Source organism: Aethalodelphis obliquidens, unplaced genomic scaffold, assembly GCF_003676395.1.
Source record: "Aethalodelphis obliquidens isolate GAN/ISIS:26980383/991018 unplaced genomic scaffold, ASM367639v1 scaffold48, whole genome shotgun sequence".
Lineage (NCBI taxonomy): Eukaryota > Metazoa > Chordata > Mammalia > Artiodactyla > Delphinidae > Aethalodelphis > Aethalodelphis obliquidens.
This window is the reverse complement of record NW_020837992.1, coordinates 1-61,566: the sequence shown is the minus strand read 5'-3', so window position 1 is coordinate 61,566 and position 61,566 is coordinate 1. Positions and strand designations below refer to the sequence as shown.

Below are 61,566 nucleotides of genomic sequence, written 5' to 3'. Positions count from 1 at the left end.
ACTGAATCAATGGAAACCACACCTCGTTCCCAGGCTGTCTTTTTCCATTCGGTTCCTGTTTTCCCCAGCCCCCATTTACGGCTTCAGCAGGCAGAAGCTCTGACACTGAATCTATGGACAAAACACCTCCATCCCAGGCTGTCAGTTTCCATTCGGATCCTGTGTTCCTGAGCCCCCATTTAGGGCTTCAGCCGTCATCGGTATTTCAGCACGTAGCAGCTCTGACTCTGAACCTATGGACACAACACCTCCATCCCAGGCTGTTATCTTCCATTCGGCTCCTGTTTTCCCCAGCCCCCCAATTTACGGCCTCAGCAGGCAGAAGTTGTGACACTGAACCTATGGACACCACACCTCCTTCCCAGGGTGCTTTTTTTAATTTTAAACCTGGTTTCCCAAGTCTCACACTTATGGCTTCAGCAGGCAGAAGCTCTGACACTGAACCTATGGACACCACTCCTTCTTCCCAGGCTGTCATTTTCCATTCTGCTCCTGTTTTCCCCAGTCTCCCATTTACGGCTTCAGCAGGCAGAATCTCTGACACTCAACCTATGGACAGACAACACACCTCCTTCCCAGGCTGTCATTTTCCATTCTGCTCCTGTTTTCCCCAGTCTCCCATTTACGGCTTCAGCAGGCAGAAATTCTGACACTCAACCTATGGACAGACAACACACCTCCTTCCCAGGCTGTCATTTTCCATTCGGTTCCTGTTTTCCCCAGCCCCACATTACAGTTTCAGCAGGCAGAAGCTCTGACACTGAACTTATGGACACCACAGCTGCTTCCCATGCTGTCATTTTCCCTTCGGCTCCTGTTTTTCTCAGCCCCTCATTTGCGACTTCAGCCATCAAGGGTACTTCAGCAGGTAGCAGCTCTGACACTGAACCTATGGACACCACACCTCCTTCCCAGGCTGTCATGTTCCAGTCTGCCCCTGTCTCCAGGCAGAACTAATAGCCATTTCACAGGGCTGTTCCTAGTTCTGGGAACACACCACCCAGTGGTAACAATGCCTCAGCCCATTCCTCCACGCATTTACCTGCGACACGGGCAACAGATAGACAAACACTTCAAGCTTCCTCAGTCCCAGGTCTCCCGTCTCAGGCCAAACTGGGGGCCAACGATGTGTCGAGCCCTAACGAGTGTTTTCTATTGGGAAACCCAGTAGCCTCAGCACAAGTTAAAGTCCTAGCCGCTCCTGCAGCCTAGCCACCGCGAGTCAGCATCATGCAGTCAGCTTTGCCCTCTTCCATATTTGCCACCACCAGCAACATGCAGCCAGCCTTTGGCGACAACCCAGGCATTCTCCCTAGGTCTGTGTCCATTGCTAATTGTGTTTGGAGTTGCCACCAGGATGCCCAGTACTGGAGACGGTAGCTCGCTCTTTGCCGACACCACACCGGGCCCACTGTTCATGTGACCTGCAACCCCTACGGCCGGTGGGAGCCTTGGAGTTGGTGTGTCAGCCCCAGGCCTCACTCATTCAGAGGCATCCAGACCACTTAACTTTGGGACAGGTCTAAGTGGGGCACCCAGCACCACTTCTGTTCCTACTTTGGGACAGACAACCTGCCATCTACCTACCACGGCAAGGCTGCTGCAGTAGGAGGGGCAGGCACCATCCCAGCATTTGGGAACATACCTGATTCCACCTTAAATCCAAATACCTGGGGCCTACCTGCGCTCAATACAGGTGGTACGGTGATGGCAGGGGACAACACCATCCCCACGATGGGAGGCCCTAGTGTTTCTTTCCACTTTCCACCACTGCACACAGGGCCCATCTGGACGTAGAAAATCTACGTTTAAAAGTTCCATCACCAAGGAGATGAAATCTGTGTCAAGGGACATGTCAGTTTCCACCTTCCAACAGAGCACACCACATCTGCTGGAGTTGCAAGTATGGTTACCACCCGTGGGTTTCAACACACTTCTAGTTCTACCTTATTTCCGAGCACAAGGGGCCCACTTGCCCACTAGGTGGTGGTCGTCTCGGAGGGAACAACATCATGCCCATGATTGGAGGACCTGGTATTCCCGCTTACAACTGGGACCCACCTGGCCAATACACAGGTGGTGCGGATGGAGGGCACAACATCTCACGGGTGCTGGGAGGCCCTGTGTATTAACTGCCATCAGACTTGGAACCCATCTGTGCAGAGAATGGGGTGGGGGCGCCATGGGGGACAGCACCACACCTGCTGTGACTGCATACACTTCTGGGGCCGCATTAATACAAGGCACCTGGCCCCCGCCCCCAGCCAAAACCCAGGTGGCGCCACGGGGGACAGCATCATCCATATTTAGAGAGGAACCTCTACTCTCAGGAAGAACCCTGGGGCACCCAAGTCAGGACACCCCTCTGACTTAGACGAGCCAGCATTGTGTTTGGAGGCTTCTGGTCAGGGCAGCTGTGCCTGTGCTCATAGGAGCCTGGCAGCCTCATAACTTGCCCAGGGCTTCATAGGAGCCATCAGCTAATTCCTTTCTTCTACGAAGAAACTCTACAAATGAAGAGCAGATCTTATTCTGCAAACTGTGTGTAACCATGAATGGACTTTGTCTCACTGGAAAGTGGCTCAGCCCGTTTAAGTGAAACTTAACCTCCTCTCTTCCTACAGCAAGCCGGAGGACCACACCTCAGGGCTGTGCAAGAGTGAGTGTGTGTGTGCATGTGGCATATGAGCCCACTTCAGAACTACACCAGACTTGAGAAGTTCCAGTTAGGAGAATGGAAGAGAGCTGCCTGTATCATCCACTGTGCCATCCCTGGCTTGACTGTTAACTTGGTGGACCCAAGCCCCCAGCCAGTTTCCCTAGACTTGGAACTGGCAGGATGCCCACTGCTGTTTTCAGATGCTTCCTCTCCCCCTATGCATTTGCCTCAATGGGCCCTTCTCTTTCCCAGCTTTATGTACATATATATATATGTCAATAAAACCTTGTTCATATTAATCTGCTTCTGTTTATGTGTCTTTACTCACTGACTCAGCTGTAGAGGAAGAACTGACATATGTGAGTGGTGACGTGGGAGCCAGACTTGAAGACACCAAAATTTTGTGTCCCAGTAACTGGGATGTGGAATTAGGCACACATTATGGCTGCATGTGCTGAGTCCTGAAATCTGTTCTCAGTGTAACGAGTGACAATCAGGAGGAACTAAGGTCCAGAGGAGGGATAGATGGGGTGACTCACCCTGGCTTCTCTGTATGTCTCTCAACAACAAAATGTGAAGATGATACCTGTCATTGGACAGGGAGGAACAATTAGACACTATGTGTCCATTGTCAGAGTGTGCAATGGCAACAATAAGGCTGAGAAAATAGCTGAATGTGTTCAGTCTGACACTCATACAGATAATCAGTCAGGCAAACATAACGACGGGAGAAAAAACTCACTAGATGTCAGAACTGCTGCCTCTCGAACAAGAAAAGTTTCCAGCCAGAGACGACACTCCTCCATGGCCCGGATACATTCCATGTAGATTGAGGCGCCCATCACCAAGGCAATCGATATCATCAGTGCTGCCCAGGAAAGCAGTCCCATGCCTGTGACAGAAGCCTTAGATCGTGTGCTGGAAATTCTAAGAACCACTGAATTATATTCACCACAATTTGATGCTAAGGACAATGATCCTCATGCCATTGACCTTGTTGGGGACTTAATGTCTGATGTTTTGTGAAGACCATCCAGGAATGAGTATGTTCTTTCAACAAAAAACCTTCAACAGGTTTCCAGCAGTGTAATCACCTCCACCTTCCTTCACAACGTCCAATCACAGATAACTCGGGCCATGGAAAATGAGGAATTCTGGGACTTTGATAGTTTTGAACTGGAGGCTGCCACTCATAAAAGGCCTTTGATTTATCTTGGTCTCAAAATATTCGCTCGCTTTGGAGTCTGTGAAGTCTTAAAATGCTCTGAGACAACGCTGAGATCATGGTTGCAAATTATCGAAGCCAATTATCATGCTTCTAACCCCTACCACAATTCTACACATTCTGCCGATGTGCTTCACGCCACTGCCTATTTTCTCTGCAAAGAGAGGATAAAGCAAACTTTAGATCCACTTGATGAGATCGCTGCCCTCATTGCAGCCACTGTCCATGACCTGGACCACCCCGGGAGAACCAACTCCTTCCTGTGCAATGCTGGGAGCGAGCTGGCCATTCTGTATAACGACACTGCTGTGCTCGAGAGCCACCTCACGGCCTTGGCCTTCCAACTGACCACTCGTGATGATAAATGCAACATCTTTAAAAACATGGAGAGGGATGACTACCGGACGCTGCACCAGAGTATTATCGACATGGTCTTAGCCACAGAAATGACAAAGCACTTTGAGCACGTCAACAAATTTGTCAATAGCATCAACAAGCCCTTGGCAGCATCAGAGGAAGATGGAGAAACTGGTAAAAATCAAGAAGCCATAATCACTATGCTCAGAACTCCAGACAACCGCAGTCTGATCAAACGAATGCTGATTAAGTGTGCTGATGTGTCAAATCCCTGCTGACCCCTGGGAAAGTGCAGTATCTCAGAATCTGGTGCACGTATCTCAGAAGAATGTTTTTCTCAGACTGATGAAGAGAAGCGACAGGACTTGCCTGTAGTGATGTCAGTTTTTGACAGAAATACCTGCAGCATCCCCAAATCCCAAATCTCTTTCATTGACTATTTCATCACAGACATGTTTGCTGCTTGGGACGCCTTTGCAGACCTGCCTGAGTTAATGCAGCGTCTTGACAACAATTTTAAATACTGGAAGGGACTGGACGAAATGAAGCTGCGGAGCCTCCACCCACCTCCTGAATAGTGGGCGACACTGCCTGGGGCCCTGATGCTGTGTCCCTCTAGTCACTTGGGATTCCTGAGGGCAGAGTTCCTTGGTCCTTTCGTCCCCCGGTCTGCAGAGCCTGTAAGAGCACACAGGGATGTCGGCAACCTTCTGTAGCCACCATCTGATGCCACTGCCATAAAGTGAGACTTAGTCCACTCAAGGTACCTGGGCCTGCTGTGGGGGTGCTTCAGAAAGTCACGTGAGAACCATGGTTTGCCTTCGCATCCATTAAAACACGAGCTCAGGACTGCCCCTGCAAAGGACGGAGATGGATTTCCTGCCAGTGACAGAGAGTATCTCGTTAAAATTTCTCAGTTATGTTCAGCACTTAAGAACAGCTAATGGCAATCGGATCTTTTTTCACATCATAGAAGGTGCAATCACTCACTTTGGAACACTACTGAAAGTGACTTCTCTTTCAAAATTGAACAGAAAATGCAGACAAAGAAATTTTGAAGTTGATTATTAATATCGATTATTAAAATGTTTTATTTTATTAGAAGTTCAATATTTTCTATGAATTTAAAAATAATTCAAAGTCAAAGCCAACTTTAAATGCCATGACCAAATTTATATGATTCATATTAATTAAATACGCATTACTTCGTGTACAGACTTATTTTCATAATGCAAATTTCAAATATAAAATGACACAATTTTACTGCAAAAAAAAAAAAAAAACAAACCACACTGGAGGCTATATAATCCCTGATGTGTGATAAGGAACCACACTTTATGATTGTACTTTTCGAAAATGTTGAAATGTCTTTTGCAAAAACAAAACAAAACAAAACAAAAGCCACACTGGAGGCTAGATAATCCCTGATGTGTGATAAGGAACCACACTTTATAACTACTTTTCAAAAATGTTAAAATGTCTTTTGGGGCATCTTTTTATTCAATTGAGACTCAGGCCAGTCATCTTCATACATTCCCACTACACTCAGAGAGGATGGATTTGGCATCCAGGTTCATGTATCTGGAGAAACAAAGGAAGAGTTCATACCTGCTCTGTAATTATTGAAAATTTAAGTTGACCTCAAATGTCCCATGCTGCTTAAAATAGCAGAAAAGATCCTCTTTAATAACTGGCTTGGCTCTGAGCTAACTCACTAAAATATCAAATCACAAGAGTTATAATTGTGCCCAGTTATGGCTGACCCTAGAGTTCTGCTGGGCCTTCACTAGGTTTCATAATGGCAAAATTCCTGAGTCTGTGCAGCCTATCTTCCACTTGGAGGGGAGAACAGAAACTCATGTATATTATCTGGTAGGTTCGCCAGTAATAAATGCTATGGAGATTAAGCAGTATATGGTGAGGTGAGATTGTGGGCAGGGAGAAGCAAGGCTTTCAACTTAAATGGTAGACAGGATAAGTCTTACTGGGAAGGTGGAATTTGAACAGTCTAGAGGGATTCAGATGAGTCAGACATCTGAGGGAAAAGCATTCCAGATCATGGGAATAACCTCTGCAAGGCCCAGAGGAAGGATGCCAGTGTCCTCAGGGAAGAGTTAGTAAATAATGTGGCTGGAATAGAATCAGCAAGTAGTAGGGAGGGAAGGAGGAAAGGAGGACAGAGAAGATGTGTGTGGAGTTCCATGCACACCATTTACTGATTAAGTAATCACAAACAGTTAATTCAACCTTCAAGTGCTTCAGTGCTTTTCCTATGGCCTATTGACCTCTCAAGAGTTTTGGAAGGATAAAATAATGTAGGGAAGTGACTTATAAGCCATTGTTACTCTTCTTTACATAAGGATAGATGGATAGACAGGTAGATATAGATAGATAGATACATAGATAGATAGATACACAGATAGATACATAGATACATAGATACACAGATAGATACATAGATAGATAAGATAGATAGATAGATTAATAGAGTTAAGGACTGAATTTCTGTGCCCACCCACCCACCAAATTCGTATGTTGAAACCCTATCCCCTTATGTATGATGCAATTAGGAGGTGGGGCCTTTAGGAGGTAATTAGGTTTAGAAGAGGTCATGAGGATGAAGCTGCCATGATGCAATTAGCTCTTATAAGAAGAGGAAGACACACCAGAGTTTTCCCTCTCCACCATGTGAAGAGACAGCAAGAACGTGGCCCTCTACAAGCCAAAAAAGGAGGACTCACCAGAACTAGATTTGCCTTGATCTTGGACTTCCCAGACTCTAGAACTGTGTGAAACGTCTGTTGTTTAAGCCACTCAGTCTATAATATTTTGTTATAGCAGCCTAGGCATACTGATACAGATGGGTAAACAGGGAGATAATGATTGATAGATGATAGATAAATAGAAAGATAAATAGATAGATAGATATACATACATACATTCATACTCACTTCAATGACAGATGGAGATACTGCACATATACGTATGCTTAATGAACTCCTTAGAAAGCTTTCACTTGGCAATTCAACTGGGAGATCCCCTTTTTAAAGGGAGCATAAAAGTGCTTACTTTTATGAAGTACACACATGGAAAATATAACTCAGCCTAAAAATGCACAGCACTGAGCCTAGTGCAACATTTATGAGATTAGACATGTAAAAACAAAGAACACCATCACAGAGAGGCTTCCAGACCCCTCCAGGCACCCAGGCGCCTGATTCATTTACTCTGAGTTGTTTGTTATGGTTCCAGAGGATCAAAACTCCTGCTCCCGAACCCTTTTTGTTTGTTTTTTTAGATTCCATACATGCGTGTTAGCATACAGTATTTGTTTCTCTCTTTCTGACTTACTTCACTCTGTATGACAGACTCTAGGTCCATCCACCTCACTACAAATAACTCAATTTCATTTCTTTTTAAGGTTCAGTAATATTCCATTGTATATATGTGCCACATCTTCTTTATCCATTCATCTGTCCATGGACACTTCCATGGACAGTTGTCCATGGAAGCAACTGTCCATAGGTTGCTTCCATGTCCTGGCTATCATAAATAGAGCTGCAATGAACATATTGGTACATGACTCTTTTTGAATTATGGTTTTCTCAGGGTATATGCCCAGTAGTGGGATTGCTGGGGCAGGACAGGAATAAAGATGCAGATGTAGAGAATGGACTTGAGGACACGGGGAGGAGGAAGGGGAAGCTGGGACAAAGTGAGAGAGTGGCATGGACATATATACGCTACCAAATGTAAAAGAGATAGCTAGTGGGAAGCAGCCGCATAGCACAGGGAGATCAGCTCAGGGCTTTCTGACCACCTAGAGGGGTGGGATAGGAAGGGTGGGAAGGAGACGCAAGAGGGAGGGGATATGGGGATATATGTATATGTATAGCTGATTCACTTTGTTATAAAGCAGAAACTAACACACCATTGTAAAGCAACTATACTCCAATAAAGATGTTAAAACAAAAAACAAAAAACTCCTGCTACCTGGCTTCAGAGAATCTCCTGCCCTTGTAGTCAGAAATGCCTCCCAGAAGCAGGGTTGACATCCAGGTTACTTCTAATAGTTCCACACCTTCCATCTGTGGTGCCTGGCAATATAACCAGGGACAATTTTTAATTTTAAAAATTCATACTTCTTGACTTTTTATTTTTTAAAAAATGGACTTCAAAGCTGAAAAGAATGATCCTGATAAGGCAAGCATTTAACAAATGTATGAGAGATTTAAAGATAATTTTGAATTTCATGTTTGGATGCATTTACACAGTTGAAGCTATTTCTAAATAAATAAAAGTATTTTTTAATGAAAATAATACATGAACATGATAGCAACTCAAATAATACTGAAATTCAACCCATCTAACCCCAGTTCCCCTCTCCAGAGACAGGTTTTTGCTACTTCAATGTCACCCCCATAATTCTAAACATTATGTTTATCCTGCTATATCCATTTTAGATCAATTTTAACACCCTAACATGAAGGAGGAAGAGAAACTCCTACCCCCACTACTACTCATCACTCTTCTTTTCTAATACATCATATTCATGTCATTACTCATACTGCTTCTCTTTTGTAACTTCATGTAGTTTTCCTAGCTTTACTGATGGGAGAAGTGGTAGCATAGTAGCTAAAAGCACTGGATCTGGACATGGACCACCTACCTGGCTTGGAAGCTTTCTTCCTCAGTTAATTAGCTCTGCAATCCTGAGTAATTTATATAACCTTCCTGGGCCTCTGTTTCCTCACCTGTAAACCGAGGAAATGGATGATACCCATTGCACGGAGTTTCTCATGACAATGCAAATAATAATAAGGCATTTGCAGCCTTTAGTATCCAACACGCAGAAGCTCTCCAGAAATATTAGCTCTAGTATATAGCTATACTATCAACTTTCTTATGGTATCAACTTTCCCCCTAATCTCATCATTTTCTTTCTGCATGAGACTATTTGTGCACCCACAGCTCTCTGTCTTTCCTCTCCCCTGTACAACTCACCTTCTGTCAATACCATGTTTGTTTCATTTGTCTGTGCTGATCACATTTACATTTTCTTATGCAATCACAGCAAAGGGTCCTGTGTTTTATCTACAGGTTGACAACAAGGGTTGAAAACCAAGAAGTTATATTAACTATTTAAGTTTTGCTCAGTCCTGGGGACAAGAGAATGGTAGGACTGTATCTTCTTCTCTCTAGGTATGGCGCCCCTACTTCTGTCATTATCAATTATTTAAACTCATGCTATATTTTAGTTTGCTTTTTACTTCAACTATTACCTTCTCACAAGATTTCATTACTTCTCCTAAAATTTCACCCACCTTCTTCTTTTTTTCTCCCTGCACTATTTGCCCATAATAAATTAATTTTTAAATTTTCAAATTCAATATTGTTTCCTTGGCTGGGTCCCATCCTTTGCCAGAACGCTTGTCCCTCCCCTACTCAGTTTGGAAGCTGTAAGACCAAAGTAAGGATAAGATCTTAAAAGAAAGGGGACCAACTTGCTTTTAGGCTAGGCCAGAAATAATGACTAATTACTAATTATGGAAAATGCATAATTCTGGCCCTATCATCCTAATTTCCTTGCTTTGTGGGAGAGCTAACCATCTGGATTTCAACCAGGTTATTATGAGGCAGGTAGTCCTTATTCCATACTGAGCCAAATACTGCTCTAGGCCATCAGTGAGATCTCACCAAGGGGGTCTCATGTATCTTGTAAGATTAAAAATTTTGTAAGGCACTTCAGGCTAAAACTCTGATTAGTAATAAGCAGGGTATTTTCCCTGAATATGTCTCTCAAGAATTAGAAGGTGGCTTGGGGAAGATTTGAGAATTTCAGACTCATGGATGCATGTCTTTCTTGTCCTAAATATTTTCCTTTTAGAGATCTAGAAACAGCCCTTGACTGTTATGAGACTGCCCAGGCCCTCCCTGACCCAGTCACTGCTGTGAACCCAGGTTGATGTGATGTAGTGAGGCTGCCTAACCAGCAGTTCATACTTTACCTGAGACAGACCTGGGCGTGGTCCTCTCAGCAGTCCCAGGACAGGAACTTTCTCTAATTATTGAGAGACACATGCAGGGAAAATACCCTGCTTATTACTAACCAGAGTTTTAGCATGAAGTAGCCATACAAAATTTTTAATCTTACAAGATACATGAGGCCCTTGGTGAGATCTCACTGATGGCCTAAACCAGTATTTGGCTCAATATGGAATAAGGACTACCTGCCTCAGAATTACCTGGAGTACTGGCTGAAATCCAGATGGTTTTCAGATGCCCCTCCCAGGTAAGAAAACCGAGGCTTGGAGAATCCCACAGGTGCTAAGTGGTAGAGCCATAATACGTATCTCCTGGATTTGTCCAATGCTGAGGAACTGGGAGAGACAGAAAAACCGAACCAAACAAAACCACTCTTGAAAAGTTGTCTCTCTGAGGTAAATAGTACTTTTGTCTTGAATTCACAACAAGTTGGAGATCAGAGACTTTCTTAGAAGTAGGTTTTCACAAGACGGAGGACAAATGAAAGTTTATGTCTAAAGATATGGGGATTCGTTGGGGTTGGGGGGACATTGAGATAAAGGGTTCAAAACACGAGCACCATCAATTTCTAGTTTGCTACAGGACTCGCCCAGGCTGTTGTACAGACGCTTGGAAACGCTGACTGTGGTGAAATATCTAAGCTAGCCACGTGGACAATCGCTCAAAACTACTTTTCTGTTTCCCCTGAAACACGATTTTATTGATTACACCAAATAAATATCTCAAAGTTATGACAGAAAGTTGAGTAAGTTATATGCTTAGAATTGCATTTATTATTAACAAGCACAGCTGTAGTGCTTAGACTATAACAAGTACTATTCTAAGTGCTTTGCAAATATTAACTCACTTAATCTTCATAATGGCAACCCTATAGGTAGGGAATATTCATAATATTCACTTTTTTGGAGGAAACTGAGGCCCAGAGAGGTTGAATAGCTTTTATAATGTCACACAGTAAGTAGGTGGCAAAAACCTAGGATTAAAACCAGACCGTCTAGACTTTCATCACTTTGCTGCGTCACCTTATTTTAAGTTGTGTTTAGGGAAGGGACTAAATTGACAAGACTCTGAACTAAAAGGAGAAGGGAGAAATGAGAAAATGAATCATCCTAGAAACTAGAGAGGATTTAGGCTCAGAAATTTCTAGTGATGTGACCCGGAAGAACAAGAACTTGGTTGGTATATTAATGTGGGGTAGTATCTGAATCCATTGAGAAATGGTTTTGTTTTCTTTAAAATTTAGAAAGGCCACTTGGATGAAGATTAATGAAAAAAAAACGTAGAAAGGAAAAGAAGAAGGTGCCTTAAGTGAGACATAACTGCTTCCCTCTAAGTACTAGGGGTGGGGTCCTGTGGGAAAGGATGGAGCTCTCTCTAAAGGTTTGTCACCAGGATGAACAAGGAGAAACATGGCAACCATTGTACTGGTTTTGATGATCCCTCAAAACCACGGCTTCAGTTTCCAAGAACTACCTAAGGTAGCATACCTACCGTGTGTCAGACATGCCACCAAGTGTGTTTCCAGTCACACATTTTAATTGGAGAAATAGTTCCTATGAGGTACGCATTAGTTCCCTATGGCTGCTGTAACAAATTACTACAAATAAGCTTGCGTAAAACAAAACACACTTATTTTCTTATGGTTCTGGAAGACAGAGGTCCAAAACCAGTTTCCTTAGGCTGAAACCAGGAGTTGACAAGGCCGTCCATCCTCCTTCCAGAGGCTCTAAGGGAGAATCTGTTTCCTTGCCAGCATTCCTTGACTTCTGGCCACATCAATCCAACCCCCACTTCATCATCACATTCTCTTTGGAGTAAAAACTCCCTCTGCCTCTCTCTTACAAGAATACCAGTGGTTACATCTGGGTCCATCCAGGTAGTCCAGAAGAATCTCCCCATCCCAAGACCCTTACTTTCATCCCATTGGCAAAATCCCTTCTGCCACTTACGGTGACATTCACAGGTTCTGGGGATTAGAATGTGGACATTTGGGGGCAATGGTATTATTCAGTCTACTACAAAGTAGATACTATTATCTTTCTCAGATGCAGGAAATGAAGTTTAGGGAAGTAATCTGTCTCGGGTCTACAACTTCCAGCGTAGAGACTTAAATTCTACCAGTGAGACTTTAGGACACACTCTAAACAACTTTCATCTGTGTCCTTAACTACTGCATAATCCTTGGTTAAGAGTCACACTTAGGTATCAAGACCCAATTGAATAAAACACTATGTACTGTCTCATCTTTCACTTTATTTGCCTGGTGCATTTGTGACTCCTGCCCAGAGCAGAACAGTTCAGAAAATTGTTATGTAGGTTTACTAACAGAAAGCATTTACTGTTTGATGTGCACGGAGTAATGGAAGCTTTTTTAAAATAGAATATGCCACCAAGTAGTGTCATCACCATTTTAAGTATTTAAACAACCAGACAGCAAGAACGAAAAGCTACAGACGCAAAGGTGTCAGGGACATGTCTAAAGGCAACCTGCCAGAAAAGGGCTGGTGCCAGATGCCAGATGCCCAGGCCTGAATTCATCCTATCCAGTCCTGATTATGCACCTGTTGAGAGGGCTTGTGGCTCATCACCCAACACATGAGTCTTTATATCCCAGCTTCAAGACGGAAATTAGCCCAGGGATCACAGATATTGTACTAATCACTAATTCATAATCTGCTATCCCCATCCTTTGTGGGACAGAACTGGGCATGTCTAAAATCCTTTTCTGCTTGAGAAAGAGCAGAGCAGCCTTTGCTCCTCTGGCTGTGACCTACTACTGTGCTTTGCAAAGGTGATTTGGCAAGTGCAGCTGCAAACCCAAATCCAATATCACACATCTATGGAAAATTCCAGTCAAGTTTTAGACCCAGTCACAGTGCATTTTTCTGAGGATCAGTAATGATTTGCTGAAAATCACTAATGCTCTCCATATGCTGGCTTATAAGGGCATGATCTATGCGCTTACTATACTCCCTTTGTCAGCTCCACTGTGACACAGTTGCCTGTGGGATTCCTTAGGAATATTGGAGGTATTTAGGCACAATTTCAGGAGCTGCTCTTGCCTGTATCCTCTCATTTCTTAATCAACATTTCCCAGTTGAGACTATAAATAATTCAACTTGGGTGGGCTATCAGAGGCATTCTTCCCTGCTCTACTCCATTTGAATCTCTGTGCTCTTTAAGTTTCACACACGTGGCATCACATATTTCCTATCACCGCTATTTTCAACAGTCAGGGCTACAAAGGTAATTGGCACGTTCATTAGCCTTTCCACTTCTTCCCCCCTTGATTGTTTAAGAGTGATTTGTTAAAGACTGTGCATTTCCATGTTTTGCAAAGCTCAGTGCTACAGAGACAATATTGGATTTCTGCCCTGGAGAAACAGACATTCTGTTCATTGTTCTCCTCCTCTTATAGAACAGAAAAGAGATTCATCTATCATATAGTTACTCAAGGTTTCTCTACTTGCATTGCCAAGGATCTGGATAAGACTGGTAATACTCCACATTTTCTGTTGGAAGGTACTATGCATTCCATAAAATTAAATCCACACCATATGAGAACTTTAGTCTAACTTCTCCTCTATTGATTCATGAAGTTTGGCTCACTGAGATTTCCCCTCCTCATACTATTGTGAAAAAAAGGAATTGTTGGCCAAATCCATGGTCAAATATTTATATTATGTTTCCCAGTTTGTCAGTTATCTTTATGTTTGGGTTGCCTTTTGCCGTGCAGAATTCTTTAATTTTTATGAAGTCAAATCAACTCGCCTTTACTTTATGATATCTGTTTCATGTTCTGCTTAGGGACAGACTTTCTCATAACAAGAATTTGATTTCTCATCCTATTTTACATCTCATCCTATTTGTTTCTTGCAATGGAATATTACCAAATGTATGCAGCACATACAGTCCTCGCTCTGAACAGTTTGCCCATGCATGAATTTCAGTTACCATGATTTAGTTAAACAATCCCAGGACCCCAACAAAACCATCAAATTTCAGTTACTGCCATATTAACTGTGAGGAAGGGCATAAAGTACAAACTTCACAGCTAGTTCTTAACTCCACAAATCACCTGGGATATAACAGATGTGTATCATGATCAATGAACAATCAGGTCCCTTCTTTCAAACTCTGTAGGTGCTTGGCCACTGAGCATGTTATTCAGTTCTCATACAGACAGCAGGATACATGTACTGCTTCAAATAGAACCATTTATTCTTCAAGTATTTTGGAATTTTCCAGCTTTGTTTTTGTTATTGATTTCCAGTTTGACCTCACTGCAGTCTGTGAACAGACTTTATATGATTTCTGATGTTTCAAATTTATTAGAGTGTGTTTTACGGCCGAGAATGTGGTCTGTCTTCGTGTATACTTCATGTGAGCTTGAGACAATGTGTATTCTGCTGTTGTTGGATGAAGTAGTCTGTAGATGTTTATTATATCCATTTGGTCGATGGTGTTGTTGAATTCAGCTTTGTCTGTACTGATTTTCTGCCTGATAGATTTGTCCATTTATGATAGAGGGGTATAAAAATCTCTAACTATGATAGTGGATTTATCTCTTTCTCCTTGCGGTTCTATTCACTGTTGTGTCACGAATTTTGATGCTTCGGTGCCAGGCACATAAACATGAAGAACTCTTATGTCTTCTTGGAGAATTGACCCCTTTATCACTATGGAATGATAATGCCCTCTTTGTGCCTGATAATCTCCTTTGCTCTTAACTCTGCTTTGTCTGAAATTGATACAGCTTCTCAAACTTTCTTTTAATTAGTGTTAGCATGATGCAGCTCTCCCCAACCCTTTACTTTTAAGCTATATGTTCCTTCATATTTAAAGTAGATTTCTTATATTTGGATGTTGTTTATCAATGCTCTGTGACAATCTCTGTCTTTTAATTGGTGTATTTACACCATTGGTATTTAAAATGATTCTTGATATCATTGACTTAATATCTATCATATTTGTTACTCTTTCATATTTATTGCCATTGTTCTTTGTTCCTTTTTTACATTCCACTCTTTTTCTGCCATTTCTGGTTTTAATCAAGCATTTTATATGACTCACTTTTCTCTTCCTTGAAAATCCAGACACAATGTACTGGTGAAATTCACTGCAGTACACTGTCCTTTATTGATGTGGTGTTATAGAAGCATTGCACAGTCTTATGATTAGGTCTCCATCTTGTAATGAGCATGTGCTCCTTAGCTGTGAATGTCACAAGTGCCTCTCAGTATTTTCGCTCACCTTAGGTGAAACACAAAGGCTGGCAGGGGTCAGGGTAGGATATTTCCCTTCCCCCAGGTCAGTTAGCCTCTGACAAATCCCCATAGGTTAGGCCTCTGGTAAAACAGTTTCTCCTGAGGGCAGGCCTTATGAAGCATAGCAGAATGCTCTGGTGTATTTCAAAATTGCTCCTTTCACCCTCCCCCTGCCAGAATTCCAAGGGGATTTTCCTTTCACCTTCACCTGGTGGTCACAACCTGGTAGAGCTCAAGAGACAAAACTCACAAAAGGATGGGGGCTTCCCTGGAGTTTTTACCTCACAGACTTTTCCATACAAGCCTCCAGCAATCTGTCAAATACAGTTCAGGTTTTCCTACCTCACTATTGCTTTCCACAGAGATTTCTGATCTTGCGTTTCTGTTCCGGTAAGCTGTTATTCTCTGTATCTGCTATTTGCCTCTCCAATTTGGGGCACGGTGATTTTTCCTGTGACCTCACTTCTCTAATGAATCTAAGAAGAATTTTTGATTTTTCAGTGTGTTCAGATATTTACCTGTTAGGACAGAGTGGCAACTTCCAAGCTCCTTCCATGCTGGACTCAAAACTAGAAGTCTCATAAGTGTTTTTTTTTTTTTTACTTTTTTTTTTTTTTGCGGTACGCGGGCCTCTCACTGCTGTGGCCTCTCCCATTGCGGAGCCCAGGCTCCGGACGTGCAGGCTCAGCGGCCATGGCTCATGGGCCCAGCCGCTCCGCTGCATGTGGGATCTCTCCAGACCGGGGCACGAACCCATCGGCAGGTGGACTCTCAACCACTGCACCACCAGGGAATCCCTCCACCCTTTTTTTGATGTTGATCGAAAATTTAGCAACACTTCTTTGCACTGTATTCAAATCCCAAAATATAAGCAAGCCTGCATGTATACAGTCTCACTGAAATGTCATAATTTTAAACTATGTATGACCATGAACAATGACCTTTCCAAATACTCCATGGTCCCTCTTTCTTCCTAGGTGTTCAGAGTTTTTCATTCCTACAACATCTTTTATACATGGTCAATTTGTGTCATAAGCTCTTCCTCCCTCCCACTTCTGAGTATATATCCAAAGGAAACATCATCATTATTTGAAGAGATATCTGTACTCCCATGTTCACTGTAGCATTATTTACAAGAGCCAAGGTATGGAAACAACCTAAGTGTCCATAGTAGATTAATGGATAAAGGAAATATGGTATATATATACAATGGAATATTATTCAACCTGAAAAAAGAAGAAAATCCTATCATTTAAGTCAACATGGATAAAACTGGAGGACACTATGATAACTGAAATAAGACAAAGACAAACAGCGCATGACGTCACTTATATGTGGAGTCTAAAAAAATAACTAAATAAATCAACTCTTCCTTCCCTGGACATTTTCCTCAGCAGAATCTAGCAGCCTCTACTATGAGTCTCATATTTTTTTTATTGTTTGTACCATATCACAACCTCAGGGAACCTATGTATTTATGGATGTATATCTTGATTATAGTGCACAATTGTTCGTTTTCTTCATAATTCATTCCTTCCACTTCTGGCATCAGAACTTCATTTTTCCTTTGGAGAAGTCCTTGTGATTCAGGTAGGCTGTGTGTCTGCTCCCTAGGCTGTGTGACTTGGGCCTGGCTAGACACAGTGCTTTACATATACTCCATAAGTTTTATGTATTTGTCTCTGTTTTCCATCCTTTTCCCTCAAAATTTCAGTGTAGTTATTTTTTAATTGACATTTGTAATACTTTCTTTTGTTTGACTAAGGTACTCTTAAACTGATCTTTTGAGTGCTTAATTTCAGCATTTTTAATTCTAGAGTTTTCCTTTGGTTGCATTTCACAGATAATTTTTGCTTAAATTGTATAGGTTGTCCTTTTTTAATACATTAATCATAATTTTAAATACTTTCATTGATATAATTTACTTTCCATATTATTTATAGTGTACAATTTAATGTGTTACGCATCTACCACCACAATCAGTTGTAAAACTTTCATCCACCCCCCAAAGTAAAATAATCTATTATAAGTCACTCACTCCCCCACTTCTCCAAACCCTAGGCAGCCACTAATATACTTTGTCTCTACAGATTTGCCTAGTCTGGACATTGCATACAAATGGAATCCTACAATTACTTAGCATGTTTTCAAGGTTCATCCATGTTGTAGCATGTATCAGTATTTGATTTGTTTTTATGGCTGAATAATATTCTGTGGTGTGGATATTACTGTGTTTCATTGATCATTCACAGTAAATGGCCATTTGGGGTATTTCCACTTTGGGGCTCTTATGAATAATGCTGCTGTGGTTGGATTTATGTGCAAGTTTTGTATGCAGGTCTAGATTTGTTTTTTAAATTAACAGACTATCTTGGAGCTGTTTCTGGTTTACAGAAAAATTAAGCAGAAAGGACATAGTTCTCATACTTCCTTACCTCTCAACTCAGTTTCTCTCATTATTAACATCTTACATTAGCGTAATACATTTGTTATAGTTAATGAACCAATGTTGATACATTATTACTAACTAATGTCCATGCTTTACTTGAGACTTCACTCTTTGTTTTGTACATTATATGATTTTTGACAAATGTGCAATAACCTGTATCCACCATTACAGAACCATACACAGGAGTTTCTCTGCCATTAAAATTCCGAGCTTCACCCATCCTTTTCTCCCTCCCCACACCTCTGGCAACCACTGATCTTTTGACTGTCTCCACACTTTTGCCTTTTCCTAAATTTCAAATACCTGCAATCATATAATATGCATGTAGCCTTTGCAGATTGGCTTTTTTTCACTTAGCAATATGCATTTAAGCTTCTTCCATGTCTTTTCATGGCTTCATAGCCTTTTCTTTTTATTGCTGAATGCTATTCCTTTGTACGGATATACCATAGTTTGTTTATCCAATCACCTATTGAAAAACATCTTGGTTGATTTCAGGTTTTGGCAATTATGAAAGAAACTGGTATAAACATCCATGTGCAGGTTTTTATGTGGACATAACTTTTCAGTTTCTATGGGTAAATACGAAAGAGCATGATTACTAGATCACTGTATGGTAAAAGTACGTTTATTTTGTAAGAAACTGCCAAGTATCCCGCTAGCCACAAAAGAGAACTCCAATTGCTCTGCATCATCACCAACTTTGGTATTTCAGTTTTGGGATTTTAGCCATTTGAACAGGTGTGTAGTTGTATCTCATTATTGTTCTAATTTAAAATTCACTGATGACATGGAATGTGTAGCATCTTTTCATACACTTATTTGCCATGTGTATATTTTCTTTGTTTAATCATAGTAGTTTTGTTGTTTTTTTTTTAACCAAGGCCTGCTAACTCTTGTCCTCCTGTGTCTATTTATATTGTCTTTTTTCTTTCTTTCTTCCTTTTTTTTTTTTTTTAGCTTTTGATCATGTAGTCTTTTTCCTGGTATGTCCAATTATTTTTTATATTAAAATTGGGCTTAACTTATTTTAGGAAACTATAAAGATACCTCCACATTCTGGATATTGTTATCGTTCTCTTAAAAAGATTTACTTTTGCCCATGGCAGACAGTTACTATAGGGACTGGAAACCTTAGTCCATTCTCAGTTTGAGCTCATTCAAAGCCATTTTTCAGTCTGTGTGAAGGTTGCTCTATTTCTGTTTTGTCCTTCCTCTACGGGTGTTGCCCTTTGGGATTACCATGTGAACGTCTGGATCCTCCCTATTCCCAACTACCCTTGTATTTGTTAGGCTTTAAATGTAATGGTTCCCCCAGCCCTGTGAGACTAAAGATACACTTAGCTTGTCATTCCATTAGTTGTTGCCTTTAGCTTGAGCTCTTGCCGTTTGGCTTCTGTGGTTAGAGTCTTTTGAACTCCTTGGCTTTTCAGCTCCTAGGCTGTAAGATTTGAATCAGCAAATGCCCCAAGGAGAAAGGCTGCACCAAATGTCAAGCTTGCCTCTGTGTTTCCCTTCTCTCCAGAACTTGGCCCACATGTTCGGTGTCTCTCTAACATTCAGATGCCAGCAAACAGATGTTTTATTACTTTATCCGGGTTTTCTAAAATTTCTTTAGACTTCACCTGATCTTATGTTATTATTGAAGTATCATCTCAATTACCCCTAGGAAGAAAATTTACAATTTTATGTTTTATTATTTTATTTTCTATATTACCTCAGTTTCTGTAGAGACCTTTTACCTGATTCTTCAGTCTAGTTCCTGTGTTACCAGTAAGATGGAGATAAGGTGGAAGCTAAGAATACTGGGGGGAAATCACTGATGAATGACAGGTCTCGTTTTTTTTTTTTCTCTCCTTATTTACTCTGGCAGCCTACATCTGCCTTTCTTCATTTGACCCAGTTGCCCAAACAGGAAACCGACTCTGGCAAAGACCTGACTTTACTCTCATAAATGTCTGCATGTTAGGATTAGCTAGATGACGAACACCATGCCAAAGTTCTTTGTGTGAGACTTTTGCAGACTTCTGTTAGCCCTTTAGTTTGCCTCTTGCCAACACTGCTTAGATTGTTGAGGTTTTCTAAGATTCTGTAGGTCAAACCTCTCTACCTGCATACCAGATGAGCCCTTCTCTGTCCTGAGCTCACTTGTGGGAGGCTAGCCCTCGGTTTTTCTTTTTTCCCATCCAATCATAATTGTTCATGAATTCCAAAAGCCCTCAAAGTACCTGTCGTCCCTTTCTCTCTTCTCTTTTTTATCAACACTGTTAAATATTAACCATATATTTGTATACCTCTTTCTTACTTACAATGGAATATTGGAAGGCTCGATCATTAAGTGTGAGCCCCACCAAACTAGGACTCATACAACACTCTCCTCCAGGCCAAAACTTTTGATATCCACTGGGTTTTTTTTTTTATAATATCTTATATGTATCTAAATTTGTAATGATTTAGTTAATTCCTGAGTTATGTGACAATAAGAAATCAGTCAAATTAGCAATACAGAAGTGCAGCTTAGACCTAGGGACCAGAACCAAGGACCACAAAAACCTGTTAACCAATAAGTTTCACTTGTACTTTATGTTTAACAACTGCTGAGGGTGAATGGGAAGTGAGAGAAAAAGAGTTTAACTTCATATCACAGAAACTGGCACTAAAAAGGAGAGGAAAATGACCCAGTTCCTGGTTCAAGTCACTATAATCTGCTTCAATAAATAATAACAGCACATAAGAAAAACAAACACTATATGATAGGAACAATGGATAATTAATTACAGATCAGGGAGGACAGATTACACTTGTTATGGGATTTCATTAAAGAAGGATTCAAAAAAGTACTGGCTTCTTCTGAGAAGACTTCTTAGAACAGGTAGCATTTAAACTGAGTCTTGAACAAGTATATAGAGGGTAGGGAACAGGCACAGTGTCAGGAATGGCACAAAGGGCTTATGGAATAGGGAACAAAACTGGCTGAACACAGGAGTGTTACGTGTTGGGGAATATGGGGGGAAGGCTGACTGAGGTTGGTTAAATGAAACATAATTAGATGGAAGAGAAAGTAGGTGGAAGGACACATGGACGACTGTAGAAAGCCCCTGAAGATGGAGGTCAGCATAATAATATTAAAAACTCAGTGGTACTTTGACACTCTATGAATGTCTAGGTTTAAAAAATCAGGAAAACACAATAAAAGAATAAACTGCTGATATAATGATATGTAACCAGAGGCCAGATACCAAAGAATACACACTGTGTGTTTCCATGTATGTCATATATGGTGATAGAGGTCATCTTAGGTGTTGCCCTGGGGGAGTATGGAACAGAAAGAAGTAACAGAGAACCTTGTAGGGTGTTAGAAATATTTTATAATATCTTGATCTGGTGTTGGATACATGGGTGCATAGAAATGTAAAAATTCGGTTATTAGCAATGCAGTTAACCTACTAGAGTATTTTTTATTGTATGTGTACATTAAAAAAAAACTCTAGTAGGTTAAGTAGGCTGTCAGTTGTATGAAGTAAATTTTGGTCAAGGAACAGCCAAGGTAGTAATGTAGTAATAAGTTATAAATGTGCTCAGTGTGCTCTAGAATGTCACAACTGGAATATAAGAAATATGTGTAAGAAAAAAGACAAATATTCAATACTGATGGTTGGATGAGCTGAATAAATTAGATCACTCTACTTTCAATTTAAGAACTTGGCCAGTGTTTGGATACCTTTGAACAAAGAAAACAAGGAAATACAATTTTTATTACGCATATGCTATGTATCAACCCCTGACTTATATTTTGACACATATAAACATGGGAAATATTGCACCTTGTAACTGAGACAATGAAGATGAGTGAGGTAGCTGGTTTTGACACTAGAGGCTGAGAAAACAATCAGCTAATAATCGTAAGAAGTCTGAAGTCGGAGGAAAAGAATCAAGAGGAAATAGTGGTAAGTGCCAGGAGCTTCTGGAAACTACTTAAGAGATGAAGACCCCAGAACTGTTGAGCTTTCTAAGCGTCCCAATGACTCAGGTAAAAACAGAAGGCTTAAAACTGAATCCTGGGGATATATGTATACATATAGCTGATTCACTTTGTTATACAGCAGAAACTAACACAACACTGTAAAGCAATTATACTCCAATAAAGATGTAAAAAAAAACAATCCTGCAAAGTAACAATTGTTAGGACAAACAGTAAAGAATTATAGGAAAAATAATCACATGCCTGTCCCAACAGAGAAATATCCTAAGCCCCATCTCACCATTTCTCCGATTGGCCTTTCACAAAATACAGTCTCATCAGCTGAATATAGGTTTCTCAAGTAACTGTAAGACTGAATTAAACAAAAATAAATCAATTCCTTCCTCCAAAACTTTTCAGAGTATGTAATGTAACAAAGTGAAACTTGAATTTCATGTCAGTATGTAGAGTACGGCTCTTCCAAAATGCTTCTGTCTTGTAACTACATTAACATCATCTAAAACCAGTGTTCTGCAGGACAGAGATGGTGAAACGCTGCTCTCATCATGTAAGATATCCAAGTCCTTCTGAAAATCCATTCTTACTTCTGCCCTTTCTCACGTTGTCCCTGCCACCTGGAATGTCTGTCCTAAGTTCCACCTGCCAAAACCCTACGCATTTTTAGGATCCAAGAGATAATAAAAGGCTTACATTACTGAAAGGCAGAGAAAGAAATCCCTTCCTAGGGATCTACATTTCCTTCCTAGGGAAAAGAAAATTTGTAAAGTATACCACAGTGACCTTAAGTCTATGAATGTAACTACGTTGTGTTACTTTGAGTTCTGAAAAGTCAATGTGCTACAATATATATGGATACGAATGTTTGATCTCTTACAAGTAGAACTTGCAGATAACTTTCATCATGTGCGAGGTTAATGATTAAGGAAGCCATTGTATTTGGCTAAATTACTAATTTACTAAATTCCCTAGTTATTTTCCTTATAACTAGGGAATATTAAAATTGGAAAGGTCCCTAGATATTAGCAAATCTATCCACCTCATATTCTAAGTAAGGAAACTGAGACCTTCATAGATTGGATATTTATGTTAAAAAAGGTAAAGGATATAAGATATTGGCAGATCTACCTTTTAGATTAAGAATTTTGAGATTTTTATAGAATACTAGGACATTATGTCCACTGATATTGAGACAATGTGTTTCTTCGTCATCATTTTCTATTGCAGTGACCAAGCGAGGTGGCAGTCACTAGTTGTACAAAGGGAAAAAGAAAACTTTAGAAACTCCCAATTTATATACACAGGGAAATTCATCATTCATGTTATTTAAGCTAACTGGATGCAGTTTACCAGCTACATTGAGGAATGGTGAAGTGAAGTGTCTATACAATTAACATGTTAGTTTGTGTCATGAGCTCCCTGTTGTTCAAGTGAGTTAATGGTTAGCACTCAACTAGGCACCTAAGAGACCATTATAAATCTGGACTAAACGTTTATTTGTGGCATCTTTATTCTTCTTTGGTGCCCTCAGGCAGAATTAGCTGTCTTATGTTTTGAGAAATTCAAGTATTAAACAGGGCTAAGGTTTCACAAGTTCTTTGGCCTAAACATGGGGGTAAGGGAGACCAATGAGCTGGAGTACTTCTAGATTTAAGAATGGTCAGATTGAGGAAGAAGAGTCTTATGCCAGAGGTGAAAGAAGACTGATTATAATCACCTATTTTTAAAAATTCCAACCCTTTTCAATGTTCTAAAGTGATCATGAAGTACATGGGTATGCTAGGAAGTAAGGGAGTCAACCAAGAATATTCTGTAAGAGTTTGTGGATGGCAATGAAGAGGAAAGGAAGATAGAGACAATCCTAGAAAAGGTTTCGGTTGTCCATAATAATGAAGTCAGAAGGAGAAAAAGAAGAATGACACATGCAATGGGAAAGAGAAAGCAAGAATAGAGAAGCAAAAGGGAAAGTAGAAAAATGAGACAAATTTGGAGAAGGAAATGAGGAATAAAACTGGGTGAAAGAGGGAAGCACTGATGGTAGACCAGATGACACTCAAAAATTAACACGATGCACATTTAAGGTGTGCCATCAATGGCCATGGTCATTACCCTCAAATAGTTTACAGTATGTGTTTCAAAGACGTTTATAAATTGAAAATGCCATTAAAATAAGTGCCAGGGTATAAGTATTTATGGAATTGTATGGGAGAATAAAAAGTTCCCCGTCAAAGAGCATTCTGAGACATAGGAAAAAAAGGAAAAACCTAAAAAGCATAAGACTCTTCCTATTTTCATTTCCAATGATACATACCAATCTTGATGATCAATCAGCGATGTAAATGTCAACTATAAATCCAGTATTTTATTAGCTGCTATGCAGTATACTAGAGCAACAGAACAGAGAGGACCTCAAACCCTCTGTTCCCTCAAATTGAAAGGCAGGCTTCCTGACCCCTCCAGACCACTACTGGACACAGGGAACACACACTAATGTTTCAGGACCCCAACCAACAGTCACCTGCTTTGTGATTACTTCCATGACACACCCCCACTAATACCACTGAATTTGCTGCTCCTACGGGACATGACATATATTTCCTATTTTAACACATACCACAGTGCATTATGATTGCAGATAGATGTTCTAACAACTTAAAGAGAATGATGACTTTTTTGCTCTTTACATCTTATTTCCCTTCTCATAATATTTTTGAAGAGAAACCATAAAAATATAAACAAACACAAAAAATAGAAAATATATAAAATGTGTGCTTTGCACCTTAACACAAACTTAAGTAAAATTAGTTCTGACAGTATCCGGCATGACAAAATTCCATGGTACAAATGAGAATGGACCAAGGTTTGAGCAGGTACAAGAGACAATCCAGGCATGAACAACACCAAGAAAAGGCAGACAGGAAAATGTAGACAGACATGGTGTGTAGGAAATCACAAGACCAGTCTGAGGGGAAGAGACTTAAACAAGACTGAAACTCACTTTCTAAACCTCCATCTCCAATTGGACAATTTGCAAGACACAGGTGCCCCAAAGTGGCCGATTTATTCAATCCCTTAAATGGGGAGGAACAGTTTAAAATTTTACCCGTTTAGTTTGCCCAAAAGCAGCTATCAAATGTTGGCAGGACACAATGAAGGCTTACCTTTGTTAACGTAGTTAAGTCTCTCTCAGAACTAGCCCATTTAGCTCCAGGTTCCGTAGGCACCCGATGCACTTACACAGCATTTAAGAGCTTTACACAACTGGAAGGTCACATCTTTATTTCTTATTGCAGGAACACAACTTCTGGAAACTTTATTTCTATCAGAACCTAAAGCAAAATTATTGTAAAATGAGTCATTTAAACCATACATTTTATCACCGTAAAAAGCATCTAAAAAGAAAAAAAAAGCATCTATTCTGTGCTGATTAGAAATGACTCCTGCCCTTAAAGCCTCATTAAGGAGGAAGATATATAAACTCAAAATTTCAATCACATGAGATAAAGAACCATAACCTTTATGCACAGAGTTTCCTATGGAGGCCAAAACTTATATCTAAGTGAGGGCTTCATGATAACCCTGAAGTAAAATCAAGAAAAATGAGGCTATGCAGAGTTGGAGTAGGAGGTGCATTAACTGCACGGGGAGCACCTGTGCAAAGACACTCAAGCCTGACACCTGCTGGGCACTGTAAATACTGCAGGTGGGGATAACTAAACGCCAGGGGTCCAAGTGTGAGAAGGGAGAGAAAATAGAGATGTTGGTCGAATCAAGCCTGGCAGAGAGCAAGGCTTGTATCCCACAGGTGATGAGGCCTGGGACTACCACTGGCTGAGTAACGGTGCCTCCGCTGACTAGAAAAAGGTGCCCCGAGGCTGAAGGACCGATTAGGTAAAGGGAGTGACCCCAAAAAGCTCCCCTTCCTCAGGGCCAAAGAGCCCCAGGAGGCTTGGCAAAGCACAGTTCAGACTACACGCCTCTGTGCAGAGCACACGCTGGGCGGCTAGTATGCACTAACTCTGTGTGGGCAAGCCATTAGCAGCATTATTTTACGCATAGCTTTTCATATTAGAAGATCACTCAACCCGAGTAGGCAGATGACCTTAGAGGAACTGAGTCCAGAGGCCGCGAAACCACCCAGGAGCTTCTGCCATAGTCCGGGCAAAATGTAATATGGATGAAGAAGCAAATTTAGGAGGAGGCCAAAATCTACAAGCTAGACCCACTGGATGCAAGACATAAAGAAAGTTCAGTGAAGGAACTCTGAAGAGAATGGGCTCTACAATAAATTTTTCTTACAATCAGTGTAAAATATTAGGCAAAATTAAGTACTGTGGCCTTTAAGGTCCCCTTTTGATTTCTAACTTATTACACTGGTTAAGTAAAGTCCATTCAGAGGTACAGAAGAGTTCCTACACCTGAATGGGATGCAAAGAATAATCTGACTTCTCTTCACCAGGGGATGAGTTGAACTGTCCTTGCAGGAGAGGTAACACATGGTGAGAACCACAGATGCTAGAAAACGGCCAGGCACACGATAAGTATTCAGCTTTTTGAAAACAAATGAACAATCATTTCCTCTCCTAGATCTTCACACCCTTCCTCTGCTAGCTACTTTCTTTCAGCTTATAAACATCCTCAATATACCCACTTAAAAAACCCTCAGACCTATGATTCTTTGGATATTCTTGTGGATAACCTAAGTCTCTACCATGCCTTCAAACACCTGTCCTCCCAAAGAGCACAGATCTGAACCTTGGGCCCAGACCTGTCTACCAGGCCCCTCTAAAGCACTGAAGATAAAGTAAGATCCTCTCGCCACCCCAAATCCCTTTCTACTGTGCTCTGTATCTCACAAAAAGATGCAGCTGTAAACTGTCACCCACGCTTGCTGCCCTCCCTTTTCTAACTGGTCACCAGGCCTCACCCATTCTCTCTCAGATCTGCAAAACCCGGTCCCACCTTTTATAACTTAAGGGGGACCCTTAGATTCCAATTCACCCTGCACCCAATCAACTGCCTTCCACATGGAGGTCCAAGTGAGCCTCTAAACCAGAATTCCATTTCACTGTTCTTTGGTGTTTCCCGCAGCCTTCAGGATAAACATCCAAACTTCTGACAGGACAAACAAGGCGCCTTTCTGTTGGGCCCCACTAAGTTTTCAGTATCAACTCTCATTTCTTTCCCAAACCCTGAGTTCCAGTCCTGTACATTAGTTTTGCCATATTTTCTTACATTTCTCAAACTTCAACACACACTGCTTTCTCCTGCCACCCCAGGAGCTTCTACATATCCTTAGAAAGGACGGCACTTCCCCTAGAATCCTACCCTGAACTTTCCCTTCCAAGTTTCTGTGCTCTGCAAAGGGGAAAGATGGCGGGGAGGGATACATTAGGAGTTTGGCATTAACATATACACACGACTATATATAAAATAGGTAATCAATCAACAAGGACCTACTGCACAGCACAGGGAACTCTACTCCATATCCTATAACAACCTGTATGGGAAAAGAATCTGAAAAAGAATGGATATATGTAAAACTGAATCACTTTGCTGTACACCTGAAACTAACACAATATTGTAAATCAACTATCCTCCAATATAAAATAATAATTAAATTTAAAAAAAAGATTCTGTGCTCTGTAGCACCAGAACTCACTTCTTCTAGAGCACTGACTACTGTGCTTGTGTTTACCTGTCGCCCAGTAGAAGGGGAGCTTACCTAGGGCAGAAGCATCGTCTCCAGCAGCCCTTCATTCTGACAACTCATTCAAGTGCCAGGATACTTTACACACATAACCTGCTTAATTAATTCTAAGAACCCACAGAAAGAGTGGTTTTTAAAGTCATTTTACAAGTGTGGGGATTGCAGTTCAAAAGTAACCTGCCCAGGCCACAGAGAGCATAAGCCCTGGAATTCAAACCCTAAGCTGCCTTCACACCGGTGCTCTTTTTGCTATATGATACGACTATTGAAAAAAAGATTTTTTTTTTGCTGAGCCCTGTTTTAATGGAAAGGAAATGAAGCTGGGATACACCAGTTTCCTAATCGCTTTGGCGTGTATCAGGCAAAGTCGTTCAACAGACCATGTAACATCTGTGCAACAATTAACGATGCTCCAAACTGTGCTAAGTGTTCTACATTGTAGAGTCTACAAGCATTAACACGGTGCAACCCTGTAACGGCCACAGAGAGTGAGTCCTGTTCAGCCCATTCTACAGATGAAAACACTGAGACCTAGAACATGCCCGTCTAGCACACGCACACCCGGGCACTGGGCACCAGTTCTAGTGCCCACCCTCCACCTTGCACCATCTAAAACCCTGATTCGCAGCGCCGACACGAGGGCCTCTGGAAGCGGGAAGTACAAACCCATCTTGCCAAGCCATGGCTGGAAGAAGCTCCAGATACAGATCGGGGACAGAGGGTGCTCAGGGGCAGCACCCAGTCCACCCCGCGGAGGCGGTCAGCATTGAAGTCCAGCAGGCCCTCCCGCAGGGAGGCGCGAACGGGCGGGCAGAGGCACCGAGTCCTGCAGCGCACAGAGGTCCTCACAGTGCCAGAAGAAGTCGGCCACGCTGTCGCGGCGCAGCTTCACTGAGTGATTATGGGCCGAGCGAGGCCTTGGGGACGCTGGCTGTAGACAAGATGCCCACACACGCCTGGAGGCCCCCGCTGGCCTCCGGGCCCCTCGGGCGGCCACCGCAGTCCAGGGAGTGGTAATAAGGATCAAAGTGGTAAAGGTCCTGCATTCTTCTTCTTCTTGAATTATATCAAAACCGCCATCGCTGGCGTCAGGCAGTCCGGTAATTGGGTCCGGGGGAACAGTAATTGGGCTCATTTGCCTCTGTGTTACCTGCCTGCCATCTGCTTCCTGAAATGCAAACAGCTACACAGGGTGATTTGCTACAAGAGAGTGCAGGGAGCTTAAGCACCAGATTCAGGATGTAATTTACATAGACAGCTAGGGAGCGATAGGAACAGAATGTAATTTAGCTTTATGAAAGATAAATCTAGTTACAGACACTACAGATTAGTAACAGTTTAAATAAAACTAGGATCGATTAACCCTTTCAGGCCAGTTTATGTGTCTTCTCTAGCCTGTTCACTGTCCCCTTTACTTTCCTTATTTTCAGGAGAGGAAAAACTTCATTTCTATTTTTGCTGCAACACTATTATGCTTAGTGAAATAAGTCAAACAGAGAAAGACAAATACAGTATGTTATCATTCATATGTGGAATCTAAAAAATAAATAAATGTAACAGAAAGGAAATGAACTCACAGATATAGACATCAAAGCAGTGGTTACCAGTGGGTAGAGGAAAGGGGGGAGGGGCAAGATAGGGGTAGGGGAGGGAATTAAGAGGCACAAACTACTATGAATAAAATAAATAAGCTATAACGATAGCCAGTGTTTTATAATAACTTTTAAATATGCAATACGGTCTTATTAACTATAGTCACATCCCCAGGACTTATTTATTTTATCACTGGCAGTTTGTACATATTGACCACCTTTACCCATTTCACCCACCCTCCACCCCCTGCCTATGGTAAACACCAGTCTATGTATCTATGAGCTTTTTTTAAAATTCCATATAAAGTGAGATCTTACAGGTTTTTTCTTTCTCTGTCTGACATATTTTACCTAGCATAACGCCCTCATGGTCCATTCATGTTGCCACAAATGGCATGATTTGCTTCTTTCTCATGGCTGAATTATATATATATATAAATAATTTGGCATATTATGCCTAATGTCCTTTATCCATTTATACATCGATGAACACAGGGGTTTCCAAGTCTTGGCTACTGTAAATAATTCTGCAGTGAATATGGGAGTACAGATTTCATTTTGAATTAAGAGTTTCTCTTTCCTTCATACAAATACCAAGTAGTGGAATTGCTGGATCATATGATAGTTCTATTTTTAATTTTTTGAGGACCTCCATACTGTTTTCCATAGTGGCTGCAACAATTCACATTCCTACCAACAGTGCACAAGGCTTCCCTTTTCTCCAAACCCTTGCCAACACTTGTTAGTTCATGTCTTTTTGATATTAGCCAGTCTAACAGGTATGAGGTGACATCTCTTTGTGGTTTGATTTCTCTGCTGATTAGTGATTTTGGGTGCCTTTTTAACTATCTGCTGGCCATCTCTGTATCTTCTCGGTAAAAATGTCCATTCAGAACCTCTGTCCATTTCTTAGTTGGATATTTTTTCTATGAGTTCTTCATATAATTTGAATACTAACCCCTTATAGGATATATGATTTATAAAAATTTTCTCCCATTTGGTAGGCTGCCTTTTCATTTTGTTGTTGGTTTCCTTTGTTGTGCTTTTTAGTTGGATGTAGCCCCCTTGTTTATTTTTGCTTTTGTTGCCTTTACTTGGATCAACGTCTTTGCATAAGTTCTGGAAACAACTCTTTCACAGTTTCCATGGATCGTTTTTAGGGGAGAGGGTGAATTGAGATGAACTACTAGTGAAAGGAGGGTCAATGGGTCGAACTATAGCCTGTGTTACTGTAGGTGGCCTCAAGGCCACAACTGATAGTCATTGTCTCCCTCCTGTGCTATCCATTCTCAATTCCCTCATCCTTGGATAATATCTCTGCGAAAATGGATGGCTTACTTTGTGGGGTGACCCTCACGCTCGTCCCCGAATGAGTGTTCTGAGCCCTGGTCATCATTTCTTTCTCAAACCATGGCTGTTGTACTTGACCATTTACTGTGTACCTGACCATTTACTGTCAAAACTGGGAAAGGCAGTACCAAGAAATACCGCACAGACTTGTTTTTAATCAATCATTTTCCAATTAAAAACTTTTCCCCCCCAGACATTTTTATCACCCCAAAAAGGAAACTCTGTACCCATTGAGAAGATACTACTTCGCTCTCTCTACCAGGCCCTGGAGACCACCAATCTGCTTTCTTTCTCTATGGATTTACTTATTCTGGATATTTTAGATAAATGGAATCATACAACGTATGATCTTTGTGTCTCCCATCTTTCACTTTAGCATGATGTTTCTGAGAGTCATCCACACTGTAATATGTATTAGTATTCCATTCCTTAAAAAAATGTTTTTGGTCATGTTTGATATTTAATTGCTCCATTCCTTTTTATGACTGAATTACTATTGCACTGTAGGTATATGCCACAATTTGTTTATTCATTCATCCAATGATGGACATTTGGGTTATTTCCATGATTCTTCTATTGTGAATAGTGCTGCTATAAACACGTGTGTACGCAGATTTGTTTGAGTGTTTGTTTTTAATGATTTAGGAGTGAAATTGCTGAGTCATACGGTAATTCTATGTTTTATCCCAAAAAACACACCCCAAGAAACTTCCTGAAAGTCTCTCCTTGTCTCAGAATCAGCTTTTCAGGAAACATGACGTGCAACAAACAGTATGGACAGTGTCCCATGAGAGCTTATTTGTGATGCCTGGGGGTCTGGAGTTGGAAAGGGCTTCCCTTAGGAAGTGGCAGCTAAACTGAGGGCAATTTCATTGTTTTTTCCTTCCTTCCTACCTTCCTTCCTTCCTTCTTCCCTCCTTCCTTTCTTCCCTCCTTCTTTCCTTCAGAGGGATGACATAGATGTTTTACACAGTATATCCTTTTAAAACTTTTGCATTTGAACCCTGAAGTTATTCATAAGACAAATGAATGATTATTTTAAGCAGGGTATTAGGGCTCAAATTATTAATATCATAGAACCATTATAGTGATAACTTGGACTGGAAACAATTTATCAGGAAAAAATATGGAAGCTTTTTTAATAACAATTTTGATAAATAAAAAAGTTGAGAAATCAGAGTGTATAGAGAGAATATTGGTTATTTGGGAAATTGTATCATAAAATCGATGGCTGCACAAATTCTTCCATTTATCTGAAGAAAAGACTGCTAAGTCAGTTTGGGCTCTTGTCACAAAGTTCCATAAATGGGGCGGGGTGGGGGCTTATAAACAACAAAAATGTAATTCTCAGTCCTGGAGGCTGGAAGTCTGAGATCTAGGTGCCGGGATCATCGCCTTCTGGTGAGGACTCTCTTCCGGGTTGCAGACTGTCCACTTTTCATTGTGTCCTCACAGGGCAGAGAGCAGAGAGAAAAATCCAGCTCTCTCATGATTCTCACAAGGGTAAGAATCTCATCACGAGGGCTCCATCCCGATGACCTCATCAAATCCTAATCATCTCCCAAAAGACCCACCTTCTAATACCTTCACATTGGAGGTAGGGTGTCAACATGTGAATGCTTGGGGGACCCAAATATTCAGCCTATAACAAGTACTAATGGGGAAATGAGAGCTTCTCTTGAGGATGTTAAGGGCTGCTACAAAGATCAACGGTACATGTGTTTCCAGAGAGAACTACAATATAGAATAAGTTCTATAAGGCGTTCACAGAATATATTCATCTTTCTTCCCCAAAACAGTCCTTGGGATCCAGGGACCCATTTCTAGAAATTCATTCGTGCTCAAGGAAATCCATCCTCTCATTAAAAAAAAATCTTAAGGAGCTACATGAATGACACAAAGGACTTTTCCCAGCTCTAAGATTCTGTGTGTAAAACCTGTTAGTCTAAATTTATTTCCAAAAGATAGACCCTCCTTGGGGTCTGCTCCTGCGGGGAAGGTGGGACCCCCGCTTGTGCCCCGGCCCCCAGGTGTGGCTTTCTCAAGTTTGGGGTGAAGCCCCCACCCCCCTTGGGCTCTACATCGGGGCGGTGGGCTCGGGGGAAGGCGCACGGTCTCTGGGGTTTCTCAGCAGGAGATGCCAGGGCTGCGGCGCAGGAACCCAGAGGCCCTGGGTGGGGCGCAGACTCGCCAGGCCTGGGTGTCCCTGTTGCGCACAGCTGCTGAGAACAAGGTCCGCAATGAAGCTCTGCCTGGCAAACGGGGACTGTTGGCGGCTCCATCCTCCCCTTCCGTCGGCACAGTCCCATCGCAGCCCTCCCTTCCAAAAGGCAAAGCCTGTGACCTGCGGCCGGACGGCTCCACACCCTCACGCCCTGGTGCTCATCCCACGCCGGGAACAGGCACAACCCCTTGGCTGGCCTCTCCGACCGGCTCGAGCGGGACAGCTTCTTCCGCGCACCCGTCACCCACCCCGAGCCCAGGGGCCAGCAGGGAGGTCTGAGGGACCCTCGGGCACGGGTGGGACGGAGGCACGGGCTTCGCGGCTGGGCCGGCCCTCCTCGCTGCCTCCTGCCTCTGCACCCCGGCCCGGGGTGGGCTTCCCGTGGCCCCGTCTCTTTCCCACCCCCGTCGCGCCTCTTGCCCCCCGGGCCGCGGGCCCCACACGGAGCAGCAGGGCGTCGTGAGGGTGCGGGATGGCGCCGCCCTAGGGTCTTCCCTGACACCTACCGGCTGTTCCGACCACGTCCCGGACAGGCACCTGCAGGTCAGTGGAGCAGAGTCTGCCCGGGTCTCCTCCCCCCTGACGAGGGGCCGACTGGCACCGCGCACGAAGCGGCCCTGGCGGAAGGGAGACCAAGGGGGAGGGGTCGGTGGGGAGCCTGACTCGCAGTCACTTCCGACGGGACGCTGAGTCCCCAGGGCTGGGGGCTGACCCGCCTGAGCACAAGGGGGTGGTTAGGAAGGAGGGACCCTGTCCCTGGGGCCCAGGGCGCTCCCGGGTCAGGAGGAGTCGCCAAGTGTGTCGGGTGCCGTGGACAGCTGAGGAACGTTTCGCCCAAAGGTAAGTTCCAGCGCATGGCAGAGAGCAGAGGAAATACACACACGGTGGTGAAAACTCCGTGTTGCTAAGGGTTGAAATGAACCAATAATTCCTCCTGTTTCTCAGGGTGTTCCGTTTCGCTGTTAATGAAATGTATTTCTAAGGAATGCAGGCATGTGGCTGAAAAGGCCAGCAGTGCCTGGGGGTCACAGCGAGACCCTCCCATCTCGCCCCCCTCGGCCATCCTGTGCTCTGGGAGCAGAGTTCTCAGCTACAAGTGAAACACAGTAGCTTCCATATCTGGATTCTAAGATTTCCTAAAGCCCTTTAAAGGCCCCCTTCTCTGAGTGGTGCTCGACCTGCTGGTGTTTGGGGCGGCAGGATGGCTGGATGTAGGGGTCTGAGGGCCATCCTGAGGTAAGGGCTTTGGAGGCCTGTGTGAGCCTGAGACCAGGGGCCCAGTGCCCGTTTTCGAGGGGAGGAGGCCAGAGCTGACTCCAGCCATGCCGAGCCAGATGTCGCCCTCCTTCTCGACAACCCAGCAAAGCCTGTCGCTCATATTCCTGGCTGTGCTGCTTACACTTGCCCTCTGGGAAGGCCAGCCTGGCAGAGCTCCGTTCCTGCCCTCTGGGCTGCTGGGAACTGAGTACCTAGCCTGGGTGCTGGAGGGGAGGAGCCATAGATGGTGGAGGCCCAGTGCCCGCCCAGGGTGCTGCCCCTCTGCTGAGCTGAAACTTCTAATCAACGTTTTAATAAAACCAAAAGGGACGTGATACTGTTCTACCACCTGTGCCCGACCAATGTTAGCCCTTTGTCATATGGGGCAGTGCTGTCTAATGGTAAATCTTCCAGCATCAGATTCCCAATCCCTTCTCCTACCCCCTCCCATGGGGGTTCAGTGGGTACATCTGTATTTCATAGAACCTGAAACTCTGATTTTACAAAGGAGCTGGAGGTCTGGAGAAAGAACTGGTCTGATCTCAGTTAAGAATGCAACTTTATACCTGGACGATACTAGAGCACTTTAGCACCTCATGTGTTTGAAAAGAGATCTTCACAAAGACCTCATGGGCAGGAGACAGGCAGGAGACGGGACAGACTGAAGCTCTGTGACTGACTGATCAAGTAGCAGAGCTCCAGCTGGCTTCCAGGCCTACCGCTGATTTACTATCACCAGAGCCACATAACACACCTTCCACATAGAGAACCAGCAGAAAAATGAGTTTGAAGAGCATTTTAGCTAAATCCAAGGTCATTCTGATCATTAGTGAAAGTCATTCTGTTCCTACATGCTGCCCACACCCTGACCCCCCTTCCTAAAACCAAATGGGTTCTGAGATTAAGGTGGAAGTGACAAACCTGGAGGTGACCAGGCTTTACTTTATCATCTCTTTCTTCTTCTTCCACGTGTGTTCCTGGTCTTACTCTTCCCGGTTCTTCTGCAGGGAGCGGTCCAGCAACTCTGTCAAGCAAAATCACACACCCTAAGGATGACTTTCATAGACTCCTCCCATACAGGCAGTTTTCAAAAGGTCTTCCTTCCTACCCACCCCCTCCCCCCCAAAAAATCAATCTTCATCTCAGGAGCCCTGAAAGGCACATATTACCTCAACATTTAATATTTAATACAACCTTTAGATCTAGTTCTGATAACTGCCAGTTGCCCCCAATTCACTCTTTGTAAGACAATTCTACCTGAATCACAAGGTTAATAACCTGACTGCAAACCCAGCATCCTTAAGCTATCTATGGTCACGCTGACAACTCACTATAAAGTTCTTTTGTGTGTGTGTGTGTGTTTGTGGTACCCGGGCCTCTCACTGCTGTGGCCTCTCCCACTGCGGAGCACAGGCTCCGGACGCGCAGGCCCAGCGGCCATGGCTCACGGGCCTAGCAGCTCCGCGGCATGTGGGATCTTCCCGGACCGGGGCACGAACCCGTGTCCCCTGCATCGGCAGGTGGACTCTCTGCGCCACCAGGGAAGCCCTAAAGTTCTTCTTTTTAAAAGATTTCAGAAAAGTAATTTCAGTCATCAAGATTACATATTGCACAGAACAAAAAGGTTTATTATTCTTACTGTTCTCTGGATATAACTCTACGTGTCTTTTCCTCCTATGTGAAGAGAAGGGAAAAAGAGAAAAACAATCTTTCAAAAGAAGATCAAAACCAAAAGCATGAGTCAAAGTATTAAATAAATACATTTGATGTGGTTCAAAACAGGGGTTGGGGGGTAATCTCGGTTTGGGGGAGATCTGGGCAACCTTCAGTCTGGTGTTGATGCCCCACCAACCTCAAAACAAAGAGAGACCCAGGAGCTGGCCCGGCACATGTCTGTGCACTAGAGTAAGTCAAAGATCCACCTCATGTCAGGAATTTGTTAATACTAGAAAAAAAACCAAAGTAGTAATTGGGATTCACATCAGGAAGTGATGATGACAACCTAGACTGGACACCAGCTCTTCTCTGATGAATACCTTAGTACACTACTTCCCTAAGTTCACAACACTTGCCATCTCCAGGATATCTGTATTTATGTATTTAAGAGGGATAAAAATATTGTCGTGATGAAACCGATCTATGTCTTGTCTGAGGTGGAGGTTACAAGAATGCATGCGTCCATACACGTGACCATACATTCACAGTGAATAAAGTCTGTAGATTATGCCGATGTCCATTTTCTGGTTTTGCTATTACAGTTACGTGCGACGTCCATTGGAGAAAGTTGGGTAAACTACACAGGACCCCTCTGTACTATATTATATGGAGTTAATCTGTATGTGTATATATAAAATTCTGCCTCCAGACTGCCTTTAGACTTGAGCTACAACATCAACTCTTCCCTGGGTCTGCCTCTCTTGGCCTGTCCTGCATATTTCAGACTTGCCAGCCTGAAGTCGTGTGACTCAGCTGCTTAAATTAATCTCATATACACAGACATCACTGGGTCTGTTTCTCTGTAGAACCCTACGATAGATTTTATACTAATACACTACAGTAATATATACATACATATAATCTGAAACAATACAGAAGAAAATGATACATGCTCGCCTCTCGCAGGAAGGACAGGACGGAGAGTGGGGAGCACCACCCCTATGTATCAAACAGCCTTTTGTGCTGCTGCCAGCCCGGCCGCCCCAGGTCCAAGCAGATATAATGGCGTGTGGCCCAGGCAGTGGCTACACAGCTAAGGATTTTAAGGCACAATGCAGCGAGATGCCAGGGCCACGGTCACACACGTGGAACATTCTAAAGCCAAGAGCGGTCGCAGGATTCTGCGCATGGGCCCCCGAGGGCACTCTGGAGGCCGTCGCAGACCCTCAGGTCCCACGTGAGGAGACAGCCCGCTAGAACACAGCAGGCGGCCCTCCTCCCAGATCTCACCCGGGTGAGCCTCCCAGGCACCCGGCCTCCTCTGCACAGCACGGGGCAGGCTCACAGAGGGAATAGTGGCCCAAACCCAAAGGTCACACCAAACCCCACGGGAGAAGAGTAAAGCAAGGTGATGAGGGGAGAGGGGAGGGGTGAACTATGTTTCACGGCTACTAAGGATAAACCAATTATTACATTTTGAAAAATGCGCTGGCCAGGGCCAGCCAACCCGTACAGGACAAGTGCAGTAAGAGGGGCGGGGAGGCAAGGGAAATGTATCACCTGGAGTTCTCCCCACTTTCAGTTTCCCTCCCCTGGGCTGTCTCCCCGCCCTGCCCACTGCTCAGGCCGCCCACCCCGGCCACCCGGAGTTACCCAACCGGAAAAGCCAGAGCCCAGGCTCTGCCGCGCCTCCGAGCACAGGAAGAGCAAAAATAGAAAGCGCCAGTGCCCAGTGGCGGGCTGGAAACCCTCGGACCTCAGATAACTGCGGAGAACCGGGGTCCAGAGCCAACTTAGGCACCCGGGCGGTCCCAGCTTTCCGACTCCGTCCCCGGCCGCGACAGTTTCCACAAACGGACACACACGGAGCCCGCGAGGAGGGCGGGTCGCGCGGGCTTCCCTGCTGGGTCCCGTGGAGGCCAGTCCCCCCGCAAGCCGAGCGCACGGAAGGGCGCCCCAAAGGCGCCAGCACAAGGCGCCCGCTGCGCTTTCCCTCCAGAAGGTGGGCTGCGGGGCCCAAGCGTAAACCCTGAGACAAGGAACACGCGCACCACGCCGCCACGGGGGACGAGAGGCCGGGCGCCCACCTAGCCGGACACCCTGCATTTCTGGAATCACCGGACGCCTGTGTAAATTTCCGTCTGGCGTGTCATTTTCCAAAGGCCACTCAAGATCAGGGGACAGAATGCCTCCTCTCCAAGTGTCCTGCCAGCCCACCCACTCAAGATCAGAGGGACAAAATGCCTAACTAAAACAAAACAAAACAAAAACACAAAAAACTGGAGAGTGGGAGGAAAGGGTGTCCTCAAAAATAAAAAAAACTAAGCACGTAGACAGCACTAAGAATAAACTACCAGGAAAAAGAAACCCTACATGGGCTTCCCTGGTGGCGCAGTGGTTGAGAGTCCGCCTGCCCATACATGGGACTCGGGTTCATGCCCCGGTCCGGGAAGATCCCACATGCCGCGGAGCGGCTGGGCCAGTGAGCCATGGCCACTGAGTCTGCGCGTCCAGAGCCTGTGCTCCGCAACGGGAGAGGCCACAACAGTGAGAGGCCCGCGTACCGAAAAAAAAAGGAACCCTACATGTCAGATCCTAAAGTACGGGCAAGCACGCCGGCAGTCCAGGCCCGGGGTGACCGGGGACCCCAGCCCTGCAGAGCCAACCGCAGACCGGCTCGGGCGCCCCTCGCGCGGCCGAGTTCGGGCCCCGGCCGGCGCCGGCTCCCCTTTGCCCACCCTGCGGGCGGAGGCTGGAAACTGCCGCGGAGAATCACGGCGGGGCGGGAAGGGGGGCTCCAAACAGGGTCTGGCGACTCGAGCTCCGTTTCTCGGTGGGCTCAGCACGCGCCGTGGGGGAAGAGAGGCGGGGGTCCGGGAGGAGGAGACGGGCGGCACTCACGTAGACCGTCAGCGGCCACGGGTAGACGGCGGGCTCGGTCCCCACGGGCGACTCCACCCTCAGCTCCAGCTTCTCCCGGATGTCTTCGCGCACGGCCCCCGCAACGTACTAGTCTTGCGGTTGGCGGAGGGGCGCGGCGCCGCCGGCTGGGGCGGGGCAGACAGGCAGGCGGGAGGCTGAGGGGAGAGGGCCTGGCCTGGGTCTAAGCCGCCGCCGACGCACTCCCGTCCGGCCCCCGGCTCCCTCTTTGGGGTCACAGGTCCGGGGCCTCCAGCGCTGCCGCCAACTCGGGTCGGCGTGAGGCGAGCAACTAGCCGGGGGCGGGGCTGAAACAGTCCCGGCGCGCGCAGCCCACCCCGTGGACTCGCCCGCTCTCACGCACGCACGCGCGTCTTCCACTGCCCACGGCCACCCCCACCAGCCCGAACTGGGGACCCGGCGAGACCCCTCGGGGCCTGGGGTGGCGGGTTCGACTCCCGCCCTTGACGTACCGTGACACACGCCGCCGCCGCCGCCGCCGCCGCCACCACCCGCCCCCCCCCCCGCCCCCGCCGCCAATAATAAGACTGTAATTCCTCATTAAATACGACAGCCGGAATCCCGGCTTCTGTTCCCGTGTATTTAGCCTATGCTAGGCACCAGACCGCGGACGCTCAGTACTGGCAAAAAAGGAAATGCCCTGCCCTCATAGCACTGCCATTTTAATTGGAATAGTAGTGACAATGGTCAAGGGAGAAAATAAAGTGTCATCATCGCCACGGGGATGGTTAATCTCATGTGCGCACTGCGTGGGGCCCCGGCAACCACAAACATTATTCCAGATGTGGCCAGGAAGGTATTTTTCAGAAGAGATTAACACTGAAATTGGTCCACTTTGCGTAAAGGAGATTGTCAATGCCGCGGCGTGGGTGGGCCTCGTCCATCACTTGAAGGACTGGAGAGAAAAATGAGGTTCCCTAGAAAGAGGGAACTGTTCCTCCAATGGCCTTGGGACATCAGCTCTTCCCTGTGTCTCCTGCCCAGAGTCCTGCCCTGACTTGCCTGCCTCATGGTCACGAGTCAACTCCTTAAAACAAAACTATATATGTAAAAATACTGAATATATACAAGCCTGTTACTTTCTATATGTGTGTATACATATTATATATATGTATACACATGTTATATGTGCGTGCGTTTGTAGTATATGTGTAAGTACTATATACAGTATACATAGAAGCCTATATATTTGTGTGTACATATTGTATACATGTATGTATGTGTATATATAGTATACATATTATAAATGTGAACATGCTGTATATATATATTGATATATGGGTGTGTATATATACAGTATATGTACACTGTATGTATGTATGTATACAGTGTATATTTATATATATGTGTGTCTCGATTTTTTTTTTTTTAACTATGGACATCCAGTTGTTTCAGCACTATTTGATGAAAAGACTATCTTTGCTCCATTGTATTGTCTTTGTTCTTTTGCCAAAGACCAGTTGATTGTATTTATGTGGGTCTATTTTGGGGCTCTTTATTCTGTTCCATTGATCTACTTGTTGTTTCACCAATACCACCCTGTCTTGATTACTGCACCTTCATAATAAGTCTTCAAGCTGGGTAGTGTCATTCCTTCAACTGTGTCCTTCAATGAGGTGATAGCTATTCTGGGTCTCTTGCCTCTTCATATGGACTTTAGGATCAGTTTGCCAATATCCATAAAATAACTTGCTGGGATTTTGATTGGGATCTCACTGAATTTCTATAGATTAACTTAGAAAGAACTGACATTTTGAGAATACCGAGTCTTCCTATTCATGAACATGCAATATCTCTCCATTTATTTAGTTATTCTTTGACTTCATTCATCACGGTTTTGTAGTTTTCCTCCTATAGAGGTTGTACATATTTTATTAGATTTATACAGAAGTATTACAGTTTTGGCAATGCTAATGTAAATAGTGTCGGTTTATTTTTAAACCTATTCCACTTGTTCATTATTGGTATATAGGAAAGCAATTGCCTTTTGTATATTAACCTTAGATCCTGCACCCTTGCTATAATCACTTATTAGTTACAGGAGTTTTGGGTCAACTCTTTAAGATTTTCTACATAGATGATCATGTCACCTGTGACAAAGACAGGTTTATGTCTTCGTTCTCAATCTGTACACCTTTTATTTCCTTTTCTTGCCTTACTGCATTAGCAAGGACTTGCAGCACAATATTGAAAAGTTATAATAAAGGAGGACATCCTTGCCTTGTGCTTAATCTTAGTGGGAAAGCATTGAGTTTCTCTCCAGTAAGTATGATGTTAGCTATTGGTTTTTTTGTAGGTCGTATTTATCAAGTTAAGAAAGTCCCTCTCTATTCCTAGTTCACTGAGAGTTTTTCTCATGAGTGCACGCTGGATTTTGTCAAATGCTTCTTCCACATGTATTTATATGTCTTTTTTCCTTTATTTGTCTTGGTTGGATTATATTAATTAATTTTCAAATGTTGAACGAGCCTTACGTACCTGACACAAATCCCGTTTGGTCATGGTATACAATTGTGTTTATCCTTTTTTGCTTCAATTCGCTAACATTTTGTTGAGAATCTCTGACACAATTTTTATCACATTTCTACTATAAAAGGTTTGGGATTCTAACGAATTTAAGCTATTAATTGGTCTTATCAAATTGTGCTTTTTATTCAAAGATACACCATAACAGAACCCTGAGGGAATGGATGGTGAATGGTAAGGCCTGAATTTACACTTCTTTTATTCTTTATACGTTGAATCCGTCTCTCAACAAGTGTTCACGGTTGATGTTTATTTTTTTGGAAATTAGACATAGCTCACTCCATTCATTCATTCAACAGATTCTACAGCAGAAGGGAGGCTCCTAAGGAGGTAGGGTGTATTAGTGGGGCTGCAGGTTATTACAGGGAATGCAAGCAAGGCCTCAAATGGAGACGGTGATATTTAAGAAAAGACCTAAAAAGGTAAGTGGATGGGTACTGTAGATAGTAAAGACAACAGCAGTTCAGGTAAAGGGAACAGCAAGTGAAAATGTCTTCCTACTATACTTGTTGAACATCAAGGACTAAAGAGTATAAGGTGTTTGGAAAAGAGTGGGCAAGGAGTAGAGGTGGAGGAGATGAGATCAAATATATAATGTGGAGGGTAATCATGTAGCAACTTTCCAGCATTTTAAGAACTTCAGCTTCAACTATGATGAAGGGGAAGACACTGAAGCCACATAATTCTTCTGACTTAGATTCTCAAAGGGTTCTCCGGCCACTGTGTTAAGTACACAGTTCAGAGGGATAATAATTAAGATGACAGACAACGAAATCTTAATCCTGAGTGGTAACAGTGGAAAAATCGAGAAACTGTCAAATTCTGGTTCTATCTCAAAGATAGGGCTGACACATTTTGCTTGTGTATTGGATGTGAAAGGAGAGAGAAAGAAAAACGTTAAAGATGAATCACATTTTGTAACTGAGCACCAGGAAGAATGGAGCAGCGCTTTTCTGTTTTGGAAAGTCTACAGGAAAAGCATGAGTGACTATCTGTGTATTTGATTGCAAGCTATATTAAGTTTGGGATATCTATTAAATGACAAAACAGAGATATTCTGTTAGTAACCAGTCTTGTTAGGTGGACCCAGTCCGTAAATGACAACCATCAACCTACCTAATCTGCTCAGTTTGAAGCCCCATAAAGGATTTGGGGGCATTAGTGTGAAGAGGGCTTCCTTTTGCGTTTGTGTGTATGTGTGTCATTTGCTTTGACACTGTGGTTAGGCTAAAGTAGCACTATTCTGGGCTTTCATCTTTGGCAACTTTTTTCTCACCAAGCTTTTTTATTGGGTTGACGCCGAATGAGTATTTGCTTGATTCTTCATGTCCTGATTCTTTAACTATTTTCCTAGTTTGGACAGCCACAAATTTGGTTAGTATTTGTTAATTTCACCCTTCAACTTGGACACACTTGAAGCGAAGTGAAGTCCCACCACACTGATGGTAGACTCCATCTGAGCATGCTCAAAAGGGCACAGAAGGTTGTCCACGGGGAGGGTACTATCAGAGGCTGATTGACAGTATCTGTGTTGTAGACCAACTTAAGGGCAAACACATGCGGTTCTTACGCTTTCTTGCTCCTGATAATAGGCAATGGTAGGCTCTGGAACACAATGTTTGAACCCAGCAGGAATAGTGTTGCATTATATGTGACATGACTAAGATAAGGGGTATATATGTTATCTAGCATATATCTTCTTTTTTATGCTACACAAATACAAGGCTGTCACTTTCTGAGACATTAAACTTTCTCTGGCTGTGACAGATTAAAAGCAGATGCCAAGTTAGAAACATTTCTGAATTAGGTGATTTGGGTTCCTGACCAGGTTAAAAAAAACAAAACAAAACTGTTTTTCTTCTTGGTTTCACATTTAAACAATATGAGTTAGTCTAAATTACATGACCAAAAAATCGAACTACTAAAATAACAGGCTCTTATCATTATTATTTTGATATAATAAATAATAGAGGGATATTGTTTTACTAATAATTACCAGCATTTAGTAACGACAAGCCAAACATTAAGCCTTTAGGAAATTTGTGAACTCCTTCATTTCTTACAGTAACTCTGTCAGATTGGTACCAGTATCTATCCCCATTGAGAAGAAACTCAGATTCAGAGGAAGACACTGAGACACAGAGAGGTTAAATGTAACTTGTCTATAACTGCCCTAGCTGCTATGCTAGTCGGCTTCATCAACCACTATCACATTTCTTTAAATGGACTTCAGATTCAGATAAACAATTTTTCCTGGTTGCATGGAAATCATTTAACAGGCCCACATTGCAATGCTTGAAATGCAAGTCTGAGCCCAAATCTGAGAACCTTAAACCATATGATCACTAAAAATACTGAGTATCAATTCTGAGCCTTATAATACGAGTTTGCATTTAAAATAACAGGCCCTATTAGGAATAAGTGTACAAATGGCATTCTAGGAGGGAATATATCCAACAGGTGTTTTAAATTCCTTTAGTGGCAGTGAAAAAGTATGAAGGCATTTCCTGCAATACTAAATGAGCTGATTTGCTTTTGGTGGGTAAACAGTGAACTTTGTTTACAAAACTTAACCTGAAAGTATTTTCTAAGTATCCTGCTATTACTCAAAGTTAGCCTTGTTATCTCCTTTAACAAACAAGAATGGTAAGACACAGTCTCAGTTAGTATAGTATGGATAAATCATTTGCAGTCTTGGGTAAACTTGTACCTTAACAAGTGTCTTCAATTTGGGGAAGACATGATTTCACAATTGCCATTCTCTATGCATATTATTGCCATATAAACTAATTTCAGCAAAAGAAAGCTATAGTTAGGTAGAACCTTTCATAAAGTGATGCAGTCACTCAGGAATACTTTATAACCTAAACCGACTGGACAGTCAGTAACCAATGAATTATCCTAATGCTGATTCATCTCAGAGGTCCTTTATTCCAATGACTTTCGCTGCTATCCTTCTCTTTTCCTTTTGGGATTAAGAACTATGCATAAAGTCTTAGTTACTCTAAGGTTCACCTTGTACCTCTCCTGTCATACAACTCATCACTTTCCCCACCATCTGCCGCCAAATGCCAAAAAGAAATCTGAGTACTCTGCGGTCATGGCACAGGTATTTCTAAAGAGAGGAACACCTGTTCAAAAATCACTAATCCGAGAATAAATATATGGGGAAATGAACTGGGGACATGAGTGGAATCAACTGAAACTGAGAGGCCAGCAGGGCAGATATGTGTGTCTCTATGTGCCTTAAAGAATAATGCTCTCTATGAGAAAAAATGCTTTATTGCCCCACACTTTAATCCAATTAATATCTGGGAATATATTTCAAGACCACTTGTATATATGTGTATGTACATAAGGTTAGCATTGTATATTATTTGTGTTATGTTCTCCCTTATATTCATGGGAATATGTTGCCTTTAAAGTTTAAACTTTCTTGTTGATTTTGTACATGGATGAAGGTTCACACAGTAAGGTAAGTTCAAGGATTTCTTTCTCCAATACCATTGATATGAATTCCTATTACTTAATTTCTTTTTGATAGATTTTCAGATGACAGTCCAAGATAGTTCTGCCAATGGAAATCACAGGACTACCAAATATGGAAAAGACTTTGGAACATTTACAGTGTGTTTTCATGGTCTGCATCAGAATTCTACAGAAGGCGTTTGGCTGAATTGGCAGTGAAATGAGAATGGAAAGTTAGTGTGTCAGTTACTTTTCAGTGCGGTATGTTTTCTTTTCTACTATTCTACTATGTATTAGAAATTAAGTAAAAATCAGGAGAAGAGAAATGGTTAAGAAAAAATATAATCTGTCATGTTAAAGACATTCGGCACTTACCTAGACTCACAGGTAACATGAGAGAACATGAGAGCTGGCTTGTGAGAGCTAACCTTGTTCCATTTCCCTCAGTGTCTTCATGAAAAGCTTTGAGGCTCAAAGAAGGAAGTGACACTGCCAGGTGCATACCATGAATCAGTGATGAAAGGGAGACTCCTTGGCTTCTGTAGAGCCATGCCTCTGTGCACACGGTATTAAAGAAGCATTAATTAAATGCCCCTTTACCTAACAATGTGGAGCTTAATCATAGGGTTTGGGCTTCTTGTCTCTCCTTTTCTTTTGCTTTCTCTTTTACATCCTTGGAGGCCTTAGGTTTTAGTTGCTCTCTTGAACTGGATTTACAAGACATTTATTTTCACTAGCCCTTATTTTTTTGGATTGTAGGCTGAATTTTTAAGAAGTTGGGGAAGGATACTGAACTGCCAAAAGTTAACAGATTATTGGCAAAGATATAAAAATAATTAGAATGCCAATTTCCCTGGGTATTCCCTGTGTACTTTAGGGGTAAAAATAGTATTTGTAAAGTGATTTCAAAATGTGCAAATATTACCTGTGGGATATAACCTACGGGTGAAGAGCACTAACTCTAAAATTAATTTGCCTGGATCTTTTTTCCCCAGCTCCACCACTTATTAGTGGTGGGAGTTCAGGAGTGGTACTTCTTTGTGTTTCACTTCCTCTTTGAAAATCAAGGGCTTAATAACCTCACCCATTTTACGGGGCTGTGGCATGGAGTTAATACATGTAGAGTGGTTCGGAATCCATGCCACTCTTAAGTCTTTTAAAATCAATCTTACTATTGTTGTTACTACTATTATTAATTTGTTAGCTGTCCTTGAAAAAGTTTGCCAGCAGTACTCACTTGCTTTTCTTTTTGCTGTATATTCTCTACATCCCACTTAAGCGTTCTACCAAACCTTAAGAGGCTCTTTTCAGATATTTTACACCTCTTTACTTGTTTGTCACAGCAAAAGTAAAAGGAGTGTGGCTCCCCTTGATCAAACAAACCAGAACTTTGGTTTTCTCCCATTCATACACATTGGTGAACAGATGTGAAAAAACGACTCCATGGGGCTTTCAGTCTGGAGCCAAACATCCAGGCTCTGTGTTACTCGACACTATTATGCACACATGTTGGTCCCTTAGGACCCAAAAGAATCTCAACTAAGCCCATCATTGTTTCAGGAATATGACGAATGCTTTTTGTGAAGTAGTTGAATGTAACAGAAATACAAGAAAAGGCAGAGGTGTTTCGTATCACAACTTTTTGAGAAATGGTCACAGCTCTAAAATGTAGCTGACAATTCCCCCATCACTAATGCTTTCAAAGTGACCATAAATACATTTTTTCAGCAATGGCAATAATGCGGTGACTACACTCCTCAATTCCTCACAGTGTCAGCATTAAATACATTAAAAGGGTAAGTTAAAATATCTGTCTGATTGCTTCTGACATAAACCCGAGATCTCTTTTATTTCTGTACTCCATCAATTATAATGTGGAACATTAAGACAAATTATTTCTAAACACTAACGAGGAATGTAGCAACAAGTGGCAGACAATCAAGGGGAATTTTGCCATAGCGTGGTGTTTATTTTATTACAAGCAGGAGTGCAAACCCTAAGGATGTAATTTAGAGGAAACTCTGTCCTGTCTATTCTCTAGGAACTAGAACAAGGAGACTGAGAGAAGATGATTCTGGGTAAATCAAACCGTTTTCTCCTAATTACAGCTGACTAATAGGGAGCAAACTCCCATGGAAGGCTGTGATCTGCTTGAAGACAGCTACAAGGTTGCCCTGGTTAGGGTCTTTCATATACAGTTATTCAAGCTCAGACTTGATCATCTGTCAGGGATGCTACAGTAGGGAGAGTTTTGCCGTAGCTCTGAGACTCAGCAAGATCACTTCCAACTCTAAAACCTACAATGTTAATTTAATCACCAACACCAGCCATCATTAAGAGCGACCTTAAATAACTCCAAATCTGTTCATCTACTCACATATTCTTTACACAGTCAACAGACCTCGAGTGATTACCACATGCCAGACACAGTTCTAAGACACAGAATAAGGGATAAGAAAGGTAACAACCTCTGTCACTGTGGGGCTTGAGTTCTTTGGGAAGAAGTTCATCTAAATACAAAGAGACACCAAAGATAATATTTGTTTTTATTATTATTCTGTGAAAGAAGTAAAGTAATCTGATAAATTGGGACTAAGTTAGGCTGGTAGGACAATCAAGGAAAAACTATCTTTAAGAGATGAGTGCCAAAGAATAGAAAGGAATCATTTATGGAAAAATTTTCTGGAAATAATATTTCCAAAACTTGGGAATAGCAAATACAAAGGCCCTGAGGCAAGATGAAGCTTAACTACAATCAAGGAAAAAGAAGAAGCTAAATAGTTAGGTCAGGAGATAACCACACAAATTTACACCAGCTGGTCCCTAACTTCAAGTCTACGTGGATATATTCTTGAGGTGAGTTAGACATATATATCATCCAAAAAACAAAAAGAAGTTGACTCCACAATTACCCTGGAAATTCTGAGTGAGACTTTTACAAAGGCACAACCATATTAAAGATCACAGACATCATTCTCCAAACTCCACTCTGGCCATCACTTGCAGGCATTTAACAGGGGTGTTTAATATCCTCTCTAAAATATTGGGCAGGAAGAACAAACATCCTAGCATGTCTGCACCGTGCACCTAGTGTCCCACAATTGAAAAGTAGCTGGAGCTCACCCTGCTGATGGCTTTGCCGGTTTTTTTTTTTTTTTTTTTTTTACCTTTTATTAAGAGTCCCATCTCTTTTAAGAACTGGGATATATTTTTTGAGGGAAATAAACTGTAGGAAAATTCAACTGACAGAGATCATACTGTACTTGACTTTTCTGTTCTTTGCTATATTTGTTTGTTGAGACAAACGTCTGTTCTTAGCCTTTTTTTAATGGCTCTGTTAAATAGAACGGACACACAGTACACTGCACATACTTAAAGAACACAATTTAAGTTCTGAAATATGCATATACCCATGGACCTGCCAACACAATCAAGAGAAGGAACATATCCATCACTTGCAAGTGTTTTTATGCCTCATTCATAAAGCCCCTTTTTCCCCTCACATTCCACCCCTCCACATCCCCAAGTGACCACTGATATGCTATATCACTCTATCGTTAGACACGTGTTTGCAATTTTCTAGAAATTTACATAAATGGATTCACACAGTGAGGACTCTTTTATCTGGCTTCTTTCACACAATGTAATGATTTTGAGAGTAATTCATATTTTTGTAGGTATCAATAGTCAATCACTTTGCTTTGCTGAGTAGTGTTTCACTGTATGAGTATATCACGGTATGTTTATTCATTCACCTGTTGATGGGTGCTCGAGGTTGTTACAATTCTATTAAAAATAAAGATGCTGTGATGATCCATGTACAAGTCTTTGTATGAACATATGCTTTGATTTTTCTTGCATAAATATCTAGGTGCAGAAAGGCTGGATCATACCGCAGGTGTATGTTCGACTTATAAGGAAACAGCCAAACTGTTGACTGAAGTGACTGTACCATTTTCCTTCCCACTAGCAGTGTAAAAGACTTGCAGTTCCTACACTGCCTCACCAATACTTGGTGTGGTTGGACTTTTCTAATTTTAGCCATTCAATACATGTGTAGTGGTATCTCCTGGGGCTTTCATTTTCATTTAGCTAATAATTGATTACATTGAGCAACTTCATGTGCTTATTTGCATCTGTACACCTCCTTGGCAGGATCTCTTTTTAAATATTTTTACCCATGTTGTTAATTTAAAAAAAATTTCTAATTACTGAGTTTTGAGAGTTCTATACGTGTTAGAGACACAAGTTTTTTCAGGTATATAATTTGTAAATATTTTCTTCCAACCTGTGGCTTTTCTTTTATTAATAATGGCTTCCAAAGATGAAACCCAATTTATCACTTTTTTTCTTTTATGGATCTTGTTTTTGGTGTCATCTCTAGGAAATCTTTGCTTAACTCAAGGTCAAAAGGATTTTGTCCACGTTTTAGAGATTTATGTTTTGATCTACATTTAGTTAATTCTTCATGTGGTGTGAAGTAGGGATCAAAGGTCATACTTTTGCATATGGCTATCTATGCACAGTATCCGTGTGCTATATGCTTCTGGCACCATTGGTCAAGAAGACTATCCTTTCTCCTAGAAATTCGCTTTGCAGCTCTGTTGAATAATCAGATGTCCTTATATGTGTGGATATGTTTCTGGGATCTACATTCTATTTGATTGACATATTATATGTGACTCTTGGTTATAATATATTCTTTCACGGATGTCTTTCCACTTGCTCATGTAAATAGTCTCCCAGTAATATAGCCTTACCATTTTACTGGACATACCTAGGTATACCTGAGATGCATTTGATAAATCGATGGAACTTGCACTCAAACTAGGGTTACTTTCCAAAAACACTTAAAATATGCAGGTGTAAAAACTATGTACTCTACAGCCTTCCTGCCTCAACCAAGAGTATGTTAACGCAGACCCACAAGCTATTTTGCACATGTATGTGGCTGTAGAGTCTGGGGAGTATGAGAGTGGTGTGTGCTATCCCAAAAGATCATCATAGGACGCAAAGGAAACATTAATGAAATAGACAGGAATCGTCAAATGCCAAACGTTAAAATATTTCTCATGCGTTTTTAATATTTACATTGAGATAAATAAGCAAATTATTATAAAATAAAATACAAAAATTTAGAGAATATTTCAAAATGCTCTTTTTTGCCAGATGCAACCAGATACTAGGAATAAATAGAGGAATTTTCTGGAACCAGCTTGACTTTCCTTTTTTTATCACCATTGAGTGATGGGGTTGTATTTTATTCAGTCTATTGTACATGTGGGTGTGAATAAGATGGAACTTCTCTCAAAAAGAGATATGAACAAAGAATACATGCTGTCAACTTGTCTAAAACATTTTTTCATGTTCTGACTCATTTTTCTTTGTATTGGCATTTCAAGGGATTTTGTTTTTTAATTTGACTATTAAGATAACTTGATAACTTCAGTGATATCCCATGAAGATAATATAAACAACTGTAATGGAAAACGAAAAGATGTTAATAGCAACCAACACTGTGACATTTCTTGCCATTGTTCTTTACTATTTAGAATAGTAACAAACCCCATATTAATTTGACTTTTTGAACTTTGGCCTTTACTTTGGTGGAAGAAGTTCCTTTCACTTTGCTTATTATCTGTTTGCAATTAAAAATAATGAATGGGGGGCTTCCCTGGTGGTGCAGTTGTTGAGAGTCAGCCTGCTGATGCAGGGGACGTAGGTTTGTGCCCCGGTCCGGGAAGATCACACATCCCGCGGAGCTGCTGGGCCCGTGAGCCATGGCTGCTGAGACTGAGCGTCCGGAGCCTGTGCTCCGCTACGGGAGAGGCCACAACAGTGAGAGGCCTGCGTACCACAAAAACAAAAAAGAAACAATTAATGACCATACTTTGATATGATCATCTTACAGTTGTATAGAGGGAGGATAGTTATACAACCATTTATATATCTGTGGGTTCAAGAAAGTTTAAAGGCTTGATATTTGAATCCTGTGGAATGTAGCCTCCTTTCCCAGAAGGAAATGAACATATACATGTACTAACTGTAGTTTATAATAAAGCAACACCTGTTCGTAGAGGCACCTTCTATTCCAGGCATGTTTAGGTATAGGGAAGGGGAACAAGAGCTGTAAAACATAAGTCTTGTCTATAGGAGTTTACAGTTTAGGGGGGTTGAGGGCACTCAATGACTCAACGAGGATGAGCCTGATGCAGGTGGCTACAAGGTCGCCCTTGGATAAAGTCTGCTTTAGGAAAGACCAGCTTACTCTTATTCTGTTAAACTCTTTAATGCGGTGTCCAATAAACCTGAATATCAAGCTCAAATGCCACTTTAGGAATGTTTCCAGGGGGGTAACAGTCAAGAAGTTAATATGATTCCTACACACTTGTCACAACTCACCAGAGGTCTTGAATTCGGTGAGCATATTGACCTCCTTTAAGAAAGATCACCATTTAAACTTCGAATGCTAAGTTCTAAGAGAATGAAGTAAGTAATAAGTGATATTCAGGTTCAGAGGTTGAAGAGAAAAGAGGGCTCCCCTTGAGTAGAACATTTTGTTGGATTCTCCAAAGTGGCAAACAATGAGGAGAACACTAACCAGCTAAGACTCTGAAGAAGTTGAGAATTAAGATGAAAGCCTAAGATGGAGGTCAAAATGTCCCCTAGATTTAAGGATACACTTAGGCTGAAAGGGAAACTATTGAAAAAGATGTAGAAAATCCTAAATATTTCAAAAAAAAATTATTAGAACTAATAAAACAACTTAGCAAAGTTTGTTTGCAGAATATGAAATCAACATATACACATCACTTGCATTTCTGCACATTAACAATGAACAATCTGAGAAAGAAATTAGGAGAACAATTCCATTTACAATAGCATCAAAAAGAATAAAATACTTAGGAATAAGCTTAACCAAAGACATGAAAGATTGTACACTGAAAACTACAGCATTATTGAAAGAAACTAAGGAAAACATAAATAAATGGGAAGACATCCCACGCTCATGAATTATTGTTAAAATGTCCATATTACACAAAGCTACCTACAGATTTAAAGCAATGCCTATCAAAATCCCCTATTTTTGCAGAAGTAGAAGAAACGACTCCAAAATTGATATGTAACCACAAAGGACCCTCAACAACCAAAGCAAACATGAAGACCTCACACTCTCTTTTGAAATGAAGTTTTTTTGTTATTGTGGGTTATAAATCCAAAGTCCTAAAAGTCCATAAATTATCCTCCTAAATTTACATTTTGGTTAATTCTCAGTGACAGGCCTTTCTGTGCCTGAGTGGCAGTGAGGGCTGCTTCAATATCTGTAGCTTGGACTTCTGTCACTGACATGGTGTGGGTATCCCAGAGCCTTGGCTCTTTTACCAGTCGATCAAGTCCCACATGAACCATGCTCAGAAGGGCCCCACGCTTGCTTGGTTTCATGCTGTGCTATTGCTGTCTTGAAATTCTTAATGATTCTATCTTTGAACTTACGTTCTGTAAGTAAAATTTATAGGACAATAAAATATACACATGAGCAGAGGAGACATGTGCAATATGTGTGTCTCCACCATTCCTGCGGCCCCATTCACAACTAGTTTTCACCCTGCTTATGGTGTGCTTTCCATGACACGCTTATTTGGTACCCATTTGGAGTCTTACTGAGTTCCACCAGAATTCTGTGCTACTGCTCACATCCAAGACTAAATGAAGGTGTTAACAGCTCCAGGAGGCCATGCTTTCCATTTGAATCTGAACTTACTTCCAGCTTGAAGTAAGTTCAGAAAGAAAGCAGTTGTTTTCTAAAAAACAAGAATGTCCAAGGAATCTTATCATATCCTTTCTTACTCGTGTTACTTCCCAATATTAGCCAAACACTTCTGCTGAAAAAGATGACATATATGAAAAAGAGAAGAGAGAACAACCCATAGAACCCATTTAGGGCTCACCCTAATCTAGTATGATGTCATCTTATCTCGATTCTATCTGAAAAAAGAATTTACTTGGGCACATTCACAGGTTCCAGGTGAACGTGAATTTGGGGAGGACACTATGCACCCCAGTGCAAATACTTTCAACAACACTTTTTCTTTGCAGTTTGAACAAGAGGCACTATATTTTCATTTTGCACTGGAGCCCACACATTATGTCACTTTTTACTTTTAGAGCCCATGTTGGAAATGGGGTTTCATGAGACAGCCAAGTGAGTCTGTCAAGTGAATTCTAGAATTATCCAGACTTACCCACTTTGTTGCAGCAAGTTGGTTCCAGGCAAACCCATGTGAAAGGGGCATGTCCACAATGGAGCAGAGAACTTTTGTCTCTCTATCACCAGACTCACTCCCAAGATGAAGGAAAGAAGAGCTTAGCAAAGCATGGCCAGTTATTCTTCCCAACTTTGCCAGTCAAGTAGGTCACCTCACCTAGCCAGTGTCAGTGAATATAAGAGCAGGGAGGTTAAAAGTTATACTACTCAAATTCCCTTCACATGCTGGTACCATTAGGAACGAGAAGGGAAATTGTCACTAATGCTTCCCTGTTTCACTAATGTTTCCCTGTTTTTTTCAATCTCTTAACCCACTCAACTATGCCTTTAAGCCTGTAATTAACGGAATATGGCTCTCCCTTCAGGACAAAGAAAAGACCTTTATCAGGACAGTCCTGCTCACACTTTTATGGGGTTACTCATTTTAGTGGCCTCTGGGAACTACTGGTGGTCGACTTAGAGTTTCATCCCAGAAGTCTCTGATATGGGTGAGAAATTGCTTTAATTTAAATTAACTCCAGGGCTACTCATATCCAATGATCAGAAACAACTTTTTGTTTACCAGCCATCCACAGCACAGCTAACCATAGAAAGCTGATGAGGTTAAATGACAAACTAAGATTAAATACATAAAAGCATCCAGTAATACAATTCAGAAATCATAGAAATGTTGCAAATTTGAAAGTACACCTCTACCAGTATCAAATTCTTCACAGAGAAATTAAAAGGGCACACATTAAACGCTCTTATGAATTAAGGTCCCAAAGTATTAAAGCCCAATTTTGAAATCAAGTTTCCTTGTTACTGTGGGTTAAAAATCCAAAGTCCTAAATGTCCATAAACCATCCTCCCAGCTGTACATTTGGTTCATTCTCAGTCACAGGGCTTTCATTTCCTGAATGCGACTGAGGGCTCCTTCAGTATCTGTAGCTTGGACTTCTGTCACTGACACGGGTGTGGGTCTCTCAGGGCCTTGGCTGTTTTATCAGTTTATCAAGTTTCTCATGAACCGTGTTTTAAAGAGTCTAAAGAGTTACTAAGATACAATTTGATTTTACAGCACTATCCCCACAATTTAAAAACAATCTCAAAAGCAAGCCAATGCCCCACTCCTAGAAGACAGAAACTAGGCACATTTTTGTGCCCAGAATCCAGTACAGAATTTGACCAAAGAACAAAGCAGAAACTCAATGGCATTTGAGAGAAAGATAAAGTCTCTTTTGTTCTAGCCTCACTAGGATGTCCATTAGTCTATGCCATTTCACTGAAATTTCTGACCTGCAAACTTCGAACCAGGAGGAATCTTTGAAGCCTGACGTTGATTTGTCACTATGAATTTGCCACGTGCAGTGCACAGCCCTGAGCATCTGTCACACATGGACTCTTGAGTTATCCTTCCTCTTTGATGACCTTGTGGTTCACACTGCAGTACTGAACTGATTACGGGTTCTGTCAAGTGACATTACACCTCCAGTTCTGATGCGTAGATTTGACAGTCCTATGCCCCCATGGCCATTTTCACTGCCTCCTGCTATGGAATTGCATAGACCAAAGGCGGCTGCCTTTAAGAGAACATTTCTTTCTCCAGCATAATTGACAAATCCAGTGTCAGCTTGGGCCCACATGTAAAGGGAGTCACTTCAGCCTACGGTAGACCATATGTGTCAATGCCGACAAGTTCTACAAGACATGTTTTCCTTACAACTGAGTCTTTGTCTCAGTCAAACCTGCTTGGGAAAAACTGTACCTGAAGAGTAAGGCAAGGTGGACGGCTGCCCAAGACTTTCCTGCCCTGTAAACTCCTGCACAGTCTCAAGTCAAGTGCCAGGTAAAGGTCTCTGTATACTAAAGACCCTTCAGGTGCCTTATTCATTCCGCTCCAGGTATTGCTCAGTCACCTGCAACTCCCTAATGCCCCTTTTCTTTATGTCAGACCTTTACTTAAGTGGCTCGAAAGAAACTGCCACTCTCCCACACCATAAGCTGCAGCCATCAGCCAAAATCAAAGTGTCTTACGGCTGGTTGGATGGTGGCCCCCAAAAGGATATATCCATGTCCTAATCCTTGACTGTTACCTTATTTGAAAAAAAAAAATTTTGCAAATGTCATTAAGGATCTTGAGATGGGATTTCCATCCTATATTATCTGGATGTGTCCTAAATATAATGACAATTGTCCTTATTATACAAGAAGGGCAGAGGGACATTTGAGACAGACAAAAGAGAAGATACAGACACAGGAAGGGGGTGATGTGAAGACAGAGACAAAAACTGAGTGATGTGGCTTCAAGCCAAGGAAGAGGGCAACCACCAGAAGCTGAAAGAGGCAAGGGATAGAATCTCCCCTAGAGCATCTGTAGGGAGAGCAGCCTTGCTGACACCTTGATATCACACTTCTGGCCTCTACAACTGTGAGATAGTAAATTTCTCTTGTGTTAAGCCTCCAAGTTTATTAGTCTCCCAGCAAGCACGGGACACTTATACAGCATGCACTAAACCTTTTCTAGGCTTCAGCAGTTTACTGCACAAACCTAAATATTTTCAAACAGTCAAAGGTCTCAACATCCCACCATACATTAAAAACCAAGGCACTAGACTACCTTCCTTGGCAGTAACAAAATATCTTCCACAAGGACAGTTTGCTCTCTAAGATGTCTGCTCCTTTCTTTTTATTTCTCAGTGTTCCCAGGTAATGCACCAAGTGTTAGGGTCTTTTAATTACCTTCCAGCAAGTACAATGCCTTAATTCCATTTGGTTTGGAATAAATTAGGAAACAAGATAAAAGTGAAAAGATGGAGGGCCAAATATTCCTGTTACTCTTGATAGCCCTGGCTTGAGAATCCAGTTTCAACGAAATGATCACATAACAGAACCCCAGAATTGGGCAGATTTACTAACTAGTAATACACAGAATGAGACAAACAGAAGACACTCACTCAGACTCTCAAGGGAGAGAACAGAATTAGTCAAGGCAAGCATGCTCACTTAATTCTTTTCAAGCTTTCTATAGAAGTCACTTGATCACCCTGGGGCAGAGTCAGTAAAGAAGCAGGGCTGAAATGACCCTAAGAGCTCTCTTGACAGGACTGAAACATCAGCAGCAGGAAAGGAACATTCCCTCACTCCTCACCACCACCACCCCCAGGAGTAAAAAATGATCATCCACATTGACAATGTAAAAGAAATCAGAAACTATGCTAACTCTGATTCACTCTTAGTATACCAACAGCTAATCAGGAGCCTTGTGCAAAAACATCTTGATTAGTTGCTAATACAACTCTTTAGAAGCAGACCCCTCCACATACCTCAAAGGGAACAGGCAGACCTGTATGCTTCAGGATTTTCTCACGAAAACCCCACACAATTTCTTTACTATTCCAGCCACGTATGGCCTAGCCCTACCCTCATACCTGTTTTTCTTACTTTAGTAATAAAGAAACATAGATGGAAATAAAGAAGAGCTATCAGGTAGAAAGATATAAAATAGTGGGAAAAATATTATAAGTAGAGTCAAGTACCACCACCATTTACTAGAAGTGAACTGTCAGCACCAACATTAATACTTTTTCCTGTTATATCTGTAAAGTGATAATAAGCAATATGTACATAACAATTGTTTATTTATTCAAATCTCATTTTTACAACTAACTACTACACAACAATTAACATGCTAAGGCAACATCAATAGATGAAAAAAGGTAGTCCCTGGCCCCAAGGAGTGTTGCCCAGGAGAACACAGAGATATGTAAAAAATACAATCACAATACAGTGTAGCGAGTGCAACAATCAGGCATGCAGAAGTGCAAGGGTAGCAGAAAGGAGCATGTGATCACAACACTAAAAAGAAGACTGCACAAAAGACATAATATGTAAATTGAGTTTTGAAAAATGAAGTGGGTTTCCCAGGTGCCCCATAGGAAGAAAGGAATTCTTGGAGGAGGGAAAAGCATAAATGAAGACAGTGAATTGTTCATATAATCCAGAAGTGAACTAGGCAATGGCAGGAGAAATGATTGGACACAGGCGTCATGAATACTCGCATGTCTGCATTTTAGCAAGACCATTCTAAAGGAAACTTTGAGGATCAACTCGGGGCTGGGGGGCCGCAGGGAGACAGAACTAGTCATTCCTGCAAGAAACATTGGAACCAGTTTCTACCAACCAACCAAAAAAACGACTTCAAAGGCAACGTGGTGTCACAGGAAGGGCTTGTTTCTGTGTTTCTTTGTTTTTAGTTCATTAGGCCTCACTTAAAATTCTGATTCCACAATGCACTTGCTTTGGGATCTTGAACAACACTCATAACCTCTGCAAGTTTCAGTATAGTAAGTTTATGTGATTACCTTCATCTGTAATATCCCTGTGTTGCAACCTTAATTAATTCAGATTAATTCACCTTAATCTTAATCTCAAATTCAGGTCAAAGACTAGTTCCTCTGTGACTTCTCCTCTGAACTGATTCAAAAGCCTTCTCTCCCGTCCTCATTTGGCTTCTCTTCTCTTCTAGAATCTCATAAGAACTTCTATGACCTCTTTGGGTTTTTTTTGTTGTTGTTGTCTGTTTGTTTGATTTTAATTGAAGTATAGTTGATTTACAATGTCGTGTCAGTTTCAGGTGTACAGCACAGTGGTTCCGTTTTCAGATTCTTTTCCCTTATAAGTTATTACAAAATATTAAGTATAGTTCCCTGTGCCATAGAGGAGATCCTTGTTGTATCAATTCCATGCCTTCTTTGAATGATTGTAGCACTTGTTGTCTGTATCATTTTTATGTCTGTTGTGGCTTTGTGACTGAAAATGAAAATTTTCTATTTGTTCGTGTCCTGGCCCTTCCTTAAAAATGTGTTCATTTATCTATTTCATATCTATTGACTATATCTTAGACACTGTGTTAGCTGCTTGTTCTAGATATTAGTAAAATATAGACCTTCCTGCTCAAAGGGTCACAGTATTTGTGGGAAAACAAAAAAAATGAACAACCTATGTCTTAAATAGCTTTGTACTTCCCAAAGAGAGCACACCTTGTAGGTACAATAAATATATGTATTATATATAAATGTATAAATAGTTAATGGCATTAAAAACTTGAGATAACTGCTTTTCTATTCTGAGGAAATGATGATAATATTTCACCAGGAGCTCAATACCACTCTGAGAATGAGGGCTTAACGCCCAACCTGGCTCACTGCATCGCTTTCTTATATGAAAATAGACAAGTCTGTACATACTCTCTACAAAAAGGCTTATCGGCATGAATTTCAGATAGCAAGAAGAAAAATTCAAGAGGTTCAAAGAAGCATCCAGAAGCTCAGATGATTGTCTGGCACTAATACAACTTGCTTGACAGGAAAATAGAGCTGTAAATCTTACAAAATCAGATGATCTTTCAAGAATTTCAAAACCGCCTGCTATTAATTAGAAATTCTAGAAGAACCGCTTCTTTTAAAGCATACTGATAATATGCTTTACAGCTTAATATTCAGAAGCCTATGTTTTGGCTAAATGAGCTTCAGGAAAGAAGGAAACTTGTGGTTCAGTTCCATCTACTCTGGAACCTCTGGTCAAAACATCTACTTCTGTGCTCAGCCATCTTATCATCTGTAAAATGGAGGCAACTCTAAGAAAACATAGTTACAGAGATGTTGCACAGTTTCCTGTGTCATTGTCTTCATTTGTTTCAGAAAACCAATAACGTCTAAGCTACTACTGCAAAGAGTGCAGTGTTACTTGGGGTCATCTAGTACAGCTCTGTCAAAGTAAAGAAAAGGAAAGGGGCCTAGAATAACTATAATTTTCCCAAGAGGACACTGTTATTTTATGGTAAATCTGAGTCAAGAACCCTGATCTCTTTGATGCCATTCCATTGTTCTTTTGTTGGGTTCTCAACAACCCAGAGAAAGAAAGAGAAATAACACTCCTATGTGCTGTGTCACTGGTACAGGACGTGGCAAGATTGGAATTGGAGAACTACATATTAACAGGTATTTGGGAAATTCTTCAAACTAATTTATATACCAGGTACATAAAAAACAGTATGTTTTCCCAAGATGATTCTGTGGAATGAACAGAACTGGTAACTCAAGGTGTCTGTGTGCTGCAGTTCCAAACAGGATGGGTGAATGCTTGTTTTCTGGCACCTTTAAGATTCCACTCCAATATACACATTAAAATAAAATTAACATTTCAACTGGGTCATATTTAATTCTGCATGCTCTTGTAAGTCAGCAAAATATTCCATATATCATTTAAGTTGTCACTCACTTGTTTTACTTTTTCTTTTTTTTTTTGTGGTACACGGGCCTCTCACTGCTGTGGCCTCTCCCGTTGCGGAGTACAGGCTCTGCACGCGCAGGCTCAGTGGCCATGGCTCACGGGCCTAGCCGCTCCGCGGCATGTGGGATCTTCCCGGACCGGGGCACGAACCCGTGTCCCCTGCATCGGCAGGCGGACTCTCAACCACTGCGCCACCAGGGAAGCCCCGTCACTCACTTTTTAACTTGACTTTCAATTTCTAAAAGTCTTTGCAAACATAAAACAGAGGTGGGAAAATGGTATATGGGAAGCTGCAGAGATGAAATAAGCTTATTTCATTAGGCATAAAGATGAATATCCAAACAACTTCTTCATGGCTGAAAGTGTCCAAATCTACTGTCTTCATTTTGTAGTCAAGGCTTCCGGAAAAATATGCTAATGGATTCCTTATTACCCAAATGCCCCATATCAGTTTCAGTAGGTATCATTATATATTATGGACATTTTTCTCAGTGACAGAGAAAGACATCCTGGCCGAGCATCCCCCTGCCCATGACACAGAGATGATGGTCTCAAGCTACCTTGAAGGCATTGGAGCCCACTTTATCCGTTACTAATATTAATGGAGGACAAAACTTCATATTCTGTTTGCTCTGTGTTTGTTAAATCACTTCTTCCCTTCATTAAAATGGATGACACATAATTGAGTCTGTAGTGGAAACTGAACACATTTTTGTTGGTTTTATTAAAGTCATAGGTTTCTAGGGAGGGTCTACTAAATAACTAAGTCTAGTTTCACACTTACTAATAAATTTTGATGTAATTTTGAGTAAATTAAGCTCATCATAAAGGAAGGATACTGATAGTTGCTACTACCCCATCCTTGAGGGGCTCTTGTAAAGCACTAAATAAAGTAACAGAGGTTTATATGCATGCATATATTTTCAATGATATTTGAACACACTTAAAAAGAACTCTGCGGAATGCATTATAAAACCTTGATGCTGTGTGTCCCTAGTTCCCAGCTCTCTCATTAAAACTATTTTAATGAACAAAATGTTATCTGTTAGGATAGCTATCAGAGTACTCCAAATACTACTTCTTGCAGTACCCTGTCCCAACCATTTGCCTTCCTCTTCCCATTAGTCCTTAATTCAGAAACCCCAGAGATTTGTTCATTAATTTATGAACATATTTCTCCATTCAGCCAAGAAAATTGATGGATCCCTTACCAAATTTCAGGCACCCTTCTTCAGTATGTTTTATAGGCATGTTCAGGAAACACAGCAGTAATTACCACAGATGAATATAGCCTCTCTCGAGCTGAGGGGAGAGACAAAAGTAAAGAAGCAAACATAAAATCATAAGTGTAAATACGTAAATAAAAATTGAATAAATGAATGGGTAGAATAACTAGTATATCAGGTAAGTGCTGGAGAAAAACAGCAAGAATGGAAGGGAGATGGAGATTGTTAGCTGGTAGGAGGAGGCTGTGATCTGAAACTAAGTGACCACTGAGGGCTTTCTGCGGAAGATAAAATTTAAGAGGGAACCTAAGGTTGTGAGAGGGAGCAAGGTGCATATCTGGGAAGTGAATAGTACAAGCAGAGGGAACAGTCAGATGGAAAGGCAATGAGGCAAGAGTGGGCTTGGAGTATCCAAGGAGCAGGAAGGATGTCAGCGTGTGGAAAACAGAGGGAGCAAAGTGGAGACGAAAAGGAAACAGTCAGAGAGGAAACAGAAGCCCAGATTTCTAGGGCTGTGGAGGCACTTTGAGGACTTTGCTTTTCCTGTGAAGGAGCCATTGAAGAGACTTGAGTGACATGATCTGACTTATGTTTTAACAGGATCTCTCTGGATGCCATGTTGATTAGAGACTGCAGGAGAATAAGGACAAGCCCCAGAAGACCAATAGTTGATTCAAATGTCAAGAAACATTTATGCCTTCACCCTTAAACTTCACAAATGATGCCATTTCCATTGAGCTATTGAAAAATATAATCTGGCTTTCAAAACAATAAACCAGAAGGCATTTTCTCACATAAGCAAGGTCATAATCAACTGTCAGCTAAAGTTGAAATAGCAACAAATCAAATAATAACAAAAAACATTTTTATAGATTTTTAAACCTTACAAAGCATTTTCTTGTCCATTATCTAATTTAATCCTTAAATCAACGCCATGAGATAGTTATTATTTTCCCATTAGAAATGACCGCATATTAAATCCTTAGTGATTGCTCAAGAAAAGCTGAAATCTTTAGTGTACATCTATTAATGCCAAGGTTGGGTTTTTTTCCCATGGGAACATTGGATGCTAAAATCCACAGGGATTTTCAGCTCAA

The 61,566-nt window shown here is 41.9% G+C and overlaps 1 protein-coding gene, 2 long non-coding RNA genes and 1 pseudogene across 3 annotated transcripts in view; 1 reads left to right on the top strand and 3 right to left on the bottom strand.

Moving 5' to 3' along the window:
* The window catches only part of LOC113607395 (uncharacterized), a 5,004-nt gene extending 4,097 nt beyond the window's left edge, over positions 1-907 (bottom strand). The window contains exons 1-3 of the long non-coding RNA XR_003427927.1: positions 890-907; positions 569-658; positions 23-354 (exon numbers count right to left, since the gene is read on the bottom strand). This is a non-coding gene — a long non-coding RNA (uncharacterized LOC113607395). The remainder of the gene's footprint in view (positions 1-22; positions 355-568; positions 659-889) is intronic.
* Positions 908-3,229: 2,322 nt separating this feature from the next.
* On the top strand, positions 3,230-4,819 carry LOC113607394 (high affinity cAMP-specific and IBMX-insensitive 3',5'-cyclic phosphodiesterase 8A pseudogene; annotated as a pseudogene).
* A 25,182-nt stretch (positions 4,820-30,001) lies between these two features.
* LOC113607371 (uncharacterized) lies at positions 30,002-41,212 on the bottom strand. The gene is made up of 6 exons (XM_027082643.1): positions 41,189-41,212; positions 38,672-38,779; positions 35,754-35,788; positions 35,036-35,138; positions 33,364-33,474; positions 30,002-32,852 (listed from the first exon to the last, which is right to left on the bottom strand). The coding sequence occupies exons 1-6, from the start codon at positions 41,210-41,212 to the stop codon at positions 32,574-32,576; spliced, it is 660 nt and encodes a 219-aa protein (XP_026938444.1). The 3' UTR covers positions 30,002-32,573.
* Positions 41,213-50,501: 9,289 nt separating this feature from the next.
* LOC113607393 (uncharacterized) lies at positions 50,502-57,060 on the bottom strand. The gene is made up of 3 exons (XR_003427926.1): positions 57,047-57,060; positions 52,948-53,797; positions 50,502-50,551 (listed from the first exon to the last, which is right to left on the bottom strand). It is a non-coding gene; the product is annotated as an uncharacterized LOC113607393 (long non-coding RNA).
* Between the last annotated feature and the right edge of the window lie 4,506 nt (positions 57,061-61,566).

Excerpts from the sequence above, each read along its gene's own strand:
- LOC113607371 (XM_027082643.1), bottom strand. The coding sequence starts at position 41,212 with ATGACCAAACGGGATTTGTGTCAG. Across the intron at positions 38,780-41,188 it reads CCAAACGGGATTTGTGTCAG|TACGTTGCGGGGGCCGTGCG; the intron begins GTACGTAAGGCT and ends CCGCAAGACTAG. Across the intron at positions 32,853-33,363 it reads GGACGTGGTCGGAACAGCCG|CTGTGCGCAACAGGGACACC; the intron begins GTAGGTGTCAGG and ends TGTTCTCAGCAG.